Source organism: Prosopis cineraria, unplaced genomic scaffold (genome assembly GCF_029017545.1).
Source record: "Prosopis cineraria cultivar Desert tree isolate PC_DT_omini unplaced genomic scaffold, ASM2901754v1 PC373, whole genome shotgun sequence".
Classification (NCBI taxonomy): Eukaryota; Viridiplantae; Streptophyta; class Magnoliopsida; order Fabales; family Fabaceae; genus Prosopis; species Prosopis cineraria.
The window spans coordinates 1-52,809 of NW_026555700.1; the positions used below are offsets into that span (position 1 = coordinate 1).

General features: G+C 29.8%; 3 protein-coding genes across 4 annotated transcripts; 2 read left to right on the forward strand and 1 right to left on the reverse strand.

Annotated features, from left to right (window-relative positions):
* Positions 1-3,392: 3,392 nt before the first annotated feature.
* On the forward strand, positions 3,393-5,862 carry LOC129296644 (receptor-like protein EIX2; the record flags this gene model as incomplete). Its single annotated transcript, XM_054935232.1, has 3 exons — positions 3,393-4,235; positions 4,349-4,997; positions 5,084-5,862. Coding segments are annotated over 3 exons (2,271 nt in total), but the record flags the coding sequence as incomplete, so codon positions are not given.
* A 19,080-nt stretch (positions 5,863-24,942) lies between these two features.
* Positions 24,943-27,408, reverse strand: LOC129296642 (disease resistance protein Roq1-like). 2 transcript variants are annotated; one of them, XM_054935230.1, is made up of 3 exons: positions 27,294-27,408; positions 26,589-27,114; positions 24,943-25,969 (listed from the first exon to the last, which is right to left on the reverse strand). In XM_054935230.1, exons 2-3 carry the CDS (start codon positions 26,720-26,722, stop codon positions 25,420-25,422), a joined length of 684 nt encoding a protein of 227 aa, XP_054791205.1. In that variant the 5' UTR covers positions 26,723-27,114; positions 27,294-27,408; the 3' UTR covers positions 24,943-25,419. The 2 variants fall into 2 exon arrangements, with proteins under 2 accessions (XP_054791205.1, XP_054791206.1); XM_054935231.1 differs by having other exon boundaries at positions 26,589-27,104; positions 27,294-27,340.
* Positions 27,409-32,702: 5,294 nt separating this feature from the next.
* On the forward strand, positions 32,703-33,877 carry LOC129296645 (receptor-like protein EIX2). The gene is made up of 2 exons (XM_054935233.1): positions 32,703-32,707; positions 32,839-33,877. The coding sequence occupies exons 1-2, from the start codon at positions 32,703-32,705 to the stop codon at positions 33,875-33,877; spliced, it is 1,044 nt and encodes a 347-aa protein (XP_054791208.1).
* The last annotated feature ends 18,932 nt before the right edge of the window (positions 33,878-52,809 follow it).

The following is a 52,809-nucleotide window of genomic DNA, read 5'->3' on the forward strand; positions in this document are numbered from 1 at the left end:
TTATGTTATTTTGCTCCTTTTCTCTGTAAACAAACACGAAACCAACAAGTGAGGTATTTTATTCTTATTTAAGCTTATTTTGTGTATTATTCAGGTAATAAAAGGGAAAAAAATACATATAAAATCACGGTTATTAAAATGACCACTTATCGCCAAGTAGATGTGGTACACATAATAACAATTTGGGCCTATTAAGCATTATTCCATCATTTGATTTTTGGAAGCAAGTATAGAAAAATATTACTTGAAAAAGAAAAACCTCTTAAATGATATTCTAATTCTTTGGGGATTAATCTCATGTTGTCGGTTGTAGGATTACCTCAGGCAACCAAAAAAAAAAAAGACCACTTATCACTCTCCCCTTTCTTAAACCAAACTCACTTTTTTTTATCCCGTAAAATGCGTAATTACTATGTCAAATGTTTTTTCTTCTCATATTATAAAATTATTAATAATATTAAAAAAATAAAATAACAAAATTTTTTATAGAGTTATGGTTATTATCCGTGCAAACACCGAAACTGGTGGGTTGGTAATGGTGGAAGGCATCTTTAGCTGCTACGGGACCTTTTGAATTATGAGATATTATTTATCTTTAGACTTTCGTACAGTTCCTTTTTTATGGCAAGAGTTAAACTGCTTCACTTTAAATGTTTGAGGAACCATTGAACTAAAGTGAAGTTTAGGATGCCAAATATGTCTAAGTGAATAATTGAAGGGTAATAATGACCTTCAATTTATTATTAAATTATAATACATGAATACTTTTGGTCAAAAAATTATAATGTATGAATTACTGTAAAGCAATCGAAATTGGTCTTTATAAGGTGAATAATTAATAAGAGAATGACCGATATAACGCTTAACTATTGAGTTTATCAAACAAACAGAACACTTAATTAAATATTGAACAGTAGAGGAAAATTAAGGGATAATGATAAAAACATGTCCCCGAAATATGAAAATAATAATATAGTACAACAAAATGTGATAATTATTACTTTGTCCTTGGAGGTTTGTCTGGCATTTTGAATTTTGACAAAATAACATATTTGCTCTCAACAACTATTATGCGTTGGGAAATAACTACTTTGATTGGGTTATTGTCTGACATAGTTTAGGGATATGTTGTTTATATGTTTAAGGTGTTTGTTTTTAATTAAATTAAGATATGTGAATTTTTTACAAATTATTTATTGTATAATAAACTCTTATTATTAATATTATTAACACAGTAAAATTTATTTATTTTGATTTGATTAGATAAAATTATATTAAATATATAAGACTAAGTATCTAAATTATGTCCTCTTTTTTTTGTCATTTTCTCAAGATTTTTTTTTTTGCCAACATTTTCCCAAGAATTAAACCACACCGATTCAATTAATGTCAAACCGCACCTATTATTAGAAATTGGTTTGTAACTGCATGACAAAGCAAGACTTAGAACTTCAAATCTCATCATAACTATTCAAGACACTAACCAAAAACCCACACCTAATAATTTATTCAATTGATTAATTCATGCCAAACCTAATATCTGAAACTTTTGATTGCGTGTTTGTGTGTGTTTTTTTACTGTGGAAATTATTTTCGAAGCATTCAAGCAATTTGGTCATGTAACTTCGAAGGATATCACAGTTGGAAAGTTATGAAGTTTCCTGGAAAAGAACTGAGAGACTTGAAACAGCATTCTGCGATTGCTTAATGCGATTTTGTAGAAAATGAAGTTTGACGAAATTGGCAACATCTTTTCTCCTAAGAAAAATCCATAGAGATGATAACAAATTAAGTAATACAGGAAAAAAAAGAGTCAATCTATCATTTCCTAGACAGAGCTATTAAGTGATCAAAATAAAAACTAAAAACAAATTAAACTACATATACTCTCTTTAATCCTATTTATGAGTCATGTTATTAAATTTTATTATAAATTTTTTTTACCCTCCATTGAATATTGGAGAGAGAAAATATGTTATTGAAGTATGTATATTTAATAGAAGTAAAGTTGAGAATTTCTTAAATTTTAAAACAAAATTAAAAAATTTTAAGATTTTTTTAATGCTGATGAAATATGTTGAAAGTAATTTATAAATAGGGTCAAATGAGTATAGCAATCCATTAGTTTTGCTTGCCAAGTCAGAATTGGCGTTTTGGGACGAGGAAGGAAATATTGCGAAATTATTATTCACTTTGATTGAAAAAGAATCGCAACCAACGGTTGAATTGATCAACCTTATTATATACACAATGATTTTAAATATAAATACTAATTATATAAGTGTTTTGGGACAAGTCAATTTTGTATATTTGCGATTGCACTTATTTATTTGTTTGCTCCAATAATTTAAACGGATCCCTTTCTTCATCGAATAAAAAATCCTCCATGACCTGAATGAAAAACAAGTCAGCGATCTTTTGACAGTTATATAATATGGAAAATGATGTGTGAAAATGTTTGCATATGTACTAGAAAACTTGACTTTAAACAATGAGATGTGGTTATAGATATTGTTTTGGGCATTTAAATGCTTATTTACATTTGATTTTCCAATAATATTCTCAAGCAACACTTTCTTTTACAATAATTTTCATAGCTTATAATACACCATGATCATTCTTCATTGAATTCATTCTATTCAATTTAATTAACGGGCCAGCAAGTTTCACTTCACAAATTTCATCTATTGTATTATTTCCACATATAATATCCTCATGTGTAGAATTTGAAATGAATGATTTTGTTGTATATAATACTTCTTTTGTCCAGATTTATGAGACACTTTTGGCCTTTCAGAGAGATTTGGCATTTCAAAATATAAATATTTTAATAAAAAAATAAGATTTTATTAATGATATTTTTCTAAAATAATCCTTCTAATTATATTCTTTCACAAATGTAGTATTTAATGAAGGGTATTTTTTAAAATTTATATTTTGATTTAAGAAAATAAAGTTGGAAATTATATTTAATAAGTTTTATTGGTATATGTAATTTTATTTGAAAATATTTTATAAATTAGGATAAATATAGTGGAATGTACTTGAAAAATTCAGTGGTTGTTTAGACGATATCTATATTTTGAAGCGTTCAAACGATTTGAAAATGAATTCCTTTATGAGATCCTTTCCATTGAAAAGACCGAAAAAGTTGAAAATAAATCGAAGATTATGATGTAAGACTTGAAAATTATTATGATACTGTTTAGGCATTCACACTTCCGTTTCGCCTCTGCTTTTCTAATATTTTCCTGAAGACATACTATATATACCAAATAAAATGCTTCATTAATTGTGTTCACTCTAGCTTCACTTCTCAAACTTCATTTATTATCATACCGTTGCTTCTATTCACAACAAAATTTAACAAAATCATATGTAACACAAACAAGGCGGTTCGTTGCAATGAGAAAGATCGAAGACTCCTTTTGCTCTTCAAACAAGGAGTGATAGATCCTGCAAATCGACTCTTCTCATGGACTAGTGAAGAAGAAGATTGTTGTTCATGGATAGGAGTTCAGTGTGACAACATTACAGGCAGAGTTACAGAACTTGATCTAGCTGGTCAGCTATTACAAGGTGATATTAATCTATGTCTAGTACTTCAACTTGAATTTCTCAACTACTTGGACTTGCACCATAATGAATTTGTAACTGTGAGTATTCCACCGTGCCAGCCCTCTAGATCTTCTTCTGATGATCAATCAGCAAATCTTTCTGCTGCTTTACGTTACCTTGACTTTTCATCTAATTATGATTTGCCCATCAATGATCTTCGTTGGCTTTCTGGACTTTCTTCCTTAAATTATCTTGATCTGAATGACTGTGATATTGAAAATGAAACCAAATGGCTCGAGTTTGTAGCTATGCTTCCTTCACTATCTGAGTTACACTTGAGAAGTTGTGGATTGAGAGATTTTCCACGCATCAGTTATGTCAACTTTACATCTCTTTCAACTCTTGATCTTTCTTTCAATCTTCTCAACTCAGAATTACCATATTCGTTATTTAATTTAACCAATGACATCTCTGTTCTTGACCTCAGCCACAATGGTTTTTATGGAAAAGTACCAATGTCTTTGTTCAAGCTTCCAAAGCTAAAACAACTAAGCTTGAGCTTTAATAGTATCAAGGGGTCAATTCCAGACTTGATAGGCCAACATGAACAGTTACAACATCTTTTTCTCCGTGAAAATTCATTCAATGGTTCAATTCCACCATCTCTTGGAATCTTTGTTCGTTAATTTTCTTGGATTTGTCAAACAATCAATTGAGTGGGGGTCTTCCAGAAAGTCTTGGACATCTCCATAACTTGAACCATTTAAGCATTGAAGACAATTCCTTGAAGGGTGTTCTCTCAGAAAAGAACTTTGCCAATCTCTCAAACTTAACATCATTATATTTGAGTTCATCTGGTTTCAAATTCCACATTGATCCTAACTGGGTCCCGCCGTTTCAACTTGAATATTTTGAGTTGAGAAACACAAGTCTAGGTCCTACTATTCCCGCTTGGCTATATACACAACGGTCACTGAGATGGCTAGACATTTCTGGATCAGGAATTTCAACCATAGATGACACAGATATGTTTTGGAGCTTTGTTGCAAGAATCGATAGTGTCAATCTATCATACAACTTGATGAGTGGAGACATGTCCCCCTTGACACTAAACTCAACATTTATAAATTTAGAGTATAACAGTTTCACAGGTGGCCTCCCACATATATCATCAAATGTTGTCAACTTTTGGGCATCTCACAACTCTTTCTCCGGATCTATTTTCCCATTGTTGTGCCATTCAAAGATTATTAGTAGGGAAAAGTACAGTTTGGCTACTTTGGACCTATCATATAATCATTTAGGTGGAACACTTCCTAATTGTTGGGCCAAATATTGGGAACAATTAATATACCTTGATTTGGGGAGTAATAAGCTGACTGGTGAAGTTCCTCCATCAATTGCTTCATTGAATTTTCTTGCATACTTGGATTTGAGCAGTAACAATTTCCTTGGCAAGTTTCATTAGACTTGTCAAACTGGAAAAATTTGCAATATCTCCTTCTAGAAGGAAATAAATTTTCAGGAATTTTGCCTACACTGCCACAAAACTTGGTAGTTATCAAATTGAGGGCCAACCAATTTACAGGCAACATTCCAACACACTTGTGCAATCTCTCTTCTTTGGCAATACTTGATCTTGCTGATAATACGCTTTCAGGCTCAATACCTAGTTGTCTAAATAACATCATGCATCCAATTAATGCATCGTTGTGGTTGAAGGTAATAAAGCTATCTGCTAAAGGAAGAGAACTAGATTATAAAGACGTTGAATTATTGCGATTGATTGATCTTTCTGCGAACAACTTTTCTGGAGAGATTCCTAAGGAATTGTTTAGTTTGATTCAAATGTGGTCCTTAAACTTGTCTCGAAACCACTTAAGAGGAAAGATTCCCAGAGAAATTGGAGGTATGAAAAACTTAGAATCTTTTGATCTTAGTTGCAATAAACTTTCGGGAGAAATTCCTCCAGCCATTTCTAACTTGTCTTTTCTCGATTATCTGAACCTATCATACAACAATTTTGTTGGGCAAATCCCACTGGGGACTCAAATTCAAAGTTTTGATTCTTGGAGCTTTGTTGGCAATCTTGGACTTTGTGGAGATCCTCTTCCAAAGAGGTGCAATAAGAAAGAAGAAACTAACAACTCGAATCAGGCTGAAGTGAATGAAGATGACTTTTTTTTAAGTCATTGTACCTCGGGATGGGAGTTGGATTTGCAGCGGGCTTCTGGGGAGTTTGTGGTTCTCTCTTTCTCATCAGGGCATGGAGACACAAATTTTTCCGATGGTTTAATCGTTTGATAGATCGACTTTATGTTGCTGGGGTCCTCTGTTCCAAAAGCTTATGTTGTATACCGAGAACGATTTCTTGTTGAGGTAATAGATCAATGGGCTGTGATATATATTTTTTTAAACTATGTTTCTGTTTTATTTGAATGAGAGTTTATTTTCTTTTCCTCCTTCTTGTTGCTAAAATAATTCAATTCAGTTCTTAAATCATTCCATTTGATATCATTTCATTGTTCAATATGGTTTGTCTGGGATGTTAATGCAGCTGCAAGTATTCAGTACAATATTTGTGAAGATTGGTTTTGTCTATCTAAAACGCCAATTCCTAATGTCATATTTTTATGGTTCAAGAGCATCTCGGACACTAAATTATTTTTTTTTGTCATATTTCCCTTCAATTTTTAAAAACGGCATAATTTAATCTCTATTATTAACAAAAGTTAACTTTAACTAGTTAATTAGACATTAATAAAAAAAGATCAAAAAATTACCAAAAATAAAAAACAAAAAAAAAATAGTAAAGGACTCAAATTATGGCCAATGACCCAAAAATATGGCCAAGAAAATTTATGAGTCATTTTCTATAATTTTTTTTGATCATTTTGGGATTTTTTAATTAAATAATGGTCGAAACTTTTGCTCAAATAGGAATTAGATAATCCTATTTTTAAAAGTTGAAGGAAACATTATATCAAAAATAAATATATGATCCAAAACATTTTAGGTATTAATTTGCTCTTTTAACTATCTTCATCTTAAGCTTTTTCAATAATGACAGAAAAAGGGTTGACGAATATACAATAATAGTTTCAGAGAATCTGTGCGTTCTCATGTCACTGAGTTGCGTTTTTTAATGATGGTTTTTTTCCAGATCACATGTGATTAAATGTTCCTTAATATAATTAGATCAGTTTCTTTTTCAATGGAATATCCTTGTTTGGCGATTAAAATTTCTATATATACAAAATCTAGCTAATTATTAAACTTCTCAAGAATAAATGATTTTGAAGATAGAAATCGTTCAGATGCCGACACAAAAACATTGGGCCTTTTAGTGTGTATTTAAAAACCCATGGGTCATAATCATGTCTTCAAAAACCCATTGGTCATTCACATGAGCATAGCCCTTAGACTTGGAAGAAAAGAGGAAGACATGAAGGAGGTTATTAGTTGTACAATTTATTAATTATTATGAAACGAATGTTTAATATGTGAATGATTGTGTATCTTGTTTACTTTGCATGCTTATGATTAATTGACTACTTGTGCATGATTTGAAGTATCTTGATTATAAAGTGGTTATACTTACCTTTTTTTATTAACATATTATAAGAGCCAATTCATGATAGGGCAAAGGGGAAGCATCAAAGGCACAAGACTGAGTTTTCTAGTTGTACTGCTTGTTTATTTTGAGTTTATATGTGTAATTTAAATGATATTGCCAACTAAAATGTTCATTTTATCATACTTGCACCATTTTCATTATGTTTATTATTTGGTTGTAAGAGGATGTATTATGTGAATTTTATTGTTTAGGTAAAATCAAAATACTATTGTAAGTGTGATTATTACTTTTTCTGTGAATTATGGTCCCCTATTTATTTTTAGTTAAATATGGAGTTGAAAATTGAAATGGGTTGCTTGATGTTATGATATGTTGTGATACATTGTACAAGTTGTCTTTAGTCCCTTAAGTGTGATTTAAATGTTGGTTTGGGCTATAGACACTTGGTTGGGAGTTTGAACACCCTAAAAGTGTTTAAGTATGAAGATGTAGTTGTTTTGGTTTCAGATATCCAACTTCATGATATATATATTATTTTAAAATAAAACTAATTTCATTAACTAGTATATTAAATAAATTTTGTGTGAACATTTAGATCATTTCAATTGAGCTCGATCAAAAATTAGAGCATGCCAAAAGTTTGTCCCCCACATATGCAATTGATAGAAATTCACTGATGTGGTTCTATGTAATGCACCATAATCCATGGTATAACGAGGGACGCATAGTGATGAACATCCTGTGAGCCATGATGAATGTGTCTAGAATTTGTGGAATGACACTATCAACCCTATTTTCAAGTGTTTTTTAATTTTAATTAATATCTTATACTTTCATATTTCTGTAACTCATATATTGGCTTTCTTGCTTTAAGAAGTTTATGTCCATTATTAAACTTGGAATCCCATTATTTCCAAAGAATCTTATTGTCAATTTTGAGTTTTCAGATTTTCTACTGTAGTAGATCCAAATTACTTTGATTTAAACTATTTAACTATAATAGATCTCTAAATTAACTCTTACCTTTTCTATTAGATTAGTTATTTTTATAACCGTTATTAAGTTTTATTTACCATGGCATGCATGGCTGCTAGGGTGGCCATTTCCTTAATTATCATAATAACCGGAAGATAATGTGGTTAAGTATATGATTGTAGAAGGTGATATTACACTTAGATTGATCTAAATCTCGCCATATCTTATCTGATAGTCCTCACATCTAATTCAAAATTTAAATTAAATGCTGCCCTGTGCCCATGTTAAGATAATGTACCCTCGAACAGACGTGCTCGTTCGCAGACACATGAGTGTTGAAGATCTCTTCGTTTGTCTTGACGTCCGCGAGCAGGAGATTGTTGAAAGTGGCTTGTCCACGGACAGATGTCAACCACATCGTACACATCTGTGTGTGAAGGTTACTTAAGAGTTAGAAGCGCCCTTCTTTAATACCTCTTATAATATTTTAATTTTTTAATTTTATTTTTATTTTTTTTTAAATTATTAGCTTTTACATAAAATAAAAAACATTTAAATATCTTGATATCTCAAAATGGTGAAAATTTATATTTTTTTATGATTTTAAAAAATAAAAGGGTGTATTTGTGATATTTAAAAAAAATTATAAAAAATACAAATCTTTATCATTTTGAGATATCAAGATATTCAAATGTCTCTTATTTTATGTAGAAACCAATGTTTTAAAGACAAATAAAAAATAAAATTAAAAGTTGAGATATTATAAAAAACATTAGAAAAAGATATATTAGAACCTCGTAGCCCGTTAATTATAGGGTTCTGGCTTTAACTCATCTTTAATGTGCACCATTTGCTGGATTCCCTTAGCTTTGATTTGTATTTGTGTTTTGGACACATAGATACGGAGAGTTTTGGTATCTCCAGAATGCTCTTATCCGCGATCGGACACTGACAAAAGCCTTACGACTTGTTCGTCTGCGAACAGTTAACATTCCTTATTAATTGGAGTCCGGCTTCGCTGCTGCACGGTGCTCATAAAAATTTATAAAATTTTAATAAACCTATCTTATTATTAATATCAACAATATAAATTTAATGTAGATAATTTAATTTAATATTAAAATTTTTTTATAATTTTTATAAATTAATTATCTAACTATATTCTAGATAGTCTGAATTTAAAATTTTCAACTTACAACTTTTTCTTAATTTTTTTTAAAAGTCTCAATTTAAATATTATCTTTATTTTTATTTTTAATGTTATATTTAATAAAATAAAAATTTTAAAAAAATTATTATTAAATTTAAACTGTCCATAATATATTTGGAGAGTCAAATTATAAAAAATTATTATTAAATTGAGTTATCTAAATTAAATCCGTATTGTGCATATTAATAATAAGATAAATTTATTAAAATTTATAATTTTTTTATTATAAATATAAAATAAAAATATTAAAATTTAAACTGTCTAAATTAAAAATCTGAGTCCACACCCAGATGCTCCTCAAGTGATGAACACAAACCAAACGCTATTAATTGCCTGCATGGGCGAGGGTGACATGTCTAGCAGTATTCAACTTGTATCGATTTCGATTGACCTGATTTCGTCCCGCCTCGAAAATAATTAGGACCAAATGAAACACAAGACAAAAATTTAACCCTAATAACTTTTCAAGACAAGATATAAAATAAGAGTATCTCAATCTTATCTCATCTTATGAACACCCCGTACTTCCCTATTTGTGTTCACATACAGGTGCTTCTTTCACTGATTTTATTCATTAACAAATACGTTGTGGGCTGGGTTATTGGGCCTTCTATAAGATTCATCACTTTTCTGGCCCAATTTAGGATGCTTTTGCTCCTTTTCCATGCAAACAAACACAAAACCAACAAGTGAGGTATTTTATTCTTATTTAACCTTATTTGTGTATTATTAAATAAATAAAAGGGCAAAAATGCATATAAAATCAAGGTAATTAAAATGACTACCTATCACTCTCCCCCTCTCGTTAACCAAACTCACTTTTTCTTCCCTAACTAAACCAGACTCATGTAAAATGCATAATTATCATGTCAAATATTTTTTTCTTCTGATATTATAAAATTATTAAGAAATATTAAAAAATAAGATAAAAAAATTATATAGAATTATGCTTTTTACCCTCACATCAACATTGGTGAGTTAGTAATGATATGATTTAGACTCTGTTTGGTTTAAGGAGAGGGGAAAGAAAGGGAGGGGGGCTTCCCTCAATTTGGGGGGAGGTTTTGGAGGGGAGGAGAGGGGAAAGTTTAAAAATTTCCCCTCTCCTTCCCCAACCAAACAATACTTTAGATGTCTTTGGTACATGTTCTTACTTTAAATTTCTTGTAGTTATTGTATCTGCTAAAGAACTTTATTAGATTATGAGATATCCTTTATCTTTAGATTTTAGTACGGTTCCTTTTTTATAGCAAGGGTTAGGGACTGCTTCACTTTTAAGCGTTTGAGGGAGGATTGAACTAAATGGAATTAAGGATGCCTAATGTTCTTAAGTGAATCCTTGAAAGGCATTAATGGCCTTTAATCTATTATTAAATTATGATACATGAATTCTTTTGGTCAAAAAATTATAATGCATGAATTACTGTAAAGCAATTGAAATTGGTTTTTATAAGGAAAATAATTAGTAAAAGAATGACTGATATAACGCTTAAATATTGAGTTTATCAAACAAAAAAGAACACTTAAATATTGAACAGTAGAGGAAAATTAAGGGATAATGATAAAAAAATATCCCCAAAATATGAAAATAACAATAAAGTATCACAAAATGTGATAATTATTACTTAGTCCTTAGGAATTTGTTTGGCATTTTGATTTCTGATAAAATAATATATTTGTCATCAATGATTATTATGTGTTGGAAAATGACTATTTTGATTGGTTTATTTTCTGTCATAGTTTAGGGGTGTTTTTTTTTTTTCTATTCAATCATAGGTACTATTTTTAATTAAATCAAGACATGTGAATCTTTTATAAATTATTTAATTCATAATAAATTGTTATTATTAATATCATTAACACATTAAAATTTATTTATTTTGATGTGATTAGACAAACGTATATTAATTATACAAGATTAAATATCTAAGTCATGCTCCTTTTTTGTGTCATTTTCTCAAGAATTAAACCACACCTAATATTAGAAATGGGTTTGTGACTTCATGATAAAGCAAGACTGAGAACTTAAAATCTCTTCATAACTAATTAAGATACTAAGCAAAAAAACCACACCTAATAATTTATTCAATTGATCAATTCATGCCAAACCTAATATCTGAAACTTTCGTTTGCGTGTTTGTGTGTGTTTTTTACGGTGAAAATGATTTTCGAAGCATTCAAACAATTTGGTCATATAACTTCGAATGATATCATGGTTGGAAAGTTATGAAGTTTCTTGAAAAAAAACTGAAAAGAATGACAGTTAGGTCTCAAAAAATAAATTAATAATATTTAAATTTTTGATAAAAATTTTATAAAATAATTTATAAATATCAATTCAAACAGTTACAAATAAATTTTTTTGTTACAATCTAAAAATTACATATGATATTTAAATACTTATTTGTAATTAAAAATTTTAAATTCATAATAATTTGAATTGATATTTTTAACTTATTTTTTTAAAAAAATTTATTGGGGACTTCTAGCATTAATTTAGTATCTTAAGACCTAACTATTATTCTTTCAAAGAACTAAGAGACTTGAAATAGTAATCTGCGAAACATCTTTTAATCCTAAGAAAATCCGTAAAGAAGATAACAAATTAATTAATGCAGTAAAAAAAATTAATCTATCAATTTCCTAGACGCAGCTCTTAAGTGACCGAAATAAAAAAAATAAAAACAAGTTAAACTATATATGTATAGCAATCCGTTAGTTTTGCTTGCCGAGTCAGAGCTCGCGTTTTGGGACGACGAACAGACGAGGAAGGAAATATTGGGAAATTATTATTTACTTTGAGTGACCAATGGGCTTAATGAGACTTTCGGAATTGCTTGGGAGGTACCAAATAATGGGCTGGGGGTAATATTGGGCTGTTGTAATGGGCTTGAGAGTATGGCGGTGCTATTTAGTATTAATAAAAAAATATCTTAAATATACATATTAATTATAGAAGTGTTTTGGGATGAGTCAACTTTTTTGTATGCGCGATTGCACTTATTTATTTATTTTCTCCAATAATTAAACGGATCCCTTTCTTCATCGAATTAACAATCTTTCATGATCTGTATGAAAAACAAGGGATCCATCTGAGAGTTATATATATATATATATATATATATGTATATATGGAAAATGATGTGTGAAAATGAATGCATTTATGGTCCAATTTTTTGTTGGGAAGACTGGATGGTTTGCAAATTAAATGTACTAGTAAAATTGACTTTAAACAATATGATGTGATTATAGATATTGTTTTGGGCATTTAAATGCTTGTTTACTTTTGATTTTCCAACAATATTTTTAAATAACAGTTTCCTTTGCAATAATTTTCACAATAGAATACACCGTGAACATTCTTCATTGAATTCATTCTACTCAATTTAATTAACCTGCCAGCCAGTCTTCATCACTTCACAATTTTCATCTATTTTATTATTTCAACATATAATATCATCATGTGTAGAATTTGAAACAAATGATTTAGTTGTTTTTAATACTTTCTTTGTCTAGATTTATAATAAATTTTTAGCTTCCGGGAGAGATTTGACATTTTAAAATATAAAACACTTTGACAAAAATAAGAAAGTTCAATAATGATACTTTTATGAGATTATCCTTTTGATTATATTCTCTTTCTTAATATTTTTTCATAAATAGAGTATTAAATGAAGAGTATTTTTTAAAGTTTAAATTTTGTTCTAAAAAATTAAGTTGTAAAGTGTATTTAATAAACTTTATTAGTATACATGATTTTGTTTAAAAACATCTTATAAATTTAGATGAATATAATAAAATATCCTTGAAAAATTTAACCATAGTTTAGATGATTTCTACACTTTGAAGCATTTAAACGATTTGGTCATGGAAATTGATGAAAAAGAAGACAATAACATAAGAGTTGAGTATGATTTAAAAATGAATGGCTTTATGAGATCCTTTTCATTGAAAAGACCGACAAACTTGAAAAATAAATTGAAGATTATGATGTAAGCCTTGAAATTATTATGAATTTATCATATTGTTTAGGCATTCACATTTCCGTTTGCTTCTGATTTTCCATTATTTCCCTGAAGAAATACTACATTTTTGCGTCAATTATCCCAACTTATGTATGTATGTATGTATCAAATAAAATGCTTCATTAATTGTGTTCACTCTACTCAGATCAACTATGCTTCATTAATTGTGTTCACTCTACTCAGATCAACTATGGTGATTAGCTTCACTTCGCAAACTTCATTTATTGTCATACTGTTGCTTCTATTCACAACAAACTTCAACAAAATCATATGTAACACCAACAAGCTAAGGTGGTTCATTGCAATTAGAAAGATCGAAAACTCCTTTTGATCTTCAAACAAGGAGTGATGGATCTCTCCTCATGGACTAGTGAAGAAGAAGATTGTTGTTCATGGATAGGAGACCACAGGCAGAGTTACAGAACTTGATCTAGCTGGTCAAGTATTACAAATTTAGTATATAACTAGACATTTTTTCTGTGCGCTGCATGGAGTCTACGCTGGGTTACATTATTCGTTATCTTCAATTCACAGATGAATTAACTTGATAGTAGTAGGTAACCAATTCATTAGTATAGGAGATCAACTGGTAATTCCCAGAATCCAGTCAAAGTATTGGATAGGTTATAAAGTTATAAGGGTTAAGTGACTGAAGAGTTAGGCCCAAACAACAATTGAACAAAGGGGCCAGCCTTGAGCTCAATGGAAAGCCATGGTCAGATAAGCATGTCAAAATCTCGCCAGTTGCAAACCCACTCTATAGACCATTGGTACATAAAGACACGATCTCAAATGATTCCGGTTCTCACAAGAACATTATCATCGTGCCCAAGTATCTCGACGAGACGGGTTGGTTACCAAAAATGGAAGACAATGAGTGAAGACCATACTATGAGTTTCACAGGATCCATAATTCTTTAAAAGAACATTCTAGGTTTTAAAGGAAAGGCTACCATCACTCTGTCAACATAAATAGAGTACCAAAGCGCAAAAAAAGATAACAGTCAACATTTAAAAGACTCACATTTTGCACCCATAATTCTTAGGTTTTATTAATTAGTTTTATCTTCAGCTTAGACTTGTAATCATTTTACTTTTCAATAATAATCAAACACTTATTCTATCAAGTTTTGTATATCTTTTACATTCGGGTGAACTGTGATAAGAGAGTTTGGGGACCATTTTGTTATCAATTGAGACTCAGCGTGTCTAACATGCCTAATAACTTATTATTCCTCAATGAACAATTATTTTTAATAGGGACAATAATGCCTTTGTACCCAAAATTTAAATTATACTCAAGTTTCAAGGAATCTGGTTGTGGTTTCTAAATTTTGAGAGACTTATTTATAAATAAGTATGCTCCATAAAACCTTTATGCAATTTGCCTTTTTTGCCCCCGTATTACTCAATTTGCTATCATCTGTATGGATTTGCTTAGGAGAAAGAGATGTTGCCAATTTCGTTAAGCTTCTTCTTCATCACGCGAAGCACGGGAACGCATTATGCCTTCCTTCGGTTAACACAATTTTATTCCTATTGAAACTGAAGCCTCCTAAGTCCTATCCCATAATTTTCTAGATGCATTATAATTTTGGTATTATATTTTTTTCTAGTTATATTATTATACTAATTAATAATCTGCAACCTTTTAAATTATAAATTTTTATTCACATTTTTATCAGGATATATCTTTATTTTTTGTTATCTGAATCTATAAATTTATTTTAACTTTTATACTAGAAATTTATCAATTGTATTTTATTTTTTTATACTTAATTTTATACCAATTTTAATTTTTATATTTACCTACTTCATTTCTTAATTAATTTTATTATCATTTCTATTTGGAACCAATTTTTTTTTATCAATTTTTGTTTTTATTTTTATTTAAAATAGTTTATATATAATTAAAATATATTAAATTAATAAAAACTAGTTCAGCCATGTTCTGACTATTGAACCTTAAATCAATGTCTAACCTGATTCAATAGCCAGTTTCATTTTTAAAACCTACGTTTCAAGTTACTCAAGTTCTTTTCGAGGAAACTTCATAAATTACCAACTATAATGATATCATTCATGTTGGAATTACATATAAATCTTTAATAGGAATCAATATATTAATGAGTAATTATATCATATTGATGAATATCAATTTCATATATTTTAGTTTAATGAGAGTTTACTTGATTAATTCTTGGTTGAATCCAACTAAGAAAGTTTATCTTTGCATTAATGTGAAATATTCCACTACAATAATTTTTTCTATTATAAGAGTAATTTATGATTATTGAAATTTCTTTTTCTGTTGCAGCCTCCTACACTGTAAATAGTGAAGGTTGGCTGAAGCAAAACTTACTCTAAAACGAATGCCTCTTCTTAGCATTTGTTCTCCACTCCCTCTCTTTCAATGGTGCATCTTCTATGCACTGTAGACCGGACTCTAGTAGTCCTGTTTCGAGGTGGGTTGTTGGGTAGAGATTTCAACACCTATATTTGATAAGACTTTGATTTGACCTTACTTATATTTTCAGGTATTTTATTTGATTAAATTAAAATTGTCATCCAATTAGCTAAGGTCTCAACTGAATAAGTAATCAAATTGTATGCCGGCAAAATAATTCACAATTGTCTATGTGATTGAGTTATGAGTCAAATGGGAACCAAATCCATAATGAAAGAAATTAATATAAGGGATATAAGCTCACAGGAGATAATTGCATTAAATGGTACTGTAAAACTCCTAGTTCTTGGAGGGACAAGATGTGCAAGGACCTCATGTCAACTATAATTTCAAAACTAGAAAATGGGAATCAAAGGGACTAGAAAGCTAATGCTACCTAAAAAAGAAAAGAATATTATTACTCGTATTATTATGCTCAGTGAAATGGTTGATGATATTATATTTGAATATAAGCATTATTCAACTATTCAAAATACGTGGATAGCCCTAAAAGATAAGTTTGTGCAGCACCTCTGATTTATGGCAGAGGAAACTCACGATCAAATTTGACACATATAATCTAAAGCCTAAATTTCAATTAGGCAACACTTAAGAAAATGGAAACATGATTAGAGAATTGAAACAGGCAAGGCATGTTCTTTCTTACACACAACGAGTACAAGCTGTGATAATAGCACTCTCAGCTAGCTAAGAACACATGAAAATAAACTTAATTCACAGCAAACACATTTTGACCTTCAATGATGTGGCTAGGCACATAGAACTTAAGGAGGAAAGGCTGGAAGCTGTGAAATCCATCAGCCAAGCATACTTAACTTGGGGAATTGAGGCTTCATCGTCGAAAGGCTGAAAAAGCCGAGCAAGGCATTTGAAAAAGGCAAGAAATCTTCAAAGAAATTTGACTTAGCGAAGGTCAAATGCCATGCTAGCTAAACGAAGGGGCAGTTTGTCAAGGATTGCCTTGAGCAGAAAAAGTATTAGAACATAACTCTTTGCATCTTGGATATATCTTTAATATTGCTTTCATATGTGAAGCTAATCCTATGTGGGTTATAGATTCAAGAACAACAGACCACGTGAACTGAAATTGACAATTTCAATATAGTACATTTTAAACTACATCGTAGCAAATTTGACAATTGCATTTACAGCTATCTTTTTTATGCCGACAACTCTACTAACAAATACCTAATCAAAATTCATCGTGTGAGAACTGACATGTATAAAGTCATCCATTTAGGGTCTCAATATCTAAGGAGTAATTATTAATTATTATTGTTTTAGTTGTGAACTAATCAACAGAACTAATAACCAATGATGAGACATGTGCAATGGGAGGAAAATTCAAATAGGCCGTGGGAAGAAATTCACAGGCATTTATGTAGAGGCTTTAGCATTTTCAAGTACTCCTCTTATTATTTTTAATAAAACATTTTACTTTGTTTTTGTATTATAATATTTTCTTTATATTCTTTACAAATATATTATCTTGACATACAAAATATATTAGTATACTTGAAAGGAAAATACTTAAATACTTAACCTTATATATTTAATATAATTTTATCTTATCAAAGAAAAGCAAGTGAATTTTAATTTGTTGATAATATTAATAATAAGAATTTGTTATAGAATAAATAATATATAAAGGATTTACATATATTGATTTAATTTAAAACAATCACTTTAAGTGTATAAAACTAAATATTTTAGTATTAAGTCATTAATTATATTACACATATTATTATTGTAATGTCAAACTATTTTAATTACTATTTAATTTTATTATCATGAACTAATTGAACATGTATTTTTGCTATATTATGTTTAGTTATAATTAAGTAATATTCAATTGAATTATATTTTTTATTATAACCAATTCGACCATATGGTTGAACTAGAGTTCGACTAGTAAACCATGAATTGACATCTCAACTAACTTAATAATCGGTCTAATTTTTAAAACACTGCAAACAATTATTCAATAGTAATTGACAAATTTAATATAACAAATTAACAATTTCAGTAAATGAGATAGGATTTCAAAGCAATTTTGTGATTTCATGGAGTTTTTCTGTATTTACATTATTATTTAATGACGTGGGATCTAAGAGGATTTGCCCAAAATATTTTTGTAGTAAACATAAAAAAGATGTATACCCAATATAAATAGAGAGCAATGGCTTCCCCTAGCCACAAAACATTACAAGGTAAGAAAGAAAGAGGAAGAATCAAGTGTAAGATTTTATCTTCAAGTTCTCTGCTACAAATCCAAACAATTGATGGTTAACTATGAACATCAAAAGAGGCTGATGCCAAATCACCTTCTAAAACTTAGCATACAGTTAATCCCCACCATTTACTTGAATGACAATGCTCAGGAAAGTTGGCTATAATTGACACATTTGGTTCACTCCAATCATTGAGTTCTTTCTCATGAAAGTAATTTTGATTCTCAAACCATGAAGGCAATTACTTCCAGTAATGTTCAGCATCCAAGGCATTTTGGAATTCATGTCATCATGTAACAAGTTTTTGTGTGTTAGTGACATACTTATAATGTGTAAGAAAACAATCATACTACTTCACTCCTTATTATAAAGCACCTTCTAAAAAAAATTATTGGTCCTTAATATAAGGCACTTGATTAGGTATGAATTACATTTTTTTTACTACTACCTCTATTTAAATTCATGGGAGAATAACAATTAAGGACCTTTTAAGAATATTAATCCCAATTACAAACCATGAAATTTTAAAATCCCAATTAAGAACCATAATTGTGATAGAAAAATGTAGTTTGTGAGGTGGGATTCACTAACACAACTTGAAAATTTACTAACCCAACTTGAGAAAATTAGTAGCATATATTGTGAAAACATGAAACCTCACTTGAAAATTCACTAACTAGACTTAAAAAAATTTCTAATGTATTTTGTAAAAAAATAAAACCCGACTTGAGAATTAATTATTTAATAAAAAGTGACTTGTCCAAATTAGTTTTTTTATTAAACAATCGATTCTCAAGTAAACTTTTATGTTTTCACAATATACGTTAGAAATTTTTTCAAGTCGAGTTAGTGAATTCGCAAGTGGCGCTTTTTGTTAAACAATTAATTTCCCAATCGGGTTTCATGTTTTCACAATATACGTTAGTAATTTTCTTAAGTTAGGTTAGTGAATTCCTAAGTCACGTTAGTGAATCCCACCTCACAAACTACATTTTTTATCACAATTAAGGACCTGAAATTTTAAAATTTCATGGTCCATAATTGAGATTAATATTCTTAAAAGGTCCTTAATTGTCATTCTCCCTAAATTCATTAACTATGAGAGATAATGTAACACAAATTTAAAAAATTTTCATTTAAATAGGGGTAGTAAAATTGAAAGTTGATTCTATTCTTAAACAAAATTAATGACTTAACCACCTCTCCTTAGTTCTAATAAGGTAGTTAGAAGCACTTTATAATAAAGACTGAAGGAAGTATAAACAAAATCAAAGAAACTTGATGTTTGAATTGTTCAATGAACTCCCATAGAGGTTGTGAACCTAATGAAGGCTTCATTGAAGGACAATCAATTGCCCATGTTCTTACTACATTTGATGGCAGCTTTAGCAAAGATTGAAGCCTTAGGCAATAACTCAAGTAAACACAATTAAGCTTTAAAAGATTAGAGATGAAGCCACTAGGTAGGTTAGCAAAATTATTTCCACATAGATCAAGCCACCCTAATGATGATAATGCATTGATATCCATGGGAAAGGACTCATTATAGAGATTGCAATAGCTTAATGCTCTGTTTGGTTGGGAAGAAAATATGAGAGGAAAGAAAACATAGAGAGAAAACAAGAGAGAAAACAAATTTTTCCTTGTTTGGATAGGGAAGAAAAATTGAGAGGAAAAAAAAGGGAGAGAAAAATAGGGTACGGGACCCACTATTTTTTCCTTCCAACTTTTCTCTCCAAAAGTAGAGAGATTTTGGAAGTAAAACTTTTTTCCACCGTCTATCCTCTCCCTTATTTATTTTGCACTCTAACTCTCAAGAGACTACTTAATTACATTAATTTAATTTTAATTAAACAATTTGGTTTATAATTTTTAAATTTTATATTTATGAATTACATTAATTTAACTATTTAATTAAATAATTTAGCCATTGGCTAGATCAAGTGTCTAAAATTACATTAATTTAATTTTAATTATTTTATTTTAAAATATAATATAAAATATATTTTTAACAAATAATTTGATTTTAAATTAATTTGATTATGTTAATTTTAATATAATTTCTGCTTTCAATTTATTTTCACAAATATAATTACATGAAACATGATATATTTTGATATAAGGGCATTATAGTTATTATAATATCTGTTCTTTTTCTTTCTTCCCTATTTTCTCCTGTCCATCCAAACAGAATGAGTGATAATAGTTTCTTTCCAGTTTTCTCTTCTCTCCATTTTCTTTCCTCTCATTTTCTTTCCTTTCAACTTTTCTTCCTATCCAAATAGAGGATAAATCTAGCTTCTTTAGAGAGGATAAACTTAATGATGAAAATGAGGGTAGCACTTGAAGGCCTTATAAGCCTAAACACCATTTTGAAGTGAGAGAGAAAATTCCATGAAGAAGATTGTGTTTGTCTGTTGCATCCTTGAAAATATAGTTTTCTTATATGTTTCAAATGAAAGACATATGAAGGTACTTCTATTATAGCAATTCCACTTGCATCAAGTTCTTCAAGGGCCACATTTTCATGCAATTTCTTTGAAAGCCTTAAGAGTTTAGAGCAACCAGAAAATTGAGAATTCTAATCAACTTCAAATATTGAAACACATCTGGAAGGCTCGCACCATTTTTGCAATTCTGTAGATTTAAAATAGCAAGACTACCCAAATTAACAATTGACTGAGGCAGTTTTGCTATTACAGTCTCTTCTAAATCAAGCGTTGAAAGGCATGTCATCATTTTCCCAAAATCTAGAAGCTATTTAATCTTGGAACAACTAGAGAGTATTAAAGTTTCCAAGGATCTCATCTCAAACTTACTTGGTAGAGTCTTAATACTCTTGCAATCCTTCAAGTTAACCATAACAAGGTTCTTATGGTGTGCAAGAAAGGGATGTACTTCAACAAGGTTGATACAACCATCAAGTAAGAGCTTTTGAAGATCAAGGATATCATTGAAATTTGGTGTTTTGATTAAGTATCTTGAGTTGCTTAAATCAATGAATTGAAGTGTCGCATCCTAAAAAAATCAGGTGTAACTGGCACGGGATGTACATATAAAACCCATATCTCTTAAGCCTTAATTTAAAAAACTCACATTTTATACCGTAAACATATTTGACATTGCAATAGGATTTTATTTTTAATACTTTTCATGCAACAAGATTTGTAACTTTCTGTAGAAAGTCCTAGCAATACCTCACCTACAAGTAAGATTTTCCAAAATCTTATAGCAATAGAGAACAACAGCGACCTAACAAAAGGAGTTCTACTCCTAACCAACAGATATACAATCTCATAAGAAAGACAAGGATCCTACCTATAGTACATGTGGAATACCGAAGACCCAATCAAGTTGAGATTTGCTTGAAATAATTTTTTCATTTCAATACATTAGAAAAGCCTCTCAATAACTAACTAGAGCTATAAGTTCAAAAATCCTATTTGAAACCAAAATATTTTTCAGTGAATAACATCCCAGATTTAAATTTTAAGAGAAGTAAAAGAAAGAAATATGAATGAAGTAGGAATCAGTTTAAATAAAAATATAATAAATCATTTAGAATAGAAGGGTTGCGTAACTCAAATCAAATTATTCCATTCAAATACTTTATCCAAAAATATTCCCATATGATAATAACACAGTAATCCACATCCTAATTATCATGCCCGAATCAAACAACTAGAAGATGCATCATTCATTGTAAAGAAATCTATTCATAAAAACCATCTTGTTTAAAAGGATTAGTTAAAAACAATAATTTCAAAATGTTTCTTTTGAAGGACTTGATCAGAACGACTAACAAGCGTGGACACACAATCTATGACAGTAAATAAACGTGGACACATAGTCCACGAGAGTAAATAACTAATAAGTGTGGCTAAAAGCCACGAAACAAACGCAAGCATAAAACCTATAAAACAAGCATGAATATGATGCTCATGAATATCCATCCCGTCCTTCCACGTGCATTGGCCTGTGCACGGGGCTAGCACCTCCTGCAAGTATCTTACTAGTTAGGTGTATCATAGCGGGCTAAAGGCTAACGAAATTGCTGTTAACAACCAACATTTTGATTCAATCCCCAACTTAAATAAAACACTTTCAATATAATAAATAATAGTAGATACCCAATCATAAAAGAATTTTAACTCTTCTTTCAAAACTCAATATAGTAGAAGCAATTTTTTTTTTCATAATAACCAATGGCAAAACTTAATTTATAATAATAAAATGATCATGGATATGCTTAAACGTTATTTTGGAAGAAATAAATTTATAAGTAAGTCATTTAGGATGCTATTTACTTACCTGAGATACTTTCAAATACAAAGTGTACTTATAATCAGCTACTTTTGTGATATTGTCCGCTTCTTAATCCCCTAATACCCCAAGTGATATCATTGTTATTTCTTTTATTCATTTTTACAAATTTAAAATTTTCAATCCAAGTTAATTTACAGGAATAGAAAAAAAAATTCTCAACTTAAACCATTCACAATAAAATTTCAAGTCTCTAGGATATTTATATAAAAATATTCAAAGTCACCAGGTCTTTTGATAGAAAACAGGCAACTTCTACCATGACATTTCATTAAACACATTGTGTATATTGATAATCGAACCATACAGCAACATTTTATTCTTTAAAGCTCTTTTTTTTTCCCTACAATTCCCAATGTCAAATTTTAATTTACCAAACTTGTCTAATTTCACTCCTTCCACACAGATCAATTAAGGTCAAGGAAAAATAAAATTGATTTCTTCACCATATAGTAACTAAAATATATGTAAGTGAGATTATGAATCAAGAAATATACTTTTAAATTTAATCTTCAACTTGATCAAACCCCATTTACTTCACCCCTAAACACGCACAGCAACAATAATAAAGAAGAAATAAGCAACTTCAACCAATTAACACACCCACACACAAAATCCGTGATAGAAAAGAGGAGCTCCACCAAGAATCAATTAAGTTTTAAGCAAATTCAAGCTCAAATAGAGGGGAGAAACATATTCTTTTATAATTTATCTCAGCTTGTTTAAACCCCTAGTTATATCCCATCCACGCATCACATTTTAATAGAGGAAAAAAATCAATTTCACACCAACCCATTCAACATGAGCTCGCTGCTGCAAGGAGAAAAAGAGATAAATCAAACTCGCCAAGAAATCCTACAGAGAACGAAGGAAGGAGATCATCAAAGCTCCTTCAACTCTTGCGAACAGCACCAACAGAAACAAGGGAGAAGGAAGGAGTTAACCACTTGAACAGGGATGAGAAATTCACAATCGAACCTCCCATAACAGCAGCCTAACTCCTCACGTGTTTACCACACACAAATGAACAGAATGAAGGAGGAGGAGGAATGTTTGACAGCACCGACAGCGGAGAGGGAGACTCAAATGGACGATAAAGCTGGGAACAACTCACAACTTGGACCACAAACAGCAGCAACAGATCACAGCGTTCATGGCCCTTATGTCTGTGAACTGAACAGCAGAGAAGGAAGAAGAAGATGGAGGTGGCAGAGCTCTGCGTTCAGAGCTTCCTTCTCCTCTGGGTTTCTTTTTTTTAAGTCGGTGAAGAGAAAGGAAAGGAGATTTTTCCGAATGCTCCGTTTCGGACGGGAGAGATATAGAATTCTGAACAAAGAAATAATTGAGAAAACTATAAAAAATGACACAAGAAAAAATTACAACAAACGACACAGTTTTCCTATAATTGAAAATGAGGTAAAATCAAACTTCTGCTCAAAAAATTTTGAAACTTTAAAAACAAATTAACATGAGTTTCTCTAAATTATCACTCTTTACTGACTATAAAATTAATTTAAATAAAATATAAATTGAGAGAATTTTTTTAATTTTATTTATTTATTATTATTATTTTTTAAATTTTAGGGTCATTACATATTCACTCTAAAATTTAATAGAATGCTTTATTATTAATTTTAACTTAAATTTCTAGGTCATTACATGAAGCTTTCTCAAAACCTGAAAAGACAACAAAAGTAAAGGAAATTAAACAATAAATTTTCAAAAAATTGCAAGGATAATTGCATTAAATTTTGGATCATTAGTTTTAATGGAAGAACCATAATTATCTGTGTTCCTTTCCATAGTTGTTTGAGTTGACTAAGTTGCATTTTGAGATCAACAAGTTCATTGAGTGGAACTTTACTCGGCAAAGCATCCAAGGGATATCCCTCCCATTGTAGGACTTGTAATGCAGTGGACAAGCACCTTAGCCCATTATGAACATTCACATGGTAAGGAAAATGATTTGAATGACTTGATATAATAAGTAACTTGAGGTTACTCATCTTTGAAAACGCATCATGGTCCCAATATAAGTCACATGATTTGTCTAATCTTAAAACTATGCCTCTAATTGCTTCTGTGCTCTGTTTATAAAATAATCATTATATTCAATCTAACGCTACATAAAATACATGAAACAAATAATTAGTGGTGAATTTGGATGTATAAGAATTTGGATTTAAACCAAATCCTCCATTTAGATATTTAAAAGTCTATCAAATTCAAATCTAAATCCATATTTTATTATAACTTTGTAATTTCAAACTCCTTTTAGATCCTAATTATTTGAAATTTTATCTACTTTAACCTTCTTGTTTTCTTCATATTTTTACTATCAGTGCCTTTATTAGGCTTGCCACTCATCATCTTTTTCATTTTCATCTTTCATTGGTTGAAAAATAGAAATAAGCTTGTCACTTCTAATAATCCATTTCTCCTTCAAATCTCAATTTATCTCTCTATTACCTTTAAATTTTTTTTACGCTATCTAAACAAAGGATTTTAAATTCAAATTTATCAATTCAAACACCACCAAAATATATAGTTCATGTCACAGGAATTTTGGAGCATACCTTATTTTCCAGTACATGACTAGCATCCTCCAAAGACCATATCCTATTACGTTTACCAACATCATTAGGTGATTCTTGAAAAACTATATTCTTACCCATTTCTTGAAGCATATCATGCACCTGGAAAACCTCTTTATCATAAATTATAACTTTTATCCCAATTTTTGGGTGAAGATCACAATTTTGTGAGATTTGCATCGCAATGTCTTTGTCCATCCCATTAAAAAAGCAAGCAATATTTAAAAATATAGTCTTCTCATCACCTTCTAACCCATCAAAACTCACTTTAAGTATCTTCATAATGTCATGTGGAGGAATCTTCTTGAACTTAGCCATTGCATCTTTCCATTCTGATATAGTTTTTCCACACTAAAAAATGAACCCAACACTTTAAGTGCTAAAGGAAGACCTCTAGCATATTCAATCATACTTCTAGAAAACTCCAAATGACATTCATCATCACTTAAGGTTTTGATTTCATATTGAGTAGAGACACCATGCAATGATAACAAAATGTATATCTCTATCTCTAGTTGTTATTATAATTCCACTCCCTTGACCGAACCATCCTTGCTTTCCTGCTAAATTCTCAAGTTGATCTGTATTACTCACATCATCAAGGACGAGCAGAACTTTTCTATTGCATAAGACGTTTTTTATCAACTTCCTTCCATCATAACAATCATCCAATTCCTCACTTCTTAAATTTAAATAAGAAAGAAGTTTTCTTTGCAAGGAAATCAAGCCATCTTTTTCAGATGCCTCTCTAACATCTAGAAGAAAGCAATGAACTTCAAAGCTTTTGTGTATTTGCTCATAAACAACTCTCGTGGGAGTGGTTTTACCTAACGCTCCCATACCCCATATTCCTATGAATCGAACTTCTTCCAATCCATTGGAGATTATTGAATCCAATTTTGCTATCTTTGATTCAATCCCGACTAATATATCATTGTCAATTGGCAATTCATTATGTAATTTTGTCCACACTTTCTCCGCAACACTTTTTATGAGTTCTGTTTCATGCCTGCGTGGGAAAATTAAATAATAAGATAAATAATCAAGTCAACTGAATTTAAAAATTTTACTCATAAATTATATACATAATTAGAGTGAAATATAAAGGAAATATGGTCATAAACTTAACATTGATTTAGCTTAACCAAAAACTAAAATTAACATTTATATAATCATAATTCCTTAATTACTATAATTTGATATTAGTTAAATAGTTATATTTCTAATTGAAAAGAATAAATTTTGTGGAACCCAATTATTACTAAAAAGAAGGTATATGTATAAATTTGAATAACATGCTGTGAAAGGATTAGATTGAAAAACTTCAAGAGGAATGCATGTAATTGTTAGGAATTTTAACATACCAAATAAGTATTTTTTTCAAACGAAATAATCAATTATGAAAGTTGTTTTAATTGATATATCTAAATATATATATATATATATAGCACATAAAATAATCCTCGATCGATTTTCAAAAGACATGTAAAGGGGTGTATTATCTTTATGTAAAATGATATCCTTATGGTATTTGTTAATTTGGAGTTCATATATGGATATGAATGCCCAGACTTCTAATACTTCTTAAAAATAAAGTCAAGATAATTGTTTGGAGTTGTAGAAATTACCAATTTTTAGAGTTCCAACGAGCTAAGTTAGGAACTTCTTCTAATGCATCCTTCCATCTCTGCACCTTCATTTTCTCGTGTTTCTTCATGCTTTTTGAATGCTTCTGCAAAACTTCCCTTTTGACATCGAACATCAGACGGATCTACACCGTAAAAGATTGGAAATACTTGAAGATCCAACTTTTTCTTAGAGTCAAGAATCTTTAGGAGTTCATCCAAGCACCATGATAAAGAAGCATAATTCGGGGAGAGCACAATAACTGCAGAAAAAGATTCTTCAATTGCTTGGAGTAGATTTTCTTTAATTGCTCCTCCCTTTTCAAGTTGTTCCTCGTCTCTAAAAGTTATAAGTCCTTGTGTTGCAAAGTAACATATAAATGATCTGCAAAACTTGTACGAGTATCTTCTCCTCGAAAACTCAAAAACACGTGATATTTCCATCTCAGAGTTGAACCAGAAATTCTTGAAGAATGCCTAAATCCATCAGCATCATGTGCCATTGCAAGACTTTGGAAACTGAACCGTTCTAATAACAAAGAAATTGGAGAAAAGAAGAATAACAATCAAGACGAAATTATAAAAGAAATTTGGCTCCAAAAATAAAACCCTTCAAACATGGAAGATAGCAGCAACACAAAGCCAAGGCTTTACAAGAAGTAATATTATGAAATCTGTGAGGATGAAGAGAGATATTCGTGTTCATACCTTACTGTCTCTTCAAGACGCAGCTGATGCAGAAATTAATGTCTCCATTAGCAACAGATCTATTCACTGACAGATGGCTTCCATTCTTAATATCATATATACCTTGCATTGACCAAAACAGTGAAATCCCCAAGAATATTGTTAGTAATATTCCGTTCTTAATTAACATTTCAACGCGTTAGTTAACGAACGGGGAAAAATTAATCCTTAACATCTTGTAGTTTTATATGCATAACATTTTAATATGATACATACATACATACATATATATTCTCGTGAATATTCTATACATCTTCATATCACATATACTCACATATTTAATTTCTTTCAACAATATCCTGGTAATTAATTTAGTTCTAACCGCGTAGGAGCTTCGTAGAAGCAACCAGGTCCAAACGCGTCAAGATGTCTTCGCAGAACTTTCAGTTGGGATAGGGACAAAGAAAACGATGCCAAAATCTTCCTTACCTTTCTCTCTCCTACAATTAAATTCCCTAATTGCCCTTATATATATATATATTCCTTTACTCCTATTTATAAATTATTTCCATCATTATTACTAATCTCAAGAAAAACTTTAAACTTCATTAACAAATTCACAACTTTACCTCTATTAAATGCATATTTTAAAGATAAAATGCTCTACCATTTAATAATATTTTCAATATTTAATAGAGATAAAATAATAAAAATTGACATAATAATTATTGAGGTGACTTATAAATGAGATAAAGGCACCTATCTGCCTATGAATAGGACCAAAAGAGTGTGTGTGTGTGTGGTATCAGGCTTGGGCTTTCTCCTCCAGTAAGTAAACTGAGGCCCATTTTGGTGATAACGTTTTAGCAGATGTTTTAAACTTGTCATTCTATATCTTTCCCACATCTCTTTACTTGAGACTTCTTATCAGGGTGTAAAACTCAGACGTCTTTGTCAGCGAACGGTCAGCATCCTGATAAATCCATTATTGACGTAATTTTTGGAGACTTTTAGATTTAATTGTATCAATTAATGTGATGAAATGAGGAAAAAATGATTTATATAGCCTCACTAAGTTAAAAAAAAAAAAAACGGATCGAAACATAAATTTAAAACAAGAAAATTCAGTTCCATAAATTTCAACTAGGGGCGGACGAAGAAAAATGATTTCAACTAGGGGTGAGTGAAATTACTCAATGCATGACCAGAGGTGAACGAAGAGAAAAATGCAAAAAAAAAAAAAATTGTTATTTTAAATCATGTTAAACCATATATTAGTATATCTAATGAGATAAGGCATGATTTGGATTGATTCTAAGACTAGGGAGTCAAATTTATTGTACACAAACCTCCTAAAACTCTCTAGGAGGTGTATTATGAAGTTTGAAAGAGTTCTTCCAAGTTGGGAATTTATCTCTTTTCTTTTTCTCTAATTTTTTTTTTATGTCTTTCATTAGGATGTTTTGCAATAAACTATGAGTTCTTCCTAAACTCTCAATTAGGTAAGGAATAGCCTGATTGGGATGGTTTTGCTCTTTTATATGGTTGGATTTTTTTTTTTCTTGTTGAACAATATAATTTGTCTATAAAGTTTATTCATTTGCTTTTCTATTTATCTTTCTCAAATTTCTTATATATATATATAGATGGCTACTATATAAATTGTTTTGTAAGTAGTTTGATAAATTGGAAGGTGAAAAACTCATCTAGACTTAGAGATATAGGTGTAGATAACTAGATTAGGAATAATTTAAGAGTCTGTAGTGGCTTAGATCGTAAATTTATGATTTAATTAAAGAGTAGAATTTAATAGAAGCTAAATTTAACTTTAATTAAATACATCTTAATATATTAGAAGATTAAGAAATCTTAGAAATCGTTGTCATTACAAAAAAAAAATGATAAATAACTAAATTTTAGTGCTTGTTTAATTGGTTGGTTGATCGATTACTCACTTTTCTCCTTTATTTGCTTTATTTAATTATTAAATCCTTTTCAAAAATATTTTTCTGTTTTCTTAAATAATAATAAATATCACTATCTTCTTTTAAATTTAATTCAAAATAGTCTGAATTTATTATTCTGTACACTTTTACATTCCTTCATTAATTGTCCGCGAGCGGACATAGGCAGGTGTGATAGGCCTTCTCTTCCATTTGTGTCCATGAACAGGTGGTTCTTCGGCCGATTTTATCTATGAACATATTCCTTTTTGGGCCCTCCATCAAATCCATTACGTGTTTAGCTCAATTTATGTTATTTTGCTCCTTTTCTCTGTAAACAAACACGAAACCAACAAGTGAGGTATTTTATTCTTATTTAAGCTTATTTTGTGTATTATTCAGGTAATAAAAGGGAAAAAAATACATATAAAATCACGGTTATTAAAATGACCACTTATCGCCAAGTAGATGTGGTACACATAATAACAATTTGGGCCTATTAAGCATTATTCCATCATTTGATTTTTGGAAGCAAGTATAGAAAAATATTACTTGAAAAAGAAAAACCTCTTAAATGATATTCTAATTCTTTGGGGGATTAATCTCATGTTGTCGGTTGTAGGATTACCTCAGGCAACCAAAAAAAAAAAGACCACTTATCACTCTCCCCCTTTCTTAAACCAAACTCACTTTTTTTTATCCCGTAAAATGCGTAATTACTATGTCAAATGTTTTTTCTTCTCATATTATAAAATTATTAATAAATATTAAAAAAATAAAATAACAAAATTTTTTATAGAGTTATGGTTATTATCCGTGCAAACACCGAAACTGGTGGGTTGGTAATGGTGGAAGGCATCTTTAGCTGCTACGGGACCTTTATTGAATTATGAGATATTATTTATCTTTAGACTTTCGTACAGTTCCTTTTTTATGGCAAGAGTTAAACTGCTTCACTTTTAAATGTTTGAGGAACCATTGAACTAAAGTGAAGTTTAGGATGCCAAATATGTCTAAGTGAATAATTGAAGGGTAATAATGACCTTCAATTTATTATTAAATTATAATACATGAATACTTTTGGTCAAAAAATTATAATGTATGAATTACTGTAAAGCAATCGAAATTGGTCTTTATAAGGTGAATAATTAATAAGAGAATGACCGATATAACGCTTAACTATTGAGTTTATCAAACAAACAGAACACTTAATTAAATATTGAACAGTAGAGGAAAATTAAGGGATAATGATAAAAACATGTCCCCGAAATATGAAAATAATAATATAGTACAACAAAATGTGATAATTATTACTTTGTCCTTGGAGGTTTGTCTGGCATTTTGAATTTTGACAAAATAACATATTTGCTCTCAACAACTATTATGCGTTGGGAAATAACTACTTTGATTGGGTTATTGTCTGACATAGTTTAGGGATATGTTGTTTATATGTTTAAGGTGTTTGTTTTTAATTAAATTAAGATATGTGAATTTTTTACAAATTATTTATTGTATAATAAACTCTTATTATTAATATTATTAACACAGTAAAATTTATTTATTTTGATTTGATTAGATAAAATTATATTAAATATATAAGACTAAGTATCTAAATTATGTCCTCTTTTTTTTGTCATTTTCTCAAGATTTTTTTTTTTGCCAACATTTTCCCAAGAATTAAACCACACCGATTCAATTAATGTCAAACCGCACCTATTATTAGAAATTGGTTTGTAACTGCATGACAAAGCAAGACTTAGAACTTCAAATCTCATCATAACTATTCAAGACACTAACCAAAAAACCCACACCTAATAATTTATTCAATTGATTAATTCATGCCAAACCTAATATCTGAAACTTTTGATTGCGTGTTTGTGTGTGTTTTTTACTGTGGAAATTATTTTCGAAGCATTCAAGCAATTTGGTCATGTAACTTCGAAGGATATCACAGTTGGAAAGTTATGAAGTTTCCTGGAAAAGAACTGAGAGACTTGAAACAGCATTCTGCGATTGCTTAATGCGATTTTGTAGAAAATGAAGTTTGACGAAATTGGCAACATCTTTTTCTCCTAAGAAAAATCCATAGAGATGATAACAAATTAAGTAATACAGGAAAAAAAAGAGTCAATCTATCAATTTCCTAGACAGAGCTATTAAGTGATCAAAATAAAAACTAAAAACAAATTAAACTACATATACTCTCTTTAATCCTATTTATGAGTCATGTTATTAAATTTTTATTATAAATTTTTTTACCCTCCATTGAATATTGGAGAGAGAAAATATGTTATTGAAGTATGTATATTTAATAGAAGTAAAGTTGAGAATTTCTTAAATTTTAAAACAAAATTAAAAAATTTTAAGATTTTTTTAATGCTGATGAAATATGTTGAAAGTAATTTATAAATAGGGTCAAATGAGTATAGCAATCCATTAGTTTTGCTTGCCAAGTCAGAATTGGCGTTTTGGGACGAGGAAGGAAATATTGCGAAATTATTATTCACTTTGATTGAAAAAGAATCGCAACCAACGGTTGAATTGATCAACCTTATTATATACACAATGATTTTAAATATAAATACTAATTATATAAGTGTTTTGGGACAAGTCAATTTTGTATATTTGCGATTGCACTTATTTATTTGTTTGCTCCAATAATTTAAACGGATCCCTTTCTTCATCGAATAAAAAATCCTCCATGACCTGAATGAAAAACAAGTCAGCGATCTTTTGACAGTTATATAATATGGAAAATGATGTGTGAAAATGTTTGCATATGTACTAGAAAACTTGACTTTAAACAATGAGATGTGGTTATAGATATTGTTTTGGGCATTTAAATGCTTATTTACATTTGATTTTCCAATAATATTCTCAAGCAACACTTTCTTTTACAATAATTTTCATAGCTTATAATACACCATGACCATTCTTCATTGAATTCATTCTATTCAATTTAATTAACGGGCCAGCAAGTTTCACTTCACAAATTTCATCTATTGTATTATTTCCACATATAATATCCTCATGTGTAGAATTTGAAATGAATGATTTTGTTGTATATAATACTTCTTTTGTCCAGATTTATGAGACACTTTTGGCCTTTCAGAGAGATTTGGCATTTCAAAATATAAAATATTTTAATAAAAAAATAAGATTTTATTAATGATATTTTTCTAAAATAATCCTTCTAATTATATTCTTTCACAAATGTAGTATTTAATGAAGGGTATTTTTTAAAATTTATATTTTGATTTAAGAAAATAAAGTTGGAAATTATATTTAATAAGTTTTATTGGTATATGTAATTTTATTTGAAAATATTTTATAAATTAGGATAAATATAGTGGAATGTACTTGAAAAATTCAGTGGTTGTTTAGACGATATCTATATTTTGAAGCGTTCAAACGATTTGAAAATGAATTCCTTTATGAGATCCTTTCCATTGAAAAGACCGAAAAAGTTGAAAATAAATCGAAGATTATGATGTAAGACTTGAAAATTATTATGATACTGTTTAGGCATTCACACTTCCGTTTCGCCTCTGCTTTTCTAATATTTTCCTGAAGACATACTATATATACCAAATAAAATGCTTCATTAATTGTGTTCACTCTAGCTTCACTTCTCAAACTTCATTTATTATCATACCGTTGCTTCTATTCACAACAAAATTTAACAAAATCATATGTAACACAAACAAGGCGGTTCGTTGCAATGAGAAAGATCGAAGACTCCTTTTGCTCTTCAAACAAGGAGTGATAGATCCTGCAAATCGACTCTTCTCATGGACTAGTGAAGAAGAAGATTGTTGTTCATGGATAGGAGTTCAGTGTGACAACATTACAGGCAGAGTTACAGAACTTGATCTAGCTGGTCAGCTATTACAAGGTGATATTAATCTATGTCTAGTACTTCAACTTGAATTTCTCAACTACTTGGACTTGCACCATAATGAATTTGTAACTGTGAGTATTCCACCGTGCCAGCCCTCTAGATCTTCTTCTGATGATCAATCAGCAAATCTTTCTGCTGCTTTACGTTACCTTGACTTTTCATCTAATTATGATTTGCCCATCAATGATCTTCGTTGGCTTTCTGGACTTTCTTCCTTAAATTATCTTGATCTGAATGACTGTGATATTGAAAATGAAACCAAATGGCTCGAGTTTGTAGCTATGCTTCCTTCACTATCTGAGTTACACTTGAGAAGTTGTGGATTGAGAGATTTTCCACGCATCAGTTATGTCAACTTTACATCTCTTTCAACTCTTGATCTTTCTTTCAATCTTCTCAACTCAGAATTACCATATTCGTTATTTAATTTAACCAATGACATCTCTGTTCTTGACCTCAGCCACAATGGTTTTTATGGAAAAGTACCAATGTCTTTGTTCAAGCTTCCAAAGCTAAAACAACTAAGCTTGAGCTTTAATAGTATCAAGGGGTCAATTCCAGACTTGATAGGCCAACATGAACAGTTACAACATCTTTTTCTCCGTGAAAATTCATTCAATGGTTCAATTCCACCATCTCTTGGGAATCTTTGTTCGTTAATTTTCTTGGATTTGTCAAACAATCAATTGAGTGGGGGTCTTCCAGAAAGTCTTGGACATCTCCATAACTTGAACCATTTAAGCATTGAAGACAATCCTTGAAGGGTGTTCTCTCAGAAAAGAACTTTGCCAATCTCTCAAACTTAACATCATTATATTTGAGTTCATCTGGTTTCAAATTCCACATTGATCCTAACTGGGTCCCGCCGTTTCAACTTGAATATTTTGAGTTGAGAAACACAAGTCTAGGTCCTACTATTCCCGCTTGGCTATATACACAACGGTCACTGAGATGGCTAGACATTTCTGGATCAGGAATTTCAACCATAGATGACACAGATATGTTTTGGAGCTTTGTTGCAAGAATCGATAATGTCAATCTATCATACAACTTGATGAGTGGAGACATATCCCCCTTGACACTAAACTCAACATTATAAATTTAGAGTATAACAGTTTCACAGGTGGCCTCCCACATATATCATCAAATGTTGTCAACTTTTGGGCATCTCACAACTCTTTCTCCGGATCTATTTTCCCATTGTTGTGCCATTCAAAGATTATTAGTAGGGAAAAGTACAGTTTGGCTACTTTGGACCTATCATATAATCATTTAGGTGGAACACTTCCTAATTGTTGGGCCAAATATTGGGAACAATTAATATACCTTGATTTGGGGAGTAATAAGCTGACTGGTGAAGTTCCTCCATCAATTGCTTCATTGAATTTTCTTGCATACTTGGATTTGAGCAGTAACAATTTCCTTGGCAAGTTTTCATTAGACTTGTCAAACTGGAAAAATTTGCAATATCTCCTTCTAGAAGGAAATAAATTTTCCGGAATTTTGCCTACACTGCCACAAAACTTGGTAGTTATCAAATTGAGGGCCAACCAATTTACAGGCAACATTCCAACACACTTGTGCAATCTCTCTTCTTTGGCAATACTTGATCTTGCTGATAATACGCTTTCAGGCTCAATACCTAGTTGTCTAAATAACATCATGCATCCAATTAATGCATCGTTGTGGTTGAAGGTAATAAAGCTATCTGCTAAAGGAAGAGAACTAGATTATAAAGACGTTGAATTATTGCGATTGATTGATCTTTCTGCGAACAACTTTTCTGGAGAGATTCCTAAGGAATTGTTTAGTTTGATTCAAATGTGGTCCTTAAACTTGTCTCGAAACCACTTAAGAGGAAAGATTCCCAGAGAAATTGGAGGTATGAAAAACTTAGAATCTTTTGATCTTAGTTGCAATAAACTTTCGGGAGAAATTCCTCCAGCCATTTCTAACTTGTCTTTTCTCGATTATCTGAACCTATCATACAACAATTTTGTTGGGCAAATCCCACTGGGGACTCAAATTCAAAGTTTTGATTCTTGGAGCTTTGTTGGCAATCTTGGACTTTGTGGAGATCCTCTTCCAAAGAGGTGCAATAAGAAAGAAGAAACTAACAACTCGAATCAGGCTGAAGTGAATGAAGATGACTTTTTTTTAAAGTCATTGTACCTCGGGATGGGAGTTGGATTTGCAGCGGGCTTCTGGGGAGTTTGTGGTTCTCTCTTTCTCATCAGGGCATGGAGACACAAATTTTTCCGATGGTTTAATCGTTTGATGGATCGACTTTATGTTGCTGGGGTCCTCTGTTCCAAAAGCTTATGTTGTATACCGAGAACGATTTCTTGTTGAGGTAATAGATCAATGGGCTGTGATATATATTTTTTTAAACTATGTTTCTGTTTTATTTGAATGAGAGTTTATTTTCTTTTCCTCCTTCTTGTTGCTAAAATAATTCAATTCAGTTCTTAAATCATTCCATTTGATATCATTTCATTGTTCAATATGGTTTGTCTGGGATGTTAATGCAGCTGCAAGTATTCAGTACAATATTTGTGAAGATTGGTTTTGTCTATCTAAAACGCCAATTCCTAATGTCATATTTTTATGGTTCAAGAGCATCTCGGACACTAAATTAATTTTTTTTTTCATATTTCCCTTCAATTTTTAAAACGGCATAATTTAATCTCTATTATTAACAAAAGTTAACTTTAACTAGTTAATTAGACATTAATAAAAAAAGATCAAAAAATTACCAAAAATAAAAAACAAAAAAAAAGTAAAGGACTCAAATTATGGCCAATGACCCAAAAATATGGCCAAGAAAATTTATGAGTCATTTTCTATAATTTTTTTTATCATTTTGGGATTTTTTAATTAAATAATGGTCGAAACTTTTGCTCAAATAGGAATTAGATAATCCTATTTTTAAAAGTTGAAGGAAACATTATATCAAAAATAAATATATGATCCAAAACATTTAGGTATTAATTTGCTCTTTTAACCTATCTTCATCTTAAGCTTTTTCAATAATGACAGAAAAAGGGTTGACGAATATACAATAATAGTTTCAGAGAATCTGTGCGTTCTCATGTCACTAGTTGCGTTTTTTAATGATGGTTTGTTTTCCAGATCACATGTGATTAAATGTTCCTTAATATAATTAGATCAGTTTCTTTTTCAATGGAATATCCTTGTTTGGCGATTAAAATTTCTATATATACAAAATCTAGCTAATTATTAAACTTCTCAAGAATAAATGATTTTGAAGATAGAAATCGTTCAGATGCCGACACAAAAACATTGGGCCTTTTAGTGTGTATTTAAAAACCCATGGGTCATAATCATGTCTTCAAAAACCCATTGGTCATTCACATGAGCATAGCCCTTAGACTTGGAAGAAAAGAGGAAGACATGAAGGAGGTTATTAGTTGTACAATTTATTAATTATTATGAAACGAATGTTTAATATGTGAATGATTGTGTATCTTGTTTACTTTGCATGCTTATGATTAATTGACTTACTTGTGCATGATTTGAAGTATCTTGATTATAAAGTGGTTATACTTACCTTTTTTTATTAACATATTATAAGAGCCAATTCATGATAGGGCAAAGGGGAAGCATCAAAGGCACAAGACTGAGTTTCTAGTTGTACTGCTTGTTTATTTTGAGTTTATATGTGTAATTTAAATGATATTGCCAACTAAAATGTTCATTTTATCATACTTGCACCATTTTCATTATGTTTATTATTTGGTTGTAAGAGGATGTATTATGTGAATTTTATTGTTTAGGTAAAATCAAAATACTATTGTAAGTGTGATTATTACTTTTTTCTGTGAATTATGGTCCCCTATTTATTTTTAGTTAAATATGGAGTTGAAAATTGAAATTGGGTTGCTTGATGTTATGGTATGTTGTGATACATTGTACAAGTTGTCTTTAGTCCCTTAAGTGTGATTTAAATGTTGGTTTGGGCTATAGACACTTGGTTGGGAGTTTGAACACCCTAAAAGTGTTTAAGTATGAAGATGTAGTTGTTTTGGTTTCAGATATCCAACTTCATGATATGATATTATTTTAAAATAAAACTAATTTCATTAACTAGTATATTAAATAAATTTTGTGTGAACATTTAGATCATTTCAATTGAGCTCGATCAAAAATTTAGAGCATGCCAAAAGTTTAGTCCCCCACATATGCAATTGATAGAAATTCACTGATGTGGTTCTATGTAATGCACCATAATCCATGGTATAACGAGGGACGCATAGTGATGAACATCCTGTGAGCCATGATGAATGTGTCTAGAATTTGTGGAATGACACTATCAACCCTATTTTCAAGTGTTTTTTTAATTTTAATTAATATCTTATACTTTCATATATTCTGTAACTCATATATTGGCTTTCTTGCTTTAAGAAGTTTATGTCCATTATTAAACTTGGAATCCCATTATTTCCAAAGAATCTTATTGTCAATTTTGAGTTTTCAGATTTTCTACTGTAGTAATCCAAATTACTTTGATTTAAACTATTTAACTATAATAGATCTCTAAATTAACTCTTTACCTTTTCTATTAGATTAGTTATTTTTATAACCGTTATTAAGTTTTATTTACCATGGCATGCATGGCTGCTAGGGTGGCCATTTCCTTAATTATCATAATAACCGGAAGATAATGTGGTTAAGTATATGATTGTAGAAGGTGATATTACACTTAGATTGATCTAAATCTCGCCATATCTTATCTGATAGTCCTCACATCTAATTCAAAATTTAAATTAAATGCTGCCCTGTGCCCATGTTAAGATAATGTACCCTCGAACAGACGTGCTCGTTCGCAGACACATGAGTGTTGAAGATCTCTTCGTTTGTCTTGACGTCCGCGAGCAGGAGATTGTTGAAAGTGGCTTGTCCACGGACAGATGTCAACCACATCGTACACATCTGTGTGTGAAGGTTACTTAAGAGTTAGAAGCGCCCTTCTTTAATACCTCTTATAATATTTTAATTTTTTAATTTTAATTTTTTTATTTTTTTTTAAATTATTAGCTTTTACATAAAATAAAAAACATTTAAATATCTTGATATCTCAAAATGGTGAAAATTTTATTTTTTTATGATTTTAAAAAATAAAAGGGTGTATTTGTGATATTTAAAAAAAATTATAAAAAATACAAATCTTTATCATTTTGAGATATCAAGATATTCAAATGTCTCTTATTTTATGTAGAAACCAATGTTTTAAAGACAAAAAAAAATAAAATTAAAAAGTTGAGATATTATAAAAAACATTAGAAAAAGATATATTAGAACCTCGTAGCCCGTTAATTATAGGGTTCTGGCTTTAACTCATCTTTAATGTGCACCATTTGCTGGATTCCCTTAGCTTTGATTTGTATTTGTGTTTTGGACACATAGATACGGAGAGTTTTGGTATCTCCAGAATGCTCTTATCCGCGATCGGACACTGACAAAAGCCTTACGACTTGTTCGTCTGCGAACAGTTAACATTCCTTATTAATTGGAGTCCGGCTTCGCTGCTGCACGGTGCTCATAAAAATTTATAAAATTTTAATAAACCTATCTTATTATTAATATCAACAATATAAATTTAATGTAGATAATTTAATTTAATATTAAAATTTTTTTATAATTTTTATAATTAATTATCTAACTATATTCTAGATAGTCTGAATTTAAAATTTTCAACTTACAACTTTTTCTTAATTTTTTTTAAAAGTCTCAATTTAAATATTATCTTTATTTTTTTTTATTTTAATGTTATATTTAATAAAATAAAAATTTTAAAAAAATTATTATTAAATTTAAACTGTCCATAATATATTTGGAGAGTCAAATTATAAAAAATTATTATTAAATTGAGTTATCTAAATTAAATCCGTATTGTGCATATTAATAATAAGATAAATTTATTAAAATTTTAAATTTTTTTATTATAAATATAAAATAAAAATATTAAAATTTAAACTGTCTAAATTAAAAATCTGAGTCCACACCCAGATGCTCCTCAAGTGATGAACACAAACCAAACGCTATTAATTGCCTGCATGGCGAGGGTGACATGTCTAGCAGTATTCAACTTGTATCGATTTCGATTGACCTGATTTCGTCCCGCCTCGAAAATAATTAGGACCAAATGAAACACAAGACAAAAATTTAACCCTAATAACTTTTCAAGACAAGATATAAAATAAGAGTATCTCAATCTTATCTCATCTTATGAACACCCCGTACTTCCCTATTTGTGTTCACATACAGGTGCTTCTTTCACTGATTTTATTCATTAACAAATACGTTGTGGGCTGGGTTATTGGGCCTTCTATAAGATTCATCACTTTTCTGGCCCAATTTAGGATGCTTTTGCTCCTTTTCCATGCAAACAAACACAAAACCAACAAGTGAGGTATTTTATTCTTATTTAACCTTATTTTGTGTATTATTAAATAAATAAAAGGGCAAAAATGCATATAAAATCAAGGTAATTAAAATGACTACCTATCACTCTCCCCCCTCTCGTTAACCAAACTCACTTTTTCTTCCCTAACTAAACCAGACTCATGTAAAATGCATAATTATCATGTCAAATATTTTTTTCTTCTGATATTATAAAATTATTAAGAAATATTAAAAAATAAGATAAAAAAATTATATAGAATTATGCTTTTTACCCTCACATCAACATTGGTGAGTTAGTAATGATATGATTTAGACTCTGTTTGGTTTAAGGAGAGGGGAAAGAAAGGGAGGGGGGCTTCCCTCAATTTGGGGGGAGGTTTTGGAGGGGAGGAGAGGGGAAAGTTTAAAAATTTCCCCTCTCCTTCCCCAACCAAACAATACTTTAGATGTCTTTGGTACATGTTCTTACTTTAAATTTCTTGTAGTTATTGTATCTGCTAAAGAACTTTATTAGATTATGAGATATCCTTTATCTTTAGATTTTAGTACGGTTCCTTTTTTATAGCAAGGGTTAGGGACTGCTTCACTTTTAAGCGTTTGAGGGAGGATTGAACTAAATGGAATTAAGGATGCCTAATGTTCTTAAGTGAATCCTTGAAAGGCATTAATGGCCTTTAATCTATTATTAAATTATGATACATGAATTCTTTTGGTCAAAAAATTATAATGCATGAATTACTGTAAAGCAATTGAAATTGGTTTTTATAAGGAAAATAATTAGTAAAAGAATGACTGATATAACGCTTAAATATTGAGTTTATCAAACAAAAAAGAACACTTAAATATTGAACAGTAGAGGAAAATTAAGGGATAATGATAAAAAAATATCCCCAAAATATGAAAATAACAATAAAGTATCACAAAATGTGATAATTATTACTTAGTCCTTAGGAATTTGTTTGGCATTTTGATTTCTGATAAAATAATATATTTGTCATCAATGATTATTATGTGTTGGAAAATGACTATTTTGATTGGGTTTTTTCTGTCATAGTTTAGGGGGGTTTTTTTTTTTTTCTATTCAATCATAGGTACTTATTTTTAATTAAATCAAGACATGTGAATCTTTTATAAATTATTTAATTCATAATAAATTGTTATTATTAATATCATTAACACATTAAAATTTATTTATTTTGATGTGATTAGACAAACGTATATTAATTATACAAGATTAAATATCTAAGTCATGCTCCTTTTTTGTGTCATTTTCTCAAGAATTAAACCACACCTAATATTAGAAATGGGTTTGTGACTTCATGATAAAGCAAGACTGAGAACTTAAAATCTCTTCATAACTAATTAAGATACTAAGCAAAAAACCACACCTAATAATTTATTCAATTGATCAATTCATGCCAAACCTAATATCTGAAACTTTCGTTTGCGTGTTTGTGTGTGTTTTTTACGGTGAAAATGATTTTCGAAGCATTCAAACAATTTGGTCATATAACTTCGAATGATATCATGGTTGGAAAGTTATGAAGTTTCTTGAAAAAAAACTGAAAAGAATGACAGTTAGGTCTCAAAAAATAAATTAATAATATTTAAATTTTTGATAAAAAATTTTATAAAATAATTTATAAATATCAATTCAAACAGTTACAAATAAATTTTTTTGTTACAATCTAAAATTACATATGATATTTAAATACTTATTTGTAATTAAAAATTTTAAATTCATAATAATTTGAATTGATATTTTTAACTTATTTTTTTAAAAAATTTATTGGGGACTTCTAGCATTAATTTAGTATCTTAAGACCTAACTATTATTCTTTCAAAGAACTAAGAGACTTGAAATAGTAATCTGCGAAACATCTTTTAATCCTAAGAAAATCCGTAAAGAAGATAACAAATTAATTAATGCAGTAAAAAAAATTAATCTATCAATTTCCTAGACGCAGCTCTTAAGTGACCGAAATAAAAAAAATAAAAACAAGTTAAACTATATATGTATAGCAATCCGTTAGTTTTGCTTGCCGAGTCAGAGCTCGCGTTTTGGGACGACGAACAGACGAGGAAGGAAATATTGGGAAATTATTATTTACTTTGAGTGACCAATGGGCTTAATGAGACTTTCGGAATTGCTTGGGAGGTACCAAATAATGGGCTGGGGGTAATATTGGGCTGTTGTAATGGGCTTGAGAGTATGGCGGTGCTATTTAGTATTAATAAAAAAATATCTTAAATATACATATTAATTATAGAAGTGTTTTGGGATGAGTCAACTTTTTTGTATGCGCGATTGCACTTATTTATTTATTTTCTCCAATAATTAAACGGATCCCTTTCTTCATCGAATTAACAATCTTTCATGATCTGTATGAAAAACAAGGGATCCATCTGAGAGTTATATATATATATATATATATATATATGTATATATGGAAAATGATGTGTGAAAATGAATGCATTTATGGTCCAATTTTTTGTTGGGAAGACTGGATGGTTTGCAAATTAAATGTACTAGTAAAATTGACTTTAAACAATATGATGTGATTATAGATATTGTTTTGGGCATTTAAATGCTTGTTTACTTTTGATTTTCCAACAATATTTTAAATAACAGTTTCCTTTGCAATAATTTTCACAATAGAATACACCGTGAACATTCTTCATTGAATTCATTCTACTCAATTTAATTAACCTGCCAGCCAGTCTTCATCACTTCACAATTTTCATCTATTTTATTATTTCAACATATAATATCATCATGTGTAGAATTTGAAACAAATGATTTAGTTGTTTTTAATACTTTCTTTGTCTAGATTTATAATAAATTTTTAGCTTCCGGGAGAGATTTGACATTTTAAAATATAAAACACTTTGACAAAAATAAGAAAGTTCAATAATGATACTTTTATGAGATTATCCTTTTGATTATATTCTCTTTCTTAATATTTTTTCATAAATAGAGTATTAAATGAAGAGTATTTTTTAAAGTTTAAATTTTGTTCTAAAAAAATTAAGTTGTAAAGTGTATTTAATAAACTTTATTAGTATACATGATTTTGTTTAAAAACATCTTATAAATTTAGATGAATATAATAAAATATCCTTGAAAAATTTAACCATAGTTTAGATGATTTCTACACTTTGAAGCATTTAAACGATTTGGTCATGGAAATTGATGAAAAAGAAGACAATAACATAAGAGTTGAGTATGATTTAAAAATGAATGGCTTTATGAGATCCTTTTCATTGAAAAGACCGACAACTTGAAAAATAAATTGAAGATTATGATGTAAGCCTTGAAAATTATTATGAATTTATCATATTGTTTAGGCATTCACATTTCCGTTTGCTTCTGATTTTCCATTATTTCCCTGAAGAAATACTACATTTTTGCGTCAATTATCCCAACTTATGTATGTATGTATGTATCAAATAAAATGCTTCATTAATTGTGTTCACTCTACTCAGATCAACTATGCTTCATTAATTGTGTTCACTCTACTCAGATCAACTATGGTGATTAGCTTCACTTCGCAAACTTCATTTATTGTCATACTGTTGCTTCTATTCACAACAAACTTCAACAAAATCATATGTAACACCAACAAGCTAAGGTGGTTCATTGCAATTAGAAAGATCGAAAACTCCTTTTGATCTTCAAACAAGGAGTGATGGATCTCTCCTCATGGACTAGTGAAGAAGAAGATTGTTGTTCATGGATAGGAGACCACAGGCAGAGTTACAGAACTTGATCTAGCTGGTCAAGTATTACAAATTTAGTATATAACTAGACATTTTTTCTGTGCGCTGCATGGAGTCTACGCTGGGTTACATTATTCGTTATCTTCAATTCACAGATGAATTAACTTGATAGTAGTAGGTAACCAATTCATTAGTATAGGAGATCAACTGGTAATTCCCAGAATCCAGTCAAAGTATTGGATAGGTTATAAAGTTATAAGGGTTAAGTGACTGAAGAGTTAGGCCCAAACAACAATTGAACAAAGGGGCCAGCCTTGAGCTCAATGGAAAGCCATGGTCAGATAAGCATGTCAAAATCTCGCCAGTTGCAAACCCACTCTATAGACCATTGGTACATAAAGACACGATCTCAATGATTCCGGTTCTCACAAGAACATTATCATCGTGCCCAAGTATCTCGACGAGACGGGTTGGTTACCAAAAATGGAAGACAATGAGTGAAGACCATACTATGAGTTTCACAGGATCCATAATTCTTTAAAAGAACATTCTAGGTTTTAAAGGAAAGGCTACCATCACTCTGTCAACATAAATAGAGTACCAAAGCGCAAAAAAAGATAACAGTCAACATTTAAAAGACTCACATTTTGCACCCATAATTCTTAGGTGTTTATTATTAATTAGTTTTATCTTCAGCTTAGACTTGTAATCATTTTACTTTTCAATAATAATCAAACACTTATTCTATCAAGTTTTGTATATCTTTTTACATTCGGGTGAACTGTGATAAGAGAGTTTGGGGACCATTTTGTTATCAATTGAGACTCAGCGTGTCTAACATGCCTAATAACTTATTATTCCTCAATGAACAATTATTTTTAATAGGGACAATAATGCCTTTGTACCCAAAATTTAAATTATACTCAAGTTTCAAGGAATCTGGTTGTGGTTTCTAAATTTTGAGAGACTTATTTTATAAATAAGTATGCTCCATAAAAACCTTTATGCAATTTGCCTTTTTTGCCCCCGTATTACTCAATTTGCTATCATCTGTATGGATTTGCTTAGGAGAAAGAGATGTTGCCAATTTCGTTAAGCTTCTTCTTCATCACGCGAAGCACGGGAACGCATTATGCCTTCCTTCGGTTAACACAATTTTATTCCTATTGAAACTGAAGCCTCCTAAGTCCTATCCCATAATTTTCTAGATGCATTATAATTTTGGTATTATATTTTTTTCTAGTTATATTATTATACTAATTAATAATCTGCAACCTTTTAAATTATAAATTTTTTTTCACATTTTTATCAGGATTATCTTTATTTTTTTTTTGTTATCTGAATCTATAAATTTATTTTAACTTTTATACTAGAAATTTATCAATTGTATTTTATTTTTTTATACTTAATTTTATACCAATTTTAATTTTATATTTACCTACTTCATTTCTTAATTAATTTTATTATCATTTCTATTTGGAACCAATTTTTTTTTATCAATTTTTGTTTTTATTTTTATTTAAAATAGTTTATATATAATTAAAATATATTAAATTAATAAAAACTAGTTCAGCCATGTTCTGACTATTGAACCTTAAATCAATGTCTAACCTGATTCAATAGCCAGTTTCATTTTTAAAACCTACGTTTCAAGTTACTCAAGTTCTTTTCGAGGAAACTTCATAAATTACCAACTATAATGATATCATTCATGTTGGAATTACATATAAATCTTAATAGGAATCAATATATTAATGAGTAATTATATCATATTGATGAATATCAATTTCATATATTTTAGTTTAATGAGAGTTTACTTGATTAATTCTTGGTTGAATCCAACTAAGAAAGTTTATCTTTGCATTAATGTGAAATATTCCACTACAATAATTTTTTCTATTATAAGAGTAATTTATGATTATTGAAATTTTTTTTTCTGTTGCAGCCTCCTACACTACCTGTAAATAGTGAAGGTTGGCTGAAGCAAAACTTACTCTAAAACGAATGCCTCTTCTTAGCATTTGTTCTCCACTCCCTCTCTTTCAATGGTGCATCTTCTATGCACTGTAGACCGGACTCTAGTAGTCCTGTTTCGAGGTGGGTTGTTGGGTAGAGATTTCAACACCTATATTTGATAAGACTTTGATTTGACCTTACTTATATTTTCAGGTATTTTATTTGATTAAATTAAAATTGTCATCCAATTAGCTAAGGTCTCAACTGAATAAGTAATCAAATTGTATGCCGGCAAAATAATTCACAATTGTCTATGTGATTGAGTTATGAGTCAAATGGGAACCAAATCCATAATGAAAGAAATTAATATAAGGGATATAAGCTCACAGGAGATAATTGCATTAAATGGTACTGTAAAAACTCCTAGTTCTTGGAGGGACAAGATGTGCAAGGACCTCATGTCAACTATAATTTCAAAACTAGAAAATGGGAATCAAAGGGACTAGAAAGCTAATGCTACCTAAAAAAGAAAAGAATATTATTACTCGTATTATTATGCTCAGTGAAATGGTTGATGATATTATATTTGAATATAAGCATTATTCAACTATTCAAAATACGTGGATAGCCCTAAAAGATAAGTTTGTGCAGCACCTCTGATTTATGGCAGAGGAAACTCACGATCAAATTTGACACATATAATCTAAAGCCTAAATTTCAATTAGGCAACACTTAAGAAAATGGAAACATGATTAGAGAATTGAAACAGGCAAGGCATGTTCTTTCTTACACACAACGAGTACAAGCTGTGATAATAGCACTCTCAGCTAGCTAAGAACACATGAAAATAAACTTAATTCACAGCAAACACATTTTGACCTTCAATGATGTGGCTAGGCACATAGAACTTAAGGAGGAAAGGCTGGAAGCTGTGAAATCCATCAGCCAAGCATACTTAACTTGGGGAATTGAGGCTTCATCGTCGAAGGCTGAAAAAGCCGAGCAAGGCATTTGAAAAAGGCAAGAAATCTTCAAAGAAATTTGACTTAGCGAAGGTCAAATGCCATGCTAGCTAAACGAAGGGGCAGTTTGTCAAGGATTGCCTTGAGCAGAAAAAGTATTAGAACATAACTCTTTGCATCTTGGATATATCTTTAATATTGCTTTCATATGTGAAGCTAATCCTATGTGGGTTATAGATTCAAGAACAACAGACCACGTGAACTGAAATTGACAATTTCAATATAGTACATTTTAAACTACATCGTAGCAAATTTGACAATTGCATTTACAGCTATCTTTTTTATGCCGACAACTCTACTAACAAATACCTAATCAAAATTCATCGTGTGAGAACTGACATGTATAAAGTCATCCATTTAGGGTCTCAATATCTAAGGAGTAATTATTAATTATTATTGTTTTAGTTGTGAACTAATCAACAGAACTAATAACCAATGATGAGACATGTGCAATGGGAGGAAAATTCAAATAGGCCGTGGGAAGAAATTCACAGGCATTTATGTAGAGGCTTTAGCATTTTCAAGTACTCCTCTTATTATTTTTAATAAAACATTTTACTTTGTTTTTTGTATTATAATATTTCTTTATATTCTTTACAAATATATTATCTTGACATACAAAATATATTAGTATACTTGAAAGGAAAATACTTAAATACTTAACCTTATATATTTAATATATTTTTATCTTATCAAAGAAAAGCAAGTGAATTTTAATTTGTTGATAATATTAATAATAAGAATTTGTTATAGAATAAATAATATATAAAGGATTTACATATATTGATTTAATTTAAAACAATCACTTTAAGTGTATAAAACTAAATATTTTAGTATTAAGTCATTAATTATATTACACATATTATTATTGTAATGTCAAACTATTTTAATTACTATTTAATTTTATTATCATGAACTAATTGAACATGTATTTTTGCTATATATATGTTTAGTTATAATTAAGTAATATTCAATTGAATTATATTTTTTATTATAACCATTCGACCATATGGTTGAACTAGAGTTCGACTAGTAAACCATGAATTGACATCTCAACTAACTTAATAATCGGTCTCTAATTTTTAAAACACTGCAAACAATTATTCAATAGTAATTGACAAATTTAATATAACAAATTAACAATTTCAGTAAATGAGATAGGATTTCAAAGCAATTTTGTGATTTCATGGAGTTTTCTGTATTTACATTATTATTTAATGACGTGGGATCTAAGAGGATTTGCCCAAAATATTTTTGTAGTAAACATAAAAAAGATGTATACCCAATATAAATAGAGAAATGGCTTCCCTAGCCACAAAACATTACAAGGTAAGAAAGAAAGAGGAAGAATCAAGTGTAAGATTTTATCTTCAAGTTCTCTGCTACAAATCCAAACAATTGATGGTTAACTATGAACATCAAAAGAGGCTGATGCCAAATCACCTTCTAAAACTTAGCATACAGTTAATCCCCACCATTTACTTGAATGACAATGCTCAGGAAAGTTGGCTATAATTGACACATTTGGTTCACTCCAATCATTGAGTTCTTTCTCATGAAAGTAATTTTGATTCTCAAACCATGAAGGCAATTACTTCCAGTAATGTTCAGCATCCAAGGCATTTTGGAATTCATGTCATCATGTAACAAGTTTTTGTGTGTTAGTGACATACTTATAATGTGTAAGAAAACAATCATACTACTTCACTCCTTATTATAAAGCACCTTCTAAAAAAAATTATTGGTCCTTAATATAAGGCACTTGATTAGGTATGAATTACATTTTTTTTACTACTACCTCTATTTAAATTCATGGGAGAATAACAATTAAGGACCTTTTAAGAATATTAATCCCAATTACAAACCATGAAATTTTAAAATCCCAATTAAGAACCATAATTGTGATAGAAAAATGTAGTTTGTGAGGTGGGATTCACTAACACAACTTGAAAATTTACTAACCCAACTTGAGAAAATTAGTAGCATATATTGTGAAAACATGAAACCTCACTTGAAAATTCACTAACTAGACTTAAAAAAATTTCTAATGTATTTTGTAAAAAAAATAAAACCCGACTTGAGAATTAATTATTTAATAAAAAGTGACTTGTCCAAATTAGTTTTTTTATTAAACAATCGATTCTCAAGTAAACTTTTATGTTTTCACAATATACGTTAGAAATTTTTTCAAGTCGAGTTAGTGAATTCGCAAGTGGCGCTTTTTGTTAAACAATTAATTTCCCAATCGGGTTTCATTGTTTTCACAATATACGTTAGTAATTTTCTTAAGTTAGGTTAGTGAATTCCTAAGTCACGTTAGTGAATCCCACCTCACAAACTACATTTTTTATCACAATTAAGGACCTGAAATTTTTAAAATTTCATGGTCCATAATTGAGATTAATATTCTTAAAAGTCCTTAATTGTCATTCTCCCTAAATTCATTAACTATGAGAGATAATGTAACACAAATTTAAAAAATTTTCATTTAAATAGGGGTAGTAAAATTGAAAGTTGATTCTATTCTTAAACAAAATTAATGACTTAACCACCTCTCCTTAGTTCTAATAAGGTAGTTAGAAGCACTTTATAATAAAGACTGAAGGAAGTATAAACAAAATCAAAGAAACTTGATGTTTGAATTGTTCAATGAACTCCCATAGAGGTTGTGAACCTAATGAAGGCTTCATTGAAGGACAATCAATTGCCCATGTTCTTACTACATTTGATGGCAGCTTTAGCAAAGATTGAAGCCTTAGGCAATAACTCAAGTAAACACAATTAAGCTTTAAAAGATTAGAGATGAAGCCACTAGGTAGGTTAGCAAAATTATTTCCACATAGATCAAGCCACCCTAATGATGATAATGCATTGATATCCATGGGAAAGGACTCATTATAGAGATTGCAATAGCTTAATGCTCTGTTTGGTTGGGAAGAAAATATGAGAGGAAAGAAAACATAGAGAGAAAACAAGAGAGAAAACAAATTTTTCCTTGTTTGGATAGGGAAGAAAAATTGAGAGGAAAAAAAAGGGAGAGAAAAATAGGGTACGGGACCCACTATTTTTTCCTTCCAACTTTTCTCTCCAAAAGTAGAGAGATTTTGGAAGTAAAACTTTTTTCCACCGTCTATCCTCTCCCTTATTTATTTTGCACTCTAACTCTCAAGAGACTACTTAATTACATTAATTTAATTTTAATTAAACAATTTGGTTTATAATTTTTAAATTTTATATTTATGAATTACATTAATTTAACTATTTAATTAAATAATTTAGCCATTGGCTAGATCAAGTGTCTAAAATTACATTAATTTAATTTTAATTATTTTATTTTAAAATATAATATAAAAATATTTTTTAACAAATAATTTGATTTTAAATTAATTTGATTATGTTAATTTTAATATAATTTCTGCTTTCAATTTATTTTCACAAATATAATTACATGAAACATGATATATTTTGATATAAGGGCATTATAGTTATTATAATATCTGTTCTGTTTTCTTTTTTTCTTCTTCCCTATTTTCTCCTGTCCATCCAAACAGAATGAGTGATAATAGTTTCTTTCCAGTTTTCTCTTCTCTCCATTTTCTTTCCTCTCATTTTCTTTCCTTTCAACTTTTCTTCCTATCCAAATAGAGGATAAATCTAGCTTCTTTAGAGAGGATAAACTTAATGATGAAAATGAGGGTAGCACTTGAAGGCCTTATAAGCCTAAACACCATTTTGAAGTGAGAGAGAAAATTCCATGAAGAAGATTGTGTTTGTCTGTTGCATCCTTGAAAATATGTTTTTCTTATATGTTTCAAATGAAAGACATATGAAGGTACTTCTATTATAGCAATTCCACTTGCATCAAGTTCTTCAAGGGCCACATTTTCATGCAATTTCTTTGAAAGCCTTAAGAGTTTAGAGCAACCAGAAAATTGAGAATTCTAATCAACTTCAAATATTGAAACACATCTGGAAGGCTCGCACCATTTTTGCAATTCTGTAGATTTAAAATAGCAAGACTACCCAAATTAACAATTGACTGAGGCAGTTTTGCTATTACAGTCTCTTCTAAATCAAGCGTTGAAAGGCATGTCATCATTTTCCCAAAATCTAGAAGCTATTTAATCTTGGAACAACTAGAGAGTATTAAAGTTTCCAAGGATCTCATCTCAAACTTACTTGGTAGAGTCTTAATACTCTTGCAATCCTTCAAGTTAACCATAACAAGGTTCTTATGGTGTGCAAGAAAGGATGTACTTCAACAAGGTTGATACAACCATCAAGTAAGAGCTTTTGAAGATCAAGGATATCATTGAAATTTGGTGTTTTGATTAAGTATCTTGAGTTGCTTAAATCAATGAATTGAAGTGTCGCATCCTAAAAAAATCAGGTGTAACTGGCACGGGATGTACATATAAAACCCATATCTCTTAAGCCTTAATTTAAAAAACTCACATTTTATACCGTAAACATATTTGACATTGCAATAGGATTTTATTTTTAATACTTTTCATGCAACAAGATTTGTAACTTTCTGTAGAAAGTCCTAGCAATACCTCACCTACAAGTAAGATTTTCCAAAATCTTATAGCAATAGAGAACAACAGCGACCTAACAAAAGGAGTTCTACTCCTAACCAACAGATATACAATCTCATAAGAAAGACAAGGATCCTACCTATAGTACATGTGGAATACCGAAGACCCAATCAAGTTGAGATTTGCTTGAAATAATTTTTTCATTTCAATACATTAGAAAAGCCTCTCAATAACTAACTAGAGCTATAAGTTCAAAAATCCTATTTGAAACCAAAATATTTTTCAGTGAATAACATCCCAGATTTAAATTTTAAGAGAAGTAAAAGAAAGAAATATGAATGAAGTAGGAATCAGTTTAAATAAAAATATAATAAATCATTTAGAATAGAAGGGTTGCGTAACTCAAATCAAATTATTCCATTCAAATACTTTATCCAAAAATATTCCCATATGAAATAACACAGTAATCCACATCCTAATTATCATGCCCGAATCAAACAACTAGAAGATGCATCATTCATTGTAAAGAAATCTATTCATAAAAACCATCTGTTTAAAAGGATTAGTTAAAAACAATAATTTCAAAATGTTTCTTTTGAAGGACTTGATCAGAACGACTAACAAGCGTGGACACACAATCTATGACAGTAAATAACGTGGACACATAGTCCACGAGAGTAAATAACTAATAAGTGTGGCTAAAAGCCACGAAACAAACGCAAGCATAAAACCTATAAAACAAGCATGAATATGATGCTCATGAATATCCATCCCGTCCTTCCACGTGCATTGGCCTGTGCACGGGGCTAGCACCTCCTGCAAGTATCTTACTAGTTAGGTGTATCATAGCGGGCTAAAGGCTAACGAAATTGCTGTTAACAACCAACATTTTGATTCAATCCCCAACTTAAATAAAACACTTTCAATATAATAAATAATAGTAGATACCCAATCATAAAAGAATTTTAACTCTTCTTTCAAACTCAATATAGTAGAAGCAATTTTTTTTTCATAATAACCAATGGCAAAACTTAATTTATAATAATAAAATGATCATGGATATGCTTAAACGTTATTTTGGAAGAAATAAATTTATAAGTAAGTCATTTAGGATGCTATTTACTTACCTGAGATACTTTCAAATACAAAGTGTACTTATAATCAGCTACTTTTGTGATATTGTCCGCTTCTTAATCCCCTAATACCCCAAGTGATATCATTGTTATTTCTTTTATTCATTTTTACAAATTTAAAATTTTCAATCCAAGTTAATTTACAGGAATAGAAAAAAAAATTCTCAACTTAAACCATTCACAATAAAATTTCAAGTCTCTAGGATATTTATATAAAAATATTCAAAGTCACCAGGTCTTTTGATAGAAAACAGGCAACTTCTACCATGACATTTCATTAAACACATTGTGTATATTGATAATCGAACCATACAGCAACATTTTATTCTTTAAAGCTCTTTTTTTTTCCCTACAATTCCCAATGTCAAATTTTAATTTACCAAACTTGTCTAATTTCACACTCCTTCCACACAGATCAATTAAGGTCAAGGAAAAATAAAATTGATTTCTTCACCATATAGTAACTAAAATATATGTAAGTGAGATTATGAATCAAGAAATATACTTTTAAATTTAATCTTCAACTTGATCAAACCCCATTTACTTCACCCCTAAACACGCACAGCAACAATAATAAAGAAGAAATAAGCAACTTCAACCAATTAACACACCCACACACAAAATCCGTGATAGAAAAGAGGAGCTCCACCAAGAATCAATTAAGTTTTAAGCAAATTCAAGCTCAAATAGAGGGGAGAAACATATTCTTTTATAATTTTATCTCAGCTTGTTTAAACCCCTAGTTATATCCCATCCACGCATCACATTTTAATAGAGGAAAAAAATCAATTTCACACCAACCCATTCAACATGAGCTCGCTGCTGCAAGGAGAAAAAGAGATAAATCAAACTCGCCAAGAAATCCTACAGAGAACGAAGGAAGGAGATCATCAAAGCT

What these genes read in the sequence shown, in the direction of transcription:
- LOC129296642 (XM_054935230.1), bottom strand. Translation starts at nt 26,722, where the DNA reads ATGTTCGATGTCAAAAGGGAAGTTTTGCAGAAGCATTCAAAAAGCATG. An exon ending in CGTTGGAACTCTAAAAATTG is followed by an intron (nt 25,970 to 26,588) that starts GTAATTTCTACA and finishes TTTCCCACGCAG; the next exon opens with GCATGAAACAGAACTCATAA.